At 42.0% G+C, this 72,089-nt stretch overlaps 1 protein-coding gene across 1 annotated transcript; it reads right to left on the reverse strand.

Moving 5' to 3' along the window:
* Positions 1-6,241: 6,241 nt before the first annotated feature.
* Positions 6,242-56,664, reverse strand: NUP107 (nucleoporin 107). The gene is made up of 28 exons (XM_075600299.1): positions 56,536-56,664; positions 52,262-52,347; positions 51,460-51,537; positions 48,140-48,255; positions 47,886-48,030; positions 46,957-47,060; positions 46,513-46,640; positions 40,331-40,379; positions 39,800-39,871; positions 38,597-38,685; positions 37,240-37,318; positions 32,018-32,131; positions 30,665-30,755; positions 30,398-30,474; positions 30,210-30,269; positions 26,906-27,051; positions 26,758-26,806; positions 26,590-26,659; positions 24,126-24,244; positions 22,973-23,011; positions 19,594-19,744; positions 17,607-17,719; positions 16,721-16,823; positions 15,613-15,773; positions 14,969-15,094; positions 14,731-14,844; positions 7,174-7,341; positions 6,242-6,543 (listed from the first exon to the last, which is right to left on the reverse strand). Exons 1-28 carry the CDS (start codon positions 56,541-56,543, stop codon positions 6,436-6,438), a joined length of 2,763 nt encoding a protein of 920 aa, XP_075456414.1. The 5' UTR covers positions 56,544-56,664; the 3' UTR covers positions 6,242-6,435.
* Positions 56,665-72,089: the final 15,425 nt, after the last annotated feature.

The raw sequence follows: 72,089 nt of genomic DNA on the forward strand, positions 1-72,089 counted from the left end.
ACGTCAGAACATCCCCTCTGTTACCTCCTCCCATCCTACTCTGCTTCCTAACTCTCCTCCTGCCTTCCTTGACTCTTTTTTGCTGTCTCAGATGATGTCACTGCTGATATCTTCTCCCTCTACCACTTGCCCTCTTGACCCCATTCCCTCCCATCTCCTACAACCTCTTGCTCCTACTGTAATCCCTACACACACATTTTTAACTCGTCCCTATACTCCGATACCTTTCCCTCCTCCTTCAAACATGCAACAGTTATATATTTACACAAAAACAGCAAGCTTGACCCTACCTGTCCGAACTATCGACCTGTCTCCCTCCTGCCTTTTGCCTCAACTCCTTGAACGTCTTGTATTCTCTCGCTTGCTCCACTTTCTCAACACCTATTCTCTCCTAGACCCTCTACAATCTGGCTTCCGCACTGCTCACTCCACTGAAACAGCCCTCACTAAAATAACTAATGACCTCCATGCTGTCAAAGACAGAGGTCATTACACTCTGCTCATATTACTCGACCTCTCTGCAGCATTTGACACCGTGGACCACCCTCTTCTCCTTCACATTCTTCATACTCTTGGTATTTGTAACAAAGCTCTATCCTAGATCTCCTCTTACCTCTCCCATCATACTTTGTGTCTCTTCTGCTAACACCTCTTCTATCGATCTCTCTGTGGGGGTACCCCAGGGCTCTGTCCTGGGACCTCTCCTCTTTTCTCTGTACACACTTTCTCTAGGTGACCTAATCACATCTCTTGGGTTTAAATATCAGCTCTATGCTGATGACACAAATTTACTTTTCAACCCCATACCTTACACCTGCTGTACGGACCAAAGTTTCTGAATGTCTCTCTGCGATATCATCCTGGATGGCCCTCCGCCGACTTAAACTTAACATGGCAAAAACAGAGCTCCTCATACTTCCTCCAAAACCTCCTTCCACATTACTGTTGGAAGTACTGTCATTCATCCAGTAGCCCAAGCACGCTACCTAGGGGTCACACGATTCCCCTCACATTCAAAACGTTTCTAAAACCTGTTGCTTTTTCCTCTGCAATATTACAAAGATACGCCCTTTCCTCTGTGGCTCGACTGCTAAAACTCTGACTCAGGCCCTCATTCTCTCCCGTCTCAATTACTGTAACCTCCTGCTGTCGGCCTTCCTGCATCTCACCTGTCTCCCCTACAATCTATCCTAAACGCTGCTGCCAGAATCACTCTACTCTCCTAAATCTCTCTCAGCATCTCCCCTGCTGAAATCACTCTCCTGTCTTCCTATCAGATCTCGCATCTCGCACTCAATTCTCCTCCTCACGTTTAAAGCTTTACACTCTTCTGCCCCTCCTTACATCTCAGCCCTAATTTCTCGCTATGCACGATCCCGACTCTTGCGTTCTGCTCAAGGATGTCTTCTCTCTACCCCATTTGCATCTAAAGCCCTCTCGCCTTAAACCCTTCTCACAGATTGCCCCACACCTCTGGAATGCCCTTCCCCTCAATACCCGACAGGCACCCTCTCTATCCACTTTTAAGACCCACTTTCTTAAAGAAGCATATGAGTAGCACCGTGGCTAATACTATATACACGATACATAAAGCTTGGCCCCCTGCAGACGCACTTACCTGAATGCCCTCCTACTGTCTCTATGTTCTTCCTATCTACCAATTAGATTGTAAGCTCTTTGGAGCAGGGACTCCTCTTCCAAAATGTTACTTTTATGTCTGAAGCACTTATTCCCATGATCTGTTACATAACACATATTAAACATTCATTATTATCTTTGATCATTTAGTCTATTATTCTCAGTATTATTAACACACGTGTCTTTTCCCATATCAATATTCAACATTTTGATTAAAGGATACTCATGTCCTGTGTGTTTCCCCACCCGAATATTTAGTTTATACTCTAGTCCTTTATTCGTTGTTCCTTGTTGTCAGATGTTCAGCATATTTTTCGCTGACTTTGTTGTTGAAGTTATGCCCGGAGTCTTTGTAGCTCCACATGCAGGCTGATCTTTCCTCCGCTTCAGTTCAAATTCCTCCCAGCTTAATTTTCTCCACATACACATGTGAAGATTATAGTGTCTGGCGTTATAAAAATCTTTACAGTGGCAGGGTATGCAAACTTTTTGTGATGTTTATATACTGCACCGACACACTTTATTCGAGCAAATACCCAGTATGTACCTGGCAGATACCTGGAATGCGCCGCTCCTCACCTCTGACAAGCCCCGTTGCGTTTGCCTTCCCAGCCTGGGTTCATGCCTGGCTGACGGGCGGCTGATCTGTTAAATGATGATTAGGATTTAATAGGCTGCAATGCTTCGCGTGTCTACCAGATGGCATAAATTTATGAATTGTAGTGCAGTATATATATATATATATATATATATATATATATATATATATATATATATACTGTGCAGTATTGCAGCCAGCGGGAATAAAATGCTTCAATCCCTGCCTGGAAAATAACCCAATGCACTCGGGCAGAAAACAGTAACAAACCTCAATACACCCGGGTATACCCGAATTCGTGGGACTAGCCGAGCTCGAATAAAGTGTGTCGCCAGTGTAGTAACGTGCATACTTTTCTGAATTATCTTCTCTTTTGGGATACTATAATAGAGTAATCCTAAAAGATCATGATCTGTTTTCCCTCATATGAGATACCGTCTGTTTCTTCGTAGGCTCTCAACAATCTTTGCTTGTCTGTGAAGTGGAAGATGCATGCAACCACCGGTCTCGGCCTGGTATTGTGTTCCGCTCGTTGCTGGCCCAGCCTGTGCAGCATTTCAGTTTTTAGAGGTATATCATCCGGGTCAAGTTCCATATTCTCCAGCATCCATTTTGTACAAAAGTCATGCAGTTCTTCTTTCAGACTGTCTAGGACTCCTATTATTCTCAGGTTATTGTGGCGAGACAGACTTTCTATATAATCTCATTTCTGTTGTAGTGTCTGTTCACCCTGACATATCTTCTACCGCTCCTATACACTTTATCCACCCTCAGGGAGTGAGCAGTGAGCTCTCTTTTAGATCTATAGATCTGTGCACCCCAAAACTGGACCAACCTACCGGAGACTCTCACAGCCACCACCAATTTAAGTTGTTTCAAATCTAAGGCTGTCTCACATTTAAATCTGGTCTGTTACATACGCCTATAATATATATTATCTCTAACTGTGCATGCAATATCTTGTATATAATGCATACCCTGTTCATTTATGTAACTGTATTTGTAACCATGTATTATTTGTCTTAACTCTATGCCCAGAACATACTTGAAAACGAGAGGTAACTCTCAATGTATTACTTCCTAGTAAAACATTTGATAAAATAAATAGGTTGTTATATTTTATCTGTATTTTGTTTGAGCTGAGGCTGCATCCATAGTGCACGTGCACGCCTGAGTGATTTGTGGACTCCCTTATGCGAGTGACGGGGAGGCGTGGCAATGATGTAATCTGGCTTGGTTTGCCCTGATTGGCTCAAACACAGCTGTGACGTAAAAAAAAAAAAAAAATACATTTCAATTTTTTTTGTTGGCACAAAATCGTGCCGTCGCGCTTCCTCGCACGCACTATGGCCAGCCCGATAGCTACTGTAGTGTTTGCATTGTGCACACTATAAGCGCGGCCTTAGGCATTTGTTTCTTGGCTATTTCTTTAGCTAGTGTTTTGTACTCAATTCCTTGGTTATTGGGATCTGCTCTGGCAGGTATTGCAAGACATACCTGCCTATTGCTGGCCGTTCGCCATTTTAGAGCTCTCTCTCTGTCAGGATTGTCTTTCCTCTGTTGCTTTGGTGCCATGAGGTTCTGCCTGGAGAAGTATCTGTCCATGCACCGGGTGTCCGTCACTGCGGGGGGGGGGGGGGGGGGGGGTGAGGGGAGGGGGGGCGGGGGAGGTTGATCACGGTTTTCTCTGATTAATGTCTGCGGTTTATTTTTGTTGGTCTTAGGGAGGTTTTGTGCTGGGGGAGTTAGCAGAGCTCTGCGCTATGCGACTCTTGCCACCATAACCCGAAGTCGTGGCATAGTTTTTAAATAAAATATTTTAACCATTTGGTTCGTTTTCCTAACTTGAGTTTGTAGGGGAAAAAAATTATTAGACCCATGTCAGCGAACTGATTTTCCCTCTAAATTGTGTTACCCTGGGACAGCTGGTAGGATTAGTAATTAATCTAGCACAGTTTATTAGCGCTGCAGCAGAGGTTGGCAAAAAAATAATTGGCAGTGAACAGCAGTAACTATTCAACAAAATCACATTTAATGAACAAGTTCAATAGTGACAGACGTCTAAACAGGTCCAGTTAGGCCTGGTGAATCAAGGGTCCCGTGTCCCCCTGCTGGCGGATGTCAAATTTCATGCTCTCTGACCAGAGAAACTTATGACTCCATACTGTAGCTTTAAATTGGGAATTAAATAATTCTCAGAGTATTAAATACTTAATAAGTCCCCCCCCCCCGTAGTAACAGACTCATGGTATCCACATTGTGGGGCTCAGAGTAATTTGACAAACACAGTTACCATGTGTGATAGCCCCATGTATTACCCTCGAGTGAATCTGCAGCCGTTACAATAACATACATTCATAGTTCGTCATCCCTTTTAATTGTAGTCAACATAAATTATCTTAATGAATGTTCCTCATTAATGGTAAGGAAGGGCTTTTCTTCAGTCACCCTTATGTCTAGAGACACTGACAGCTGGGGCAGGAATAGTTTTAACCAGGGGCCCCCATGTTGGCAGCCTTGTGAGCTCCCCTCTCTCTTACACACCTCCCTTACAATAGCCACCTAATTTCCCCCTCCCCAACAAGTCACCAACTTTCCCACACCCTCACCTACAATATCCACACACTTCCCAGCCTCTATTGCGACAATTTCCTCCCCCACCAAATAGCCGTACAATTCTCCGAGCGACAATAAAAACGCATTTGGCTAGGCTCAACTTCCAGCGAATATATCGTCGCTGTAGCGGTAAAACTCATGAAGTGCATTTTTGGCAAAAACTCACTTACTGCACTTCCTCACTAGGAATTACTTGATATTTCAATTGAAAAACTAATTAAGTACCTATTTAGTCATAGTTCAGAATTACCAAAACATAAAGCTCATAGAGTATGATTTTGTAATATCATTACTTACCTGTACAACGACGATCTACATACTGTGACTTGCCTGGTTGTAAGTCAAGTGGGCAGAAAATGGAGTACAGTTATCTAGAAAGCTTCCTGTTTCTTATTTAAGTGTTGAATGAACACTGCATCTGTGTGTAATATTCTAACTTGGAAAGTGAAGGACTGGGGAACAGAATATGCAGTGTGTGGAAGAGATTGATGGGTTCTATTATACCTACTAACCAACATGTGTTTTTTTCCAAGGAAAATTGAGAAACATGATATTAGGAGTTTTATTTGGCCCAAAACTCCAATGTGAATGGACAGCCGAAAACTACCCAAATGGCTGCTTAAGCATATATAGAAGGCCGTTAAATCTTATTTTAGCTTTGTGTTGATGGAACTTTTTTTCATAGAGAATATAAAAAACTTGTTACATTATATAGAACATTATTACGGAGTCTCTTTGAAACAAGGAGTCCAGTATGTTCATTATATTTAATAGTGGAGTATTGAATAGAAAGGCTGCTGGATGTGTTAGTCACCCAGATAAGTGGGACATGTTGAACAGAAGTTTCCTATAATTGCTAGCTCCTCTCCCAGGATCCTCTATTTTATGCCATCCTTCATATTTATTGGCCTGTGTGAATGTGGAAAGTACAAAAAAAATCATAAGTGATGGAGTCAGAATACGGTTCATAATGCTACAATTCTGCAGTACATATTAATGTAAAGACCAAACACTTTGTGGAAATAAACAAGTAAAGGAAAAGGTAAATTATAGTAAGCTTGATAACAAAATGATTAGCAAACAATACATGGGTACATACATTAAAAAAAAAAAAAAAAATAATTGAGCAAACATTTTGTTGCAACACTGATATAAAATGGTGAAGTATTCAAGTAAATCAAATTCAATTATGCATGGATTTATTAATTTGCAGCTAAAGTAGGCACATTATAACAGGAGGGGCCTGTACCAGTTTACCCAGCAGCAATGAGATTAGATGAGAAAAATATGCTGTACTTTTTCTGGTGTTCTGGTTGAGTGTCCAACTAATCTTTAAATTCTGCAGTAAAAACGTTCACACAGTAATTTTCTCATTCGCAGAAGGGAACATTTTGGTTAAGAAAAAAACATCTTTATTACTGAACATTAGAGAAAAAAAAGCCACAGCTGTTCACATACAAGTACAAAAAAAAAAAAACCCCCACATTTATTTTTGAACAAATACTGCATGAAGGCAGCTTCTCCGATAATGCCAAGAATCAAGAGAAAATGATCTCTCTCGATGCACTGGTGAGTCAGAGAAATCATGGCTGGACTTCATATCCCAAAGGATCGAGCCCTTGATCTAACAACATTAGAGAAGACTCTCTTAATTTCTGTAGTAAATTCTTCAGTTCTGTATTTGAAAACACCTGTGGATAGAAGAGGGAGTAACATGGTAAAAATGAATCTATATGTAGGATGGGAGATCATGTCTATAGCAAAGTTAGAACTATCTTGCCCTTCTTTGGTCTGCATTATTTCCCAGCCGTACATCTTTATGGTCTATTGATCCCTACTCCTGCAAAGGAGCAGTGCCAACTATCCAGGTGAATATTCAGTACTTTCGCATGACACCAACTGTGAAAAGCCTCAGACACGGATTCTGAAGAATGCACCATGCAAAGGTCCTGCCTCCTATAAACCAATAAGAGGTGCTCAGGAAGCCTCCTAAAGTGGTGTGTTATGTATGGGAAAGGCCTCACAGCAGGTCAGCTCAGGACTCATAATCAATCAATCAAGAGTTTGGTAAATGTATCCAAGATGCATCTTAATGTTAGGATTTCTAATTTCTATACGCCATGGTATGGGGTTCCATGCAAAGTGAAACACTGAGCAGAAATGTATGCAAAGAAGATTATCAAAAATGTATATTTAACGCAGGCAAAACTAACATTTTAAAGTAGTGCATGTGGCCAAATTTTATGGATGAGTTATTCCTTCTTAGAATCGATGCTCTTTTTATAAATTAATTCCATAAGATGATGTGCAAAGCTACCCACCTTATAAAGCTTCTGATTGTCAGATGAAACCACATCAGCCAATCTGAGGCAATCCTGGTACTGTTTGGTGTTGTGCAACACAGTGTGCAGTATGAAACACATCATTGGCAGACACAGTCTCCTCAGCAAAACCATCTGATGCGTACGCTCGTGATCCTCTTCTGCGTCCTGAGCAAAAACAGGAAAACAATCCCAAAACTCACCATGGCTTCTGGAAATTTCAAACTTACGACAATACATTAAATGTTAAACCACTTGTGTAGAAAATATTGCCATCAACAACATCATAGTTACATAGTAGATGTCTGAAGTAAAGACATGCGTCCATCAAGTTCAACTTATGCTAAATTTAGACGACAGATACTTTATCCTATATCCGTACTTACAGTATATTGATCCAGGACAGTGATTCCCAACCGGGGCTCCGCGGAGCAGTCCCAGGGGTTCCGCCTGACCACCCCAGCGGTTTCCTGGCTCTCCCCGGCTCCCCCGCTCCCACGGCACTTCCACTCCCCCCTGCCCCCCTCCCCCACACACAGCCGCGTGCCACCCGGCTCTTCCATTCCCCCCGCTCTAGCGCGCGCGTGTGTACTATTTTTGCGGAGAGGGCAGTGCAAGCGCGAGGGCTGGTGCGGCAGGCAGTGCAAAGACTGGAGGCGGGGGCGGGCAGGAGCACTCGTGAGTCTGTGCAGCCTGTCCCTGATTGGAGAAGCGGAGAGTTAGAGGACAGCGGGGGCGGAGCCTACACCCCGGCGGCCCAGAGAAGTCTGTGCTTCCTGGAAATAAGGTAAGGACACAGATTGGGGGCCAGTGTGAGATGGTGACAGGATGGGGGGTTGGGTGAGATGGTGACAGGATGGGGGGGGGGGGCAGAGTGAGATGGTGACAGGATGGGGGGGCCAGGGTGAGATGGTGACAGGATGGGGGGGCCAGGGTGACATGGTGAGAGGATGGGGGGGCCAGGGTGAGAAGATGATGATGGGGGGGAATAAGATGATAATGGGGGGGGGGGGGATGAGATGGTGATGGGGGCCAGCCTGGGGAGATGAGATCATGATGATGGGGGATATTTTAAATGTATTGGGGGGGGGGGGTATATTTTAAATGTGGAGGTGGGGGTATATTTGATATGTATTGGGGAGGTGGGAGTATATTTTAAATGTATTGGGGAGGTGGGGGTATATTTTATATGTATTGGGGAGGTGTGGGATATTTTATATGTATTGGGGAGGTGGGGGTATTTTTTAAATATATTTGAGGGGGTGGGGGTATTTTTTAAATATATTTGGGGGGTGGGGGTATTTTTAAATGTATTTGGGGGGCGTGGTGGTATTTTTAAAATGTATTTAGGGGCGTGGGGGTATTTTTAAAATGTATTTGGGGAGCGAGGGGGTATTTTTTATATGTGTTGGGGGGCGTGGGTGTCCAGTATTTTTGGACAAGCCACCTGGCAACCCTAGGGAGATGGGACATGCAGGGGGGGGGGTGGTGATGGGGGGGAGATGGGACAAGCAGGGCAGGGGGGTGATGTGAGGGAGATGGGATATGCAGGGCAGGGGGGTGATGTGAGGGAGATGGGACATGCAGGGCAGGGGGGTGATGTGAGGGACATGCAGGGGGGGTGATGTGAGGGAGATGCAGGGGGGGTGATATGAGGGGTGCTGGGGGAGATATGATGATGATTTTACCCGTGCCGCCCGATTAAAAAACAAAAATTATGTATTTGGGGATCTATTAAAAATGTATTGTGGTGTCTTTTAAAAATGTATTGTGGTGTCTTTTAAAAATATATTGGGTGTCTTTTTTAAAAATGTATTGAGGCGGTGGGGGTCTTTTAAAAATGTATTGGGTGTCTTATTTAAAAATCTATTGAGGCGGTGGGGGTCTTTTAAAAATTTATTGGCGGGGCGGGGTATTTTTATTATGTATTGTGGGGTGGGGTTTTTTGGTATGTATTTTGTGGGGGGGTTGTGTTATAGTGGGGTAATTGACGGAAGGCCGGAGCGAGTGAGAGGAGAGGGGGGAGTGAATGAGGAATTGAAGGAGTAAGAGTGAGACGCAGGGGAGATAAATACATGCGAGGCTGGAGGGGAGGAGAGTGAGTGAGACAGAGGGGAGAAATTCATGGGTAGAGGGTGGGAAATAGAGGTGGCTCGTGAGGGGTGAAATTAACCTAAGGCCGCGCTTATAGTGCCAGCGACGCTGACGTCAGTCTGCTGTTGCAAGAAAAATCAAATTAAAGTGACTTCCAGCGATCGCGACCAAGCCGCCGCGCCGTCCTGTCGCTCCTACTATAAGCGCACACGATGGCGTCAATACATTTGTTTTGACGCGACGTCGCCAGCACTATAAATGCAGCCCAATATGCGTCAGCCAGATAGGAGTTCCCCGAGATTTTTCAAAATACTTCAAGGGTTCCTCCAAACAAAAAAGGTTGGGAATCACTGATCCAGAAGGCAAACAAAAAACCCCAGTGACATATCATCCAATGATCTCATAAGGGGAAAAATAAATTCCTTTCCGACTCCCAAGAAAATCGGATTACTCCCTGGATCAACATCCTTCCCATGTTTACTTATTTGGTATACCCCTGTATACCGTTACTTTCTAAAAAAGATGTCCAGCCTTTTTTTTTTTTTAACAAATCTATTGTATCTGCCACCAAAGTCTCCATGGGTAACCAATTCCACATTTTAACTGCCCTTACTGTAAAAAAAAAACAAAAAAAAAGCACCTTTCTTTTGTTGCTGGTGAAATCTCCTTTCCTCCAACCTTAAGGGATGAGCCCAAATCCTTTGTACTGTCCCGAAAATAGTTGAATATAGTCATCATATCCCCTCTTATACGCCTCTTTTCTAATGTAAATAAATCTAATTTAGCTAGCCTCTCAAATTAGATTGTCCATCCCCTTTATTCATTTGGTGGCTCTTCTCCGCACTCTAATTCCATAATGTCTTTTCTATGGAGTGGTGCCCAAAATTGTACTTTATATTCAAGGTGTTGTCTTACTAATGCTTTATAAAGGAGCATAATTATGTTTACTTCCCTTCCATCCATTGCCCGTTTAATGCAAGATAAGATCTTGTTTGCCTTTGACGCTACTGCATGACTTTGGGCACTATTGCTAAGCCTGCTGTCTACATGCACTCCTAAATCCTTCTCAATCAAGGATTCCCCTAATTTATCTCCATTTAATTTGTAAGTCACCTGTTTATTCTTGTTTCCCAAATGCATAATAACCTTACATGTTTCTGTATTAAACCTCATCTGCCATTTACCTGCCCAATTTTCCAGTCTCTACAAGTCCTTCTGGAGAGAAATTACATCCTGCTCTGATTCTACTACCTTACACAATTTAGTGCCATTAGCAAAGATGAAGCTTTTGCTCTCTATGCCAACCTCAAGGTCATTAATAAACAAGTTAAAAAGCAGAGGTTCCAGTACCGATCCCTGAAGTATCCCACTCCCAACAACTTTAGCCCAACCTGAAAAAGTTCCATTTATGACAACTGTTGTCTACCCTTCAACCAGTTTTCAATCCAGGTCCATATATTTTTACGGAGTCAAATTGATTTTTATTCTGTGCACTAACCTCGTGTGGAACCGTATCAAAAGCCTTTGCAAAATCTAAGTAGACCACATCATCTGCATTACCCTTGTCTAAATTTCTACTTACCTCCTCAAAAGAAACAAATAAGGTTAGTTTAGCATTATCTATCCTTCATAAATCCATGATGACTATTACTAATAATGTTGTTTTCCATTAGGTATTCATGAATATTATCCCGTGTTAAACCTTCATGTAGCTTCCCCACTATTGAAGTCAGGCTTACAGGTCTGTAATTCACCGGTTGCGATCTAGCTCCCTTTTTAAATATAGGCACCACATCTGCTTTTTGCCAATCGTGTGGTACTGAGCCTGTGGAAATGGAGTAATTGAATATTAAATGTAATAGTTTGGCTATTACTGAACTTAACTCCTTAAGAACTCTTGGATGTATGCCCTCTGTGCCAAGTGCCTTATTTACTTTAATTTTATCAGCTGCCTATGTACTTTATCAGTTAACCAATTGTTCGTTAATATAGAGGTTGTGGCTTCCTCCTGCGACACTACTATTGTAATTGATTCTTCCCTGGTAAACACAGAGGCAAATAAGTTGTTTAATACCTCTGCTTTTTCCTTATCTCCAATAATCTGCCTGCCATCTCACACTGAAAGGGTCCTATATTTTCTTTTCTCATTTGTTATTAAGGTACTTAAAGAACGTTTTAGGGTTGATCTTACTTTCCATTGCAATCCTTTTCTCATTATCCGTTTTTGCTAATTTGATTGCTCTTTTGCAATTTTTGTTAAATTTTTTGTAATTCTGATATCTCCTGCCTTTTCTTTTCCATTTCTATGTCTGGATAATTAGAATCCCCCATTATGCAAACATAACCTAGTTTTGATACCATCTCCATTTGCAAAAGTATTTTAGCTTCCTCAATCTCACAGATATTTGGTGGTTTATAGCATATCCCTACAAACGTTCTTTGTACTTTTACCTCCACTGCTAATTTCAATCCACAAGGTCTCTACATTTTCATCATTCCCTTCATAAGTGTCTTCCCTTATAATAGGTTTTAGATCTGGTTTAACATATAAACATACTCCACTTCCTCTTATTTGCTCGATCCTTCCGAAAATGAAATAACCCTCTAAATGAACTGCCCAGTCATGAGTTTCATCCAGCCATGTTTCAGTAATGCCAATGATATTATACTGCCCCCTTGCAGCTATTAATTCAAGCTCCTCCATTTTCTCAGTCAGGCTTCTTGCATTAGTAAGCATGCATTTAAGTATTTTTTCAGTCTGTACTATTATCTTATCTGCTCCTGCCTTTCTGCATCAATTGGGTTTAGTCTTTAGAAGTTTTCTAATATTATATGTATTTACTATGGGTGTCTCGCTGCTTGGCAAACTCGCACTTGCCCCCATTCTACCTTTATGACCCCTTGCTATTTCTCTATCCCCATCTATTTAGTTCGTTATCTGTTTCTTCTTCCCCCCCCCTCCATCCTATCTTAACATCTCCTCCAACCTTTTTAACATTCTCCCCCGTAGCACAGAAGATCCCTCTTCATTAAGGTGCAATCCGTCCCTAGCATAAAGATTGCACCTCTCAGAAAAGGAGTCCCGGTGCTCTAAAACCCCAAAACCCACCTTCCTACACCACTCTTAGTCACGCATTAACCTCCCTAATCTACGACTGTCTCCCTTGGGTAGTGAACGGCACTGGTAGCATTTCAGAAAATACTACCTTGGAGGTCCTTGCCTTAAGATTTTGGCCTAGATCCCTGAAATCATTCTTTAGGACCCTCCATCTTTCTCTAACTTTGTCATTGGTGCCAACTTGTACCAAGACTGCTGGGTCAATCCTAGCCCCTCCCAACAATCTGTCTACCAATCCACAATGTGCCGAACTCGAGCTCCCGGGAGACAACTAACTGTTCGGTTCATGCAGTCATGGTAACAGATTGCCTTATCTACCTTCTTAATTATTGAGTCCCCTAGCACCACAATCTTTCTTGGGTCACTGAATATCCAGAGTCCCCTCTGTGCTGGAAAAACTATTCTCTTGGCTGCTAGAGGAATCAGTCTCCCCCAGCCTTGCCATTTCTGCCCTGACACTCCAAATATCTTCACTCAATACGGCAAATCTATTGGAATGGTTCAGCTCAGAACTGGCCTGCCTCTCCTTCCTCTTCCCCTTATGACTTACCTAGCTACCTACCTGCTCCTCACTCAGAGCGCCACCATCTGCACCACTAGTGCCAGAAAGAGCCTGCTCAGTGAGCACTAAACTCCTTTCAAGATTGTCAATGTCCCTCAATATTGCATGTTTCCTTTTCAATCTCTTGACTGTAAAGAGACCACCTGCTCACACTTCTCACAGCTGCTCCAAGTGCACATAAATGCGGCAAGATGTGCATTGAATGGCATTCTCAATCCTGCTCATTATTGCAACTATGGAGTTATAAGTACTAACAATTAACTGTACTTCAATATACTATACATTGTTTAACCCCTTCCTTGTTCAAACGCCTTCTGGTTCTAACTCCACACTTAATACAGCTCAACCCCCTTATAAAGCTGTGCACTGGGTCCAAAGAATCACATCACGTTATAAGCGGATCACATTTGAAATAATGTACAATTGTATGCATTGTACAATAAAGTATTTAAGATACCAATAATCGTGTTGTAAAGTATTCATAAATACGAAAATAGGGAGCCACGCTTGCATCGCGTTGTAACGGTGGTTGAGCTGTACAACCAGCACTTGAAATCAACCAGTCACACAGATCAGGACATGCAAGCTCAGGATTCGTTAGAAACCTCTGATTAAATTGGGACACACACACCAACCAGGTGTGTTAGGCAGCGTTTATAGTGGACGTGCGCCTGCCACTCGCATGAAACCTGCACCGAGGTCCGAGGTGACTGGGAGGCGTGGCAATTATGTCACATGAGCGTTTCGCCCTCATTGGCTGAACCACTAACGTGACCTGGCCATCATGCAGCCAAGACAAAATTATTTGTCTTCTCCAGAATCGTGCGCACTATGGGCGGCATCATGAAGATACATACATTTGTACAGAGGTGCATGGCATTGCGCTCACGCCACCACTATAATCGCGGCCTTAGGTCACAGCACAGGACTTCCCTTCTGGCTCCAACCCCACACTTAATACAAGTAGCACTTGAAATCAACCAGTCACACAGATCAGTACACGCAAGCTCAAACATCATCTTTGTCGATTTGGCATTTTGTGCAGGATAAATGTGCAAGTTACTAATCTTCGCCAGAACTGTGGTCTCAGATCTAATCTGGAACAGGATAGCAACAAAACCAGGGCAGTTTTATCCAATACATTTCCATCAAACGAAAGTCACCCAAAGCTACACTATTCAATTCACTATAGCTGGGAGTCAAAGCGCACGGTGAGGAGTCCTTTCCAATGGGCCACTTCAGCAACAAAAACAATTTGTCTGAATTATAGATAACCAAAAACAGTTTAAGAAAATTGACCGCTGGAGCGCGAAACGCGTAGGTGCGTTTAGCCTGTACGCTATGTGAGCTCAATATATGCTTTTTATAGGCATTACCCTTCGATTATCTTTTTTCGGCCAGCTGTGGTTATGCTCTGTTTAACACCGACACCTCTAAGAAAATTGAACCCTTAGGAATATTCCTACCAAAGAAATGAGCACATTAAAATGGAGAAGCCAAGCACAAGTTCTACTCTCAGTGCCAAATTACTCTCACATGTAAGGTTGAAAGGTGCACCAGCCAGCAATAAAGCAGATTGAGGAGGAATAAAGATCAATAATACTGTGTTTGTTGGAACTTATGTGAGAGCAAATAACCATTATGTGGAGACTCACAGTATTTAGGAAGTCCATTTATCGTGCTAGAAGATATAAATAAAATGGCTCTGGAGCTTACAACAGCAAATGGGTTACTGTGGACATTTATACTGAAATAACTAAAAGGAGCAATGCGTAGATCTTACCTCCCTGACATCGACCATCCAACCTCCATCAACAAACAGCAAGACATTGTAAATCTTCTCTTTCACATCGGCTGTTAAAGCATCTAAATGACCCTTCCAAATGTCAAAATCCACCTGAAAAAAATATGTGCATATCATATGAATCGTAAAATAAACACACGCGTGCACACACACACACACACACACACACACACACACACACACATGCGCAGGCACGCACATACACACACGCACAAACCTCGTATTTCTTTTCTTTATGCTCTTGGGCCACTCTCTCAGTGAAAGATGCTTGTCCCAGCATGGTTGGTTTCTGAGGGGCTGAATTAATGTGCTTAAACCACTCATTGAAAGCTTCATGAGCTTCCTAGAAAAGGAAGATAAACTTTGATGAATATTTTTTAAATAATAAAGAAAAAAATCCACCCTTCATTTGTGATGCACGCCATGTCTTCGTTAACTTCCAGATAACAGCCCTCTCAATTACATTATAGGACTCTTTGTCCAATGCAGAGTTTCGCGAAGCTCTACTAGTTAGGCTGACTGGGGGGTCATGATCTTGGTAGGCCGTGACCCATTGAATTTTCTGCATTCTTTAACACATAGGTTTTGGGTCTAAAAAAAATAAATACAAATCTTAAACTTATTTCTATCAAGACACCCCCCCCAATATTCCAATGTTATGACGGTACATACTCATTTAACGTTCATTGACAGAAATACGGTTTAAAAGTGACAATTTGAAACCAACACAAGAGGAATGAGATTTATAATTAAAGCAGTTATTAAATATAAAGCTGGCATTGTAAGGCAAATCCAAAAACTTTGCCCATACTGGAGGGTTTCCCGTTCCCTAGTTCAGTTGCTTTTTAGATTAATCCTTACCAAGTACGCTCTTACACACAGATGCTCCCGGATAGCATTATCATCCTCAGCTGGAAGAGCACTATCCATTCCCTGCTCCTCCCACAGACTATAGATCTCCGCTATCGAATCCTGGGGAATCTTGCCAAATACTTCTTTTGCAGCTTCGTGTTTTTTTGATGCTGTAAATAAATAAATAAAGAACATGTTTTATGCTGAAAGAAATCCCTATTACATTTCTCAAATGGGAATTTCAGAAGCGGTTTTGTGTCATATGCAGGCTGTTTTATCTTTTATAGGACTAATGTAAAAATAAATAAATGATACACACGCTTTGGGGAACACTTTAGTTCTATTCTAAAGCCAATACTTTCACATACTGTAGATATACAGTATAGGTACAGATATACAGATATAGGTAGTATAGCCTGAAAAGGTAATGTGAACTAAGAAAAAAGGACACAGCGCTAGCCACTAAATTATAAAAACTAGTATAGGGTTAAAGATTAATGTGTGAAGGGTGAAACTCATAAGTGAAACACACCAATTTGTCACGAGGTAGTACATTTCCCAAATGGGATGATACTTAAGTCCGGCAGCCAGGGTCCAAAGAGGGATTTCCACGTCCCTCGAAATAGTAAGCAGGAAAAAAACGAAAATGTCCTCCGACGCACAAACAGGCGAGATTTCCAAATATAAGAGAAATACAAGTATGAGGATTGTGAGCATCAATCCAACACGTTTAGCTGATGAAGCGTATTAGTGAAACGCGTTGGATTGATGCTCACAAGCCACAGTAGTCCTTTGGAACGCGTCTGGTGAATGCGAGAGATCCTGGTAGCCCCTGCTACAAAGGAACTCAGGAGGACATAGGCTCTACATGCTGGAAAACTTTATTTAAAAGGTGCGAAAATATCAGTGTTTGTGAGATTACATCTGTTTTTTTTTACCAGTCCTTGTTGCAATAAATGTTATTATGCTATATCATTTCTCTTTAATTTATAAGGGTTTTCCGGTATTTTGAAGAATAGTCCAAAAATTCGAACTTAGCAATAAATCCATACAGCTATATTTCCATCTGCTGCCATTTGGATAACGTATGAGGAAGTTCTCAGAAATCACACATTACCCAAGAATTTCCTTATGATGGCGTTGCTTTGCTTCAGAGCTTCTGCCCTCTGTGCCGGATCGAAGACCAGCCAATCTATCACATCGATCTTTACACGGTCCTCCTACATGTGCAATCAGATTAGGGTCAGTAAAATCGATATAATTAGGCTGAGACATGCAGGAAATCTGCTGCAACACCTTGCTTGAGGAGTCTGATAATCTAAAGATAGGGAGATTTTTAAATGGGGTAAATTAAATTAAAAACATATATATATCCCCTATGGATTTGGATAGGGGTATAAATTTAAACACAAACATCACAAGTTTTTATATATTATTTTCCCCTTCCAACTTTTTTTCATATCAAATTCAACAGATGATATTAATAAGATACTTTTGTTCTTGAATGTGGAGATGGTTGGGAAAGCCTTTCCATGCGTATTAAATGTGTTTATATTGTTCCTTCCAACACTTTCCTCTATTAGCTTTGGCATATTTTTAGATCGGTTTAAAACTATGGTGACACGATCACCTGATTAAGATGTTACAGATTTGTTAGCCTTCTTTAAAAAAATAAAATCATAATAAAAAGCATATACATTTTCAGTATGCAACATATAGAGGACTCTGTAGCAAGCTCGGCCACTTACTACATTACAAGATTTAATCAGTGCGTGTGTCCCCATTGACCGTGCCATCAATACCCCATACAGAAATACACCGATTTCATTGCAAACTGTACAGCTACTAGGCAAGAAACTTGTGTGCATTACTAAACTTAAAAACACCTGTACTTTGGTTTCAATGAGTTATCAGCCACCCTGCATAGTATTGAAATTACTATAAGATATCACCACCAAAACATGACAAATATTCTAAATACAGTGTCCATTAATGGTCCTTACCTCGGTCGTGCCTGAATCCAGAGCCGGTTCAAGGCTATGGTGAGTAAACTTTCCGGCATCTTTCTTGCGAGTATTTTCAACAACTGTCTTGGTTATTGATGCAACATCCAAACCTTTTTAGAAATATGTACATGTGAAAAAATAAGTTATTTTTAGTGGCTGCTTCAGAGACGACCAACAACTTGTACTTTAAATATTTCCCAATAACCATAAACGGAGTGCAGCCACAGCCTACTAACCCCTTCACTGCAACATTTAGGGGTTTTATAAACATCCTAAGAGCAAACGCAGGGCCTTTAGGACATTTAAAACCTTTTTGGAAAATGCCAAGTTCATATGCCAATATAAAATGCACTTGGCATGTGCCATAAAGTAGATGCATGATATATTATTGTTTTTAAACTCTCCATTATATTAGTGACCTATTGATTTGCATACTCTTGTTGCCATTGACTACCGGATGCAAAACCCTTCTATGGACTAAAACTGGGGTGTTTAAAGTGGCGGGGTACGGCGCTTACAGAGGACCCGCGCTGTTCCCCCCAACATTTAAATTAAATGCCGGGGGAGGCGCAAGGCCTCTAACTTCCTCTTAGCTACTCTCAGCCGGTTGCATCGCCATGACAACGCAGCGTCAAATGACGGTGCATTGCCACGACAATGTGCCGTCACATGAGGTTGTGACGTCAAATGATGCCGCCGATGCCAGGGAGAAGGTAAGAGGAGGGGGGGGGGGGCGCAAAAGAAAAAAGTTTGCGCACCCCTGGGACTACAAGATGATTTTCCCCTGAAGTTGCATCATGCGACGTAATGCATTATGGTCCGAGAGTATGCTCCTCTGGTGCCGTCTACATGTAAACATGCTGAAAGGAGCAGTGCACACTCAGTTGTTTTTTTTTTCTCTTCAATAAAACAACATTTGGTGTATAAATGTAACACTTGAAAAATTTGTATAATTAAAAAAAAAAAAATGTTTTTTTGTACATCATCTTCAGCCATTGTCGATCCACTGCTGAATGAAGAAGGCCTCCCCCAAGGAACTTTCAGGTACTGCCGTTGCAAGCCTCTCCACAGAGTCTGACTTCCTCCTCCTATCTTACTTTTGCTAGTCGTCTTGATCTTAATTTCCCTTCGGAACCTAGTCAAGTACCATGTTTGTCCAACTATAGTCATTTCTTCTTGCGATGAAATCTGTACACCGATTGTGTCATATGCTTTTACATTTTGCACACATTGCAAGCGCATTTCTTACATTTTTATACATAATTTTTTTATATACGAGCTGCGCAATGGTCCCTGTTCATTTTTTTTGAGGTACCAACTTTGTGATACTACAGAAAGATTGCCACATTTGTGATATGCCCCAATCTACCTACTACATTGTAAGTAGCCAAAACATAAAAGCCAAGATTTGCATCCAGTCACGGAATAGAAAACACCTGCACTTAGTTGTGTTCTGTCTTCTTTATGCATTTATCCCATGCTCCCCTTGGAGTTTTGCAGACATAATGAAGGGGTCAATGTTCGTTGAATGAACTTGGCACTCGGGTCTTTCAATAATCTCCCAACAAACTATTACATTCTTATCAATAACCAGGTATGCAATGCTTTATAGCAGGTACATAAAAACAAATACAACGTATAGGACAGCTACATATGCATTACAAGCGTTAGAGCATGAAGTATGTAAGCAAACATAAGGAAAGAGGGACTTGCTGCCTCAAAAGAGATTACAATTTAATCTTGTATAAATATGAATACATTCAAGTATACAAGACTGCTTGGGATAGTTGTAGAGAAACGCTACATTCGTAGCAAGTAAAGAAGAAAGGTCTTGTGGAATCTAGGATTATGCTTCATGTAGGGGAAACACGCAGACTGTTTTTAATCCATTTATTCGGATCCATTTATCTGTCAGTGTTAACATTTTTAGAACATGATTGAACCATAATATGTTCATAGTGATGAGTGACACATTTCAAGCTACCTGCTTCCCTAGCGAGCTCCAGGCACTGATGACGCTGCTCTAGTTCAGTCACATTCTCCAGGAAAGCCGCATACTGAGAAATAGCCAGGTCGTGGGGCAGGTGGCTGACGTAAAAAGCGATCAGCTGTATATGCTTCCCACTTATAAGCAGCTGAAGAATAAGGAGTAAAAACAAAGAAACAATCATACTATTTCTTCTTGTACTGTACTGCAGAATGATGAGAGCTTACAACAGATATTGTGGTAATGCCACCAGTTTCTGGTTCCAATGGCAAGACCTCAACTCTCTTATTCAGCGTACGGATTCAATATAAAGGACACAGACACAGAGAAAAGACAATCCTTTGAAAGAGATGCACACTATTAATGTATTCCATTAGTAGGCTATTGATCTGCTATGAAAATAAAAAAAAACTTAACTTTGACCAAATCTCCGCAACAAATGTAAATGAACAGAACTTCAGTGATGACCATAAACAATAAATTGTATCAGTGAAAATTAGTAACAAACAGCGAGTTAAAGTTATAAATGTATCAAGAAAAAAAAAGCGGATGGTAAAATACAGTGTCTGAGGGCAAAAGAAATACTAGCGTAGGGACTTCCACCTAGTATGTTTATAAACACAGAAGCCAAATAACCTATGTATCCCGGTGGGGTCAATTGTATGTCTAATAAATAAGGTGTTGACTGTCAGACTGCAATTGAGTTACAAAGATTAACAGTCACGACTGAATACACAAGTGGTTGCCTGGAAGGGTTACTATCCCTGAGGTAGCTATAACCCTCAGTGTTGGCTGACATAAAAGCCCACAGCTGCTATTAAGGATAATAGTCTTAGCAGATCTAACCTAAGATAATGGGCTAACTTAACTGCTGAGAGAAATCATGAGGCTAATGCTACCATGAACAGTACTTTGACAGTATAATAAATGGATAAACAGATGTTGAACTAGAGAATTAATGCCTTTAAAATAGCTATTATCCGCAATGTTGCCCGACTTAGTTGCGCAATACTGTTGTTGAGATGATTATTGCTGCAGATAAACTACTATTGATACTCATGTATAAATCAACATAACCAAGCATCGTTTGCCGGACACCAGAGGGAGAAGGAGTCCTGCAGATACGCCGAGTTTCTCCCCATGTAATCTCGGACCCCATGACTGATTACAGCAAAGAGGAAATTTTAGCGTGATGAAGCTTCCCTATGTACGTTTCACTGCAACAGCTTCTTCTGGGGTGGCGTCTGTGTTGCCTGTAGAGATCCATTAATTGCGGTGCCCATTTCTGATCGAGCCCACGTGCGCAAGAATAAGTAGTCTCAGCTGTCTGCGGGTCTTGCAAACATTTGAGTCCACATCGACATTTGGCCAAATATACAACACCCCTTATTTTACAATTTGTGAAATGTTTTGGTGTATATGTTTTTGAACTGTTCCAGTTATTAAAATTTTTTTTCTGGAATTGCACTTATTTGCATGCTTTACATGACCCACAGCTGAATTAAGCGTTTGTTTTGTTAGGCAGTTTTTTGTATAGTCTCCTTTTTTGGAGACGTGGGTATGTACAACATCTTTTATGTTTTTTAATCTTTTCCAGATAATGGAGGGATGCTGTTGCAAGACTTCCATGAGATCTTAATTATGTAGAATATGCCAGTGTTTTTGCATGCTTGTTTTAATGGCCCGCCATTGTCTGTTATATGTTCCAGTGAACCCGACGCTTTTTGCCTGGGATTTGGTGTTTTTTTTTACGAAGAGTGTCCCTAGGTAGGAGGAAGGGGGGGGGGGAGAGGAGGGGTGGCGGCGATGGGGTAAGAGTGGGTTTTGGCCCTGTTTGTCGGGCCCTGGATATTGGTGTAGGTAAGTGCACATGTACACATTACAGTACCCTGGGTCTGCTGGTAGAATTTACCATTGAAAACAATGTAGTTACAAGTGAGAACATATTCAAGTAAAGTACATATGAAGGAATTATGTTGACAGTGATCTAATCTTCTAGACTGAAGAAAGCGACTTACTACTTCAATGCCAGATACTTGTATATAGAGATTCTACCTCTAGGTTGGCTAGTAGTGTATGTTTGTCCAGAATGATGCCCTCGAGCTTACTAAGTACATTTTTTGTATCTCTCACATACAATGGTAGTGTGGTAACAAAGTCGCTTAGGACTTCATCAATGTAAATGTTTGATCTTGTTTTCTTTAATACATTTATAACTCGCTATGTTTGTTACCAATTGTCACGGATACAATTTATAATTCATATGCATCATTTATGGTCATCACTAGAAGGTCCTGTTAATTTTTTGAGGAGATTAAAAGTGAAGTTTTATTTTCATAGCGGTGTGCATCTCTTTCAAAGAATGGCCTTTCCTCTCTGTTTTATATACTTACTAGTTTCCAAGGAAGCCCAATCCTGAGCTAGCACCCTTTCCATCATTTACTAAATTATAGCAGGGTATTTCATGTTTGTTTGTAGGTCTGAGGAGGTGTAAACTTTTCTGATCAACAATTTACATTAAATGCAAGAAATACTTCCTTACATTTGATGTAAACATAGTAGATAGTTACATAGTAGACAAGGCTGAAAAAAAGACATGTCCATCAAGTTCAACCCACGTCAGACCCAGACGACAGATACTTATCCTATATTTGCATTTACAGTATTTTGATCCACAGGAAGGCAAACGGAAAAAAACCCAATGAAACGTTATCCAAACGAAGCAGAAAATGAAGCAATGCATCAAAACAAATGTCTATGTACACTTTCTTTACGTTGTTCCATCTTCCCAATAGGAGGAAATCCATCAGGTTTTAGTAAATTGGGATTAGTGGGGCTTTCTGCAGTTAGCAATTAAAGTCTACACATGCTCACCTGTGACATGCAAGGGCCTACAGTATTTACCAAGGTCTCCTGGCTGCAAAACAAGGGCAAAGTTGGAGCAAGAAAGAGCCCCATATTGATCCAAAAAAAAAAAAAAAAAGGAGTCCCACTGAAAGCCTTGAGCTTTTTTTTCCCCTGGCCAAATCTGGTGCATTTTTGCATGTGGTTTGCTCTAAATTTTGATTTAAAAAAAAAAAAAAAGGTCTTGATAATGGGTAAAAATCACATGTGGACATTGCAGAAAGTAATGTTTTAGTGATCTTTTTTTATAAAGTGTGCTCTAACCTGACAAACAGTTAAAGTGTGTTCATCATTACATGTCCAAATGAATACATATATTTTGGAGCTCTTACTCTGTGTGCACTCTTGGCTCTTTAATAAATGGAAAATATTTTTGTATCAGATCCATGTAAGCATTAAAGTTACCATGGTACTTACTTTGCAGACATCAAGCTGCAAGAGGAGCAATACACAACTAAGCACAGAGTCTCACCTCTATGTAGGTCTTTAAAACTTCCACAGAGACTTCCTCCTAAAAGATAATAGGTTACAGAATTTAATAAAAGCAAAAGCATATCCCCACCAGCATTCAATACACTTACATCAAGATAAATGTCTGAGTATCTGGCAGAACACAAACAGATACCATGCAAAACAAATACAATTCCAGCGCTCCTCCCAAATTGGCTTGCAATTTAAGTAGTGAGATATCTACATTTTGAACCTTAGTTTAATAACAAAAGGAGCCATTTAGTTGTATCTTTGGATCAAAAAATTATTCAAGTCTCAACTCCAATATAGCACGTACCTACACTAAAATACAATTTCTTATTGTTCTATGGACTAAACTTGGTGGAATATGTGAAAGTGCCCAAAGGGCTAAATGAATGAAGCGTAATGCGTTTTGTGATTTAGTGCAATTAAAAACTGATATAAGCCAGAAACAAAGTTCCTTTAACATTATGAAGGAAAACGGTGGGTGCACAAATTCCTTCGTGAAACATAATACTACTTACACATATTGCTCTTATTTCTGTCAATCAGACAATCACCACCTCTTCAGTGAGAGTGAGGTTTGGACACAGATGTATTATACCATTTAGCTAATTGGAGAATTGGTAATACCACGTTGGAATAATAATAATAAAAAACATCTCATGTATAGTATAGACAGATGGTACATTTAGGCTGTGTATGAATTAAATGCATTGCAACAAACGCATATACATCAACTACAAAACGGAATTTTTGCTGCCCACAGGATTTGTAAGTTCTGTGCCTCAAGAGCACATCAAACCCTACAAATAAATATATGTTAAATCCTAACATGAGACTCCTTCAAATAAACCTGGACCCTGAAAACCTGCCCTCTGGGACACCAAGCGACAAGGGTTTAGGGACAATCAATATATTTGAAATTAGGTGTTTATTGGTCAATACGATATCCTAGTGTAGTGAAGATAAACAGAAGCTTGGGACCCATTGGCATAAAGTATTTCACCCTCAATTGCTCCCAGACAAACTAGTTGTAACAATGTCTGAAGTATACAGGACTTGCAGATAGTTTAGTTATACTGCACTATGGCTTTCCTTCACATATCTTACATGTATCCACAATCACATGTACCGACAGACATAAACACAACCTTAGTCTGCAGACCCAGGGTTCGGAAGAATAAGATGAGATGTGCCATGAAACGCAAGAGATGACCCAGCAGCAAAGTCCTTCCATTTGACAGCCACTCGCTGAATTCATCCATCAGACCTGTAATCATTACATCCAACACAGCACATTACTTTATACCATTTCAACAAGATCACTGCAGTTCAAAATAGAAACATACGTCCAGTGTCCAATATTCTTATTGCATAGATTTTCTTCTTGAAACGCTCCCTACGACACAAACTTATTCCACAGGCCAATGGCTTTCCCGTGTGCTATGAAACCATGGATTTCACAGGTGATCACGAGAGGATCCATGCACAAAAGGTCTAATGGTGAGTAATGTACATTTTTTGTATATTATTTTTTTTCCCAATCTTTTTCCTTTATTGGAAAGAAACAGGGAACATATACAGATACAGTGCGTTCATATCAACATAACATATAGAATACAGTCATTGAAACCAATAAAGCATTTTAGTTTTTTTGCTGTTGGGGGGAGAGGGGGCGGACAGGGGCGGGGGGTAGGGAGGAAGACAAACAGAGGGGGGCAGGGAAAGGTCTACGGGCGGGGTGGGGGAGAGGTGTGGCCGTCTCCTTTTCAACCTTCTCCCGCTGGAGGGGTCAACTGGTATGAGTGCTTGTTTATGGAAGAGTTGGGCCTCTGCGGTCTAGCCATGGCCCCCATGTGTTGTAGAACTGGGGATTTTCTGTGTGAGCATGGCCGTGAGTTTTTCCATGGTCAAAACCGTGGTAATTCTTTTAGATGACCGTATATTTTGAGGCTGCTTTTATGTGCTTCCAAGAAGCTGCGATAGAGCACCTTACTGCAGTTAGAATGGCTGAGATAAGTTTAGTTAGGGGGACGGGAAGGCCATCAACTTGTTTTCCCAACAGAAAGGTCAGAGGGTCCAAGGGAATTTCCAGCCCCAAGGTTTCACAGAGCAATTTCTGAATCTTAGACCAGAACTCCTGGATCTCTGGGCATGACCACCAAATGTGGGACATGACTCCTCTTTGACCACATCCCCTCCAGCACAGTTCTGGCATGCCGGGGAAGATCTGGCTCTGTCTACTCAGGGTTAGGTACCACTGGAATAGAATTTTGTAGATATTTTCTTTTGTGATCGTGAAAATTGAAGTCTTGGATGCTGCCTCCCAGACGTCCTTCCAATCATCTATATCTAGTTGTAGTTGAGGTCTGCACACCACTTTTGCATGTATGCGTGGCTTGGGTTCACCGATGTTGACTCTAACCCCCTATAGATCTCTGAGATAAATCCCTTCTGGTAACAGCCCCAGTTGCAGAGGGACTCAAATTTGGTCGGTTTGGGAAATTTGGTGTTTTGGGATAATGCTATAAGAAAGTGCCTAATTTGAAGGAATTTAAACGGGTTGAGGTCTTGTACTTGGTATTTATCTTGGAGCGCTTGGAAGGACAGAATTTCCTCTTTATTCAGCAAGTCTGCTACTTTTCTAATATTGAGGTCTTGGAATTGTTGAAATTGTCTGAGAACACCCAGGCGGGAAATCCGGGTTATCAAAGATGGGGGTAAGTTGAGAGGGGGTGGTCGACAGGACGTACTTCCCTTTGTTTCTGAGCCAAATGCTCCACGTACACCTCATTGCTCCCAGATCGTATTTCCTAGACCCTTTCTCCTTATCGCTCCAAACCCACAGTATCGCCGATAGGGGCAAAAGGTGTATTTTGTATATGATTTTTAACAAAACTAATCAAATGTTTACATAAAAAAAGTTGTAAAATACATTTGTTTCTGTACAAATACCTATATTTTATATAAAACATTACAATATGTGATTTATGAAGATGTAGGTAGTAAATAAAAAATATGCCAGCTTTAGGTACACGGTACAAGTGTGCTGGGGTTCTGCAGCCTTGGAAGAAATTCTGAAAAGTTCTATGGTTCCTAAAAAAAAGGTTGTAGTCCACTGCCATAGACCTTTTACATAGCAAAAGTATACCATGTTAAAGCAACATTTAATGTTGTACAGTGAATACCTTCTCCTATCCCTCATAGTAAAGTGTACAAACTAATGTCTTTGAAGAGAAGGTGGGGTGAGACATTGCACATAGATGGAGGCCGCATAACGTCCTGCACAATGTCAATTTCATATACATAGTAAAAATCAACACCCAATTCTGAAAAGCAGCCGCCCCCCCTCTATTAAAAAAAAAACAACAACAAAAAAAACACATTGCCTGCTGAGGTAGCCAGCCAATAAGTATTTCCCTGTTGAATTTTTGTTTTATAAAAAACTATTTTCCATGCCTTCTCCAAAATTATTATTGTAAGTTACACATCTTTAGTACAGGGAGGTCTGTCACCAGTCTGTCAACAACTGAGCATCAAACCATCAATTGAATAGAGGGTGGTCTTTCAATATAATAACCCACTCTTGGACACAGCTATATAATTACAACTTACCATCAACATCTGCGAGGATAATAAATTTCTGAATTATGTGGTAGTGTTCTTTATTTTCCTCCAGCACCCTCTGAAAGAGAGAGCAGTACGTTTTCAATCTTGATCATAATATACTAGTTCAACATAATACAAATGTAGTCAACCATAAAAAAGATTAAAAAAAATCACCTTTTTATCTGTGGCCTGAAGCTCCTCAAACACAGTCTCTAAAGTCCAGCTTAAAAGAAACAAAATAAAGTGTGTAAGAGAAAAGAAGGCCAGGTCCAATAGGTAATATACAGTTCACACTCATGCATGGTCAAAAAGCTCAACTTACTTTGCCTCCAAGTACTCTCTTGGCAGCTCATCCGCCTCACAAGAGGAGATGATGCACGCCCTAATTTCTTGTTCTACCAGGCTGTCGACCATCACCTTGAAATGTGCCCAAACCGTGTCTTCCCAGGTATCACATACAGGAAGAAGCTGTAAACAGATGGTAAAGCAATATTTATCCTCCATTTAAGATGCAATAGTAAAACGGATGAATCAACTGTGTAACTTCAATAGTATTCATCAATAGGGTGCATAGAAAACTATCCCAATAATAGGAGCTCTAAACTAAAATAGAAAAAACATTTACTATGAAATACCATCATGCTGATGGTTCTCCAGTCTGAATCTGTATGCCTGTAATGTGCTATTAGTCTCCGAAGAATAAACAATGATTGGAACAAAAGATACCTGCCTCAATCTTGAATGATCTAAATCTGCACCCAAATCATTAACCCTACTTTAACTTCCACTGGAGTGTCAACACTGGTGCAGATGTGTGTCATCTGCAAAAAGGTATACTTTCCCTTACAGATCATTTGTCATGTCAGTAATAAAAATATTAAAGAGCACAGGTCCCAGTATAGATCCCCGAGCTACGCTACGGGTTGCCTTCATCTCCTCTGAATATATTCCATTTACAACTCTGTTACCTATCCTTCAATGTGCTACTACAGTTATCTGCAACAACACCGGTTTATAGTGACTAGTTATTTTAATGGTACCAGCATTCCCCTAATCTCTTAATATACTTTATGTATCCCACCCTTCCATCCCAAATAAAGCATGCTAGACTGGCCTCAGCAGCCCCACACTCAAAAATTGGAGTGAGACAGTGCCTTACTCACACTGCAGTACTGCATAGAGAGACAAGCAGCATGGCATCTACCTGGAGAAAGACAGCCTGCCTGATTTACTTCATATAATAGAATAGTGGGTGATCCAACAGTTCCAGAATATCATATAAAACCTTTTCAATTAATGAATCATATAAGTACAACTCTAATGTGGAGTGGGCATAGTACTAAGTGAGTAACCAATGCATGATACTTCTCAAATATCCTGAAGGCAACAGTCAAAAATGGTATCACTTCGCTGTAGCCTCATTGGAGAAAAATATAATAAAAAGTCCAAAACTCACCAAATCTTGCAGTAAATCCTGAGTAGTAATAATTTTTTCAACAGATCTTACCCACTCTTAGAGAAACAGATTCTTTAGTGGCGTGTCCAGCCGCTAATAGAAGTCCAAACGGCAACAAAAAAGGCAAAAAGCAGCCACTGGCTCCCTGGGCAGTGCGCTGCTTTTTGCCTTTTTTGTGCCCCATTTACTTAGCTGGTCCCCATGGACTCAACTTGTCCAGCAGAGTCTTGGTTCCTAAGAGACAGGCTTGAGATCTTCCAGGCATCGACATTTATATGAATGGCCGTATATGTTGTGTTGTCGAATTGTGCTGCATGTATTATTTTTTTCTGTATTTGATCTGATCTCAATAAATATGGTATTTTTTTACCTTCTTTAAATGTACAGTTGTATGAAAAAGAAAGTCCACCCTCTTTGAATTCTATGGTTCTACATATCAGGACATAATAACAATCATCTGTTCCTTAGCAGGACTAAAATTTAGGTAAATACAACCTCAGATGAACAACACATGACATATTACACTGTCATTATTTATTTAACAAAAATAAAGCCAAAATGGAGAAGCCATGTGTGAAAAACTAAGTATACCGTATGATTCAATAGCTTGTAGAACCACCTTTAGCAGAAAAATGTCTCTGAAGTGTATATGTGTGTGTGTGTATATGTGGGGGTGTGTGGGTGTATATGTGGGGGGTGTATGTGTGTGGGGGTGTATATGTGTGTGGGGGGGTATATGTGTGTGGGGGGGTATATGTGTGGGGGGGTATATGTGTGTGGGGGGGTATATGTGTGTGGGGGGGTATATGTGTGTGGGGGGGTATATTAGTGTGGGGGGTATATGTGTGTGGGGGGTATATGTGTGTGGGGGGGTATATGTGTGTGGGGGGGTATATGTGTGTGGGGGGGTATATGTGTGTGGGGGTGTATATGTGTGTGGGGGGGTATATGTGTGTGGGGGTGTGTGTGTGTGGGGGTGTATGTGTGTGTGGGGGTGTATGTGTGTGTGGGGGTGTATGTGTGTGTGGGGGTGTATATGTGTGCGCGCACACACACACACACACACACACACACACACACACACACACACACACACACACACACTAAATTCTATACATGCTGAGTCGGCCATTTAGGCCATTTTTGGTTGAAAATCCCCAGACATCTGCTTTGGCATACAACTAATTTACCAGTAAGATATGTCCCAAATATTGTCAACCTTAATCTTCACCATATTGTGGTCATTTTTAGAGTCTTGATGTATGATAAGATAGCTATAAAGTTTCTCTAATGTAATATCTGCCACTAGTTGTTATCATTCAGACAGGTTTAAAAAAAGTCCTTCTTAATCAAAATCTGATCCAGCATGCCTATCAATAGCTGTATAGTGCATCTGCTGTGTAATATTTGATAAGAGGTGGCCTTATCTGTAGTTTCCTTGAACATCCTCAAAATTAAAAAATTGGAAACCAGTAATTTGTGAGCACTTCACTCTAGATCTTAGAAAAAAAAGTGACGGTAAATATACCCAAAAGTAGGCACTGTTTTGATGTTGTTCCTTGCAGTCACAAGAATGAAAATGTAGTAAGAACGGATTTATATATGTTTGTGGCTGCATCTATTTCCATTATAATTGCAGCAAGTTGGACTGTAAAAAGGCACACTTGTTTTGTTAGTCACAGTTATAACATGTTTCTTCACAGGTTCCCCTTCTGTTGCTGTAAAAATGAAACAATAACGGTGCAAAGCTTCATGTTTTATAACAAATGTGGCAATGGGGCACATAAAAAGCTACAAATCATTTTGCTCCACTAATCATGTGTATTTCCTTATACTGTATATAGGGTTGATATTCAGCCAGCGTGTACAGGTCTATGCGCGGTACAAAGGTTTTGGTGAGACGTCTTGTCGTTACTGCTTCATGCAGCGCTAAAGCCTTCCTGTCTTGACCCGCAAGACAATATGAATTGCCACCCCAAATAAGAAAAAACATAGCATCGCCCCTGGATGGTAATTCAATTTCTTTGGGGATAGTGATTACAGACTAAGCACTCAACTTCTATTTTACAAGTGTAAACCATCTTATTTTCAGGTAAACAAAACATCAAGTCTTCTGCTTTATCTTGGCAGTGGTACTAAAACACACAATAAAAATGTTTTAAAAACATACCTGCTTAAGATTTCCGCTAAGTGTGGCATAGATTGCCCTTTCGTATCTATTGAACTGCTCCTAAAACAAAGCCAGTGAAAAATGTTTACCTTTAGCTTTGAAAAATCACAGCAGCAACAATGAAATACTTTTCTTTATAAGATGACAAAGGGTAAAAAATGAAACCTCTGTGGATTGTTATAACTTACATCTTCTGCCAAGCGCCAGCAGCAAGCTTTCCAGACGCATCTGTACGGATTACCTTCCACTGGCTCCAGCTGTGTCCCTACAAGAGAGTCATTCAGAGGAACGTTACAAAAACACCCCACAATTTTACAGCACCAAGAGCACAATAATTCCATTTCAACGAAGGAGAAAAAACTAAAGCAAAAATACAAATATCAGTTGCTCTCTCCACCTAACCACCAACAATTTCCTGCAGCTCAACCCTCAATATTTGAATTTGTACTATTTACCTCCATTTATGTTGGGATCATGGTACAGTTTCCATCCTTCTAGTGTGGCTGCTCTCCAGGCCTGACCACATCGTTTACACAAACGTTGTGCCTGACAAACAAGAACATAGAAAGCTATTGCCAACTGCACAGATGCGCCAAAGAAACAAGTATTTCCCTTACTTAAAATAATTACATTAAACGAAGGCCAGAAAGTGATTGGCATATTTCAGTTCAGTGATTAACACACTAGTAACATACACCAACCATGAACTCTTATATGGAGACAACTGTGCTCACAAGGATATACACATTGGAATAGCAGTAATTTGCCCATTACCAGAAAAGTATACTTTTGCACTTCTTGGGACCTGAGCTACATGTACTTAGTTATAGCTCCTTATGATCTTGGGACAATCAGTCTAATGCTATAAACAGGCAAGACCTTATTTACACAGCTGTGCCACTCCAGAAGATATCAGGCTAATTTCAATGAAAGGGCCAGTAGGTACAGCACCGATTACTAAATACAGCCCTAGTCCTTGGTATCCCATGCCAAGATTGGGATACCAGCTCTAGCATCAGAATCACCATTTGGATACACTGCTTATTTTGAAAAGAATACCTTATATTCCACAGTCCAAGTGGAACATTTAGACCGTATCTTCATAAAAACATATTTCATGCAAAATAAATATACATACACATCCTTTAATGTGAACAGATTAGCAATGGAAGGAGAAAAACATGTACATCTCCCTGATGCCTTCTGAGACTATGTTGCTCACTTTGAGGAGGGGCATATATGCTTGCGAGACACAGATTATAGGTTTAAATAACTATATGACTTAAGTGTTCCTCCTGAACACTGATCCTATGCAAACTTTTCAAAATAGGGTCTGTGTTTGAAATTAAACACATTTGTTAAGAACTTGCGGTTGAAGAGGATAGTGTGCACGGTTTGTGCATACTGTGAGTGTTAAGATAACATAGCAACATATCTTTATTTGGGGCATCTATATTTATAAACAAACAGTACAATATCTCAGGAACTAAAAGCAGAAATGCATCTCACTGATACACTAACAGGTGTTACAATAAATGGAAGCTTGCATCAGTGCAACAAATTTGGACTCAAAAAAGGTACCCTTTGTGACGCATACACATCAACCACATGTTTAAGAGGGGAAGATTTAGTTCCACTCAGCCTGGAAACAACATTGATGTTTAAAGGATTTGTAATCTCCTTGAAAACACCATCAGATAGCATTAAATATTTTTAACTCTTCACAGCCAAATAGGCATGTAATGCAATGGAGAGGTATCTCATTGCAGAAGATAAGAAAAGTAAGACATGTCAGAGCCCAGTTTTACCTCATCAGTCATGCCAGCTCGTAGAAGCGTAAAGAGACATTTCAGCAGTCGAATGTCATCTTCTCGATCAAGATCATCCAGAGGCAGTTTCTGTCTGATGGGGGCATCAGGATCCTACCAGAAAGGGAAAATGCATTAAAAAAAATGCATATAATTTGACTAGCGAGTGAATGACGAGTGCAAACCTTGTGTGAGCTGCAACACCCAAGGCCAAATGTGCGTGTGCGCGATTTTCTCACATACAACAGTATTACAATGTATGGGCACAATTTCCCCTATTCTTAGCTCAGGTTGAGTGGGTACCTGTAGGATTGTAAAAGCTGGGAGGGAGGAGGGAGGTTGTTGTGAATCACCAGGGTATTGTCAAATGAAATGAAAAGGTGTATGTCTGTGCCCATATTATATGGAAAAACACCTCACTCAAAACCAAATAAATTATTCTTAATTACAATGTACAAAAGGTAATGCGTGCTACCGGGGAAGAGGATATGTAAAAATGTTAAAGTACTCAGAAAAAGAATCCCCTTTGTGATGCACAGCAAGAAAAGGTTGAAAATGTAATTATTTAAAATAGCTTTATTCAATATACATTTTTAAAAGAAAGGCATTTTGAGGACATAGTTAGAAATTAAATTAAATGGAAAAGAAATGCCACATATGGTGTTCTCTTGTGTATTGCGTAACCCTGTTGTAGTCACAGGGCTAGCATAGTCCTGTTTAGATCACAAGACTAAAAAAAAAAAAGAGTGTCAACACTTTTATAAGGAGATAGTTATTCTGTATATAGCCATTAGAGTAGCCATCCACAGAGATACAATTAAAAATTGCCCAGGAATGTACCTCACTAATTTAGAGAAAGTACTGGCTAGCTATGCTTGTGAAACGAATACACTTGTAACAATTAAGTCAAAATGTCTAAGCTCAAGGGTTTGATGTCCTTAATTGATTGTAATAATCTATTGATAGGATCAATGAGCTGTTTGTTCAAAGTGCCCGGGTTAGAGGTTTGTATGGTAGCAAAAAGTGCCCAATTAGTAGGGCGGTTGCTTTATCTCAATAGTCTGTGTGAACCTGCTACAAGCAATAATAAAGTGTTTGCCAGACATGCATGCTGATGTGTTACAGCCGGGTTAGGATTCTTTCCCTGCTGTAAGGGAAGTGTAACAAATACAGTGGCAACAATTAGGGCAATTGGTCAATGCTCTAGTGTTAGATGTCCATGATTGATTGTTATAATCTATTCAGAGGATCAAAGAGCTGTTTGTTCACAGTGTCCGAGATAGAGGTATATATATTGTTGCAAGAAGTACTTAATTAGCAGAGAGGTTGCTTTAAATCAATAGTCTGATGTGTGCTTCTGCTTCCCGATGCTGCCTGTCGCAAATCACTCCGAGTGGTTATGGAGTGTTTGCCAGTCAAACATGCAGTATGTTTCAGCGGAGTACGATTTGTTCACTGCTATAAGGCAAGTGTCGATACTATAACATTTGTTGCATATTCACCGTCAGTAAAACTGTATTTTTAGAGTAGTTATGTTAACCCCGAAGTATGCTGAGTATACATATAGACAGGTCTTCCCTATAAAGTACCACGTTTAAGGTACATCAGATAATTAAAAATGTATTAAATTAGAGTCAATGTGGATAGGCAAGTGCTGTACACTCACTCATTATGTTAGTTGGCGGAGTTCACAGCTGAAGACCGGATCAGTGTCGGTTAGCAGTGGAACCTCAAGCCGCGCTCCAGGAGTTTTTACAGAAGCTGCCGGTATGATTACCCGACGTACGTTTCGTCGTTTGAGTCACGACTTCTTCCGGGGTGGGCGTTTCAAGCGTCTCTGACCGCCCCTTTATACAGTATAGGTTGCCAAGGCAACCGCGAGACGCTTATAACATACTCATGCGACTAGATGTATATTTTATGGTCCATTAAATGCCCTGCACAAATCATGACAGATACTTGTAGTGTAAGAATTCTGTTTGGTTTAGCCAGTCTTAACGCTCATAGTGCGCTAGCACCATTAATCATAGTAAATAATGCCCACTGTCCAAAAAATGACCAAAAGTATGTCCAGGAGATATTAGCATGTCTTGTTAACTTCATGAGTTTGACCATTAGGAGATTAACTGTAGTCTGTTGCTTCCTACATAAGAGAATTATGTACAGGCATAAAGGGTGACAATTGAGGCCTTATGTGGTCTATACATGAATCCCTCATTAAGTCTATGAGGAGACAAGGTGTGAAGGGTATAAATCCACCTGGCTTCCTATTGTAGAAGAATTCTATCCCAGTTACCCTTTGTGATGTGTTGTGCTGTGTGTTCAATGCCTTGGAAGCCAATACCATTTGTATTGCCTTGATGATGCGTGACAAAGGAGTTTCTTATCGCATTGCATATAGACCCCACATGTTCTAAGATGCGTTTTCTGAATTCGCTTCGCGTTTTACCTACATACTTTTTGCCACACACACATGTGGCAAGGTAGATCACACCCAACCGTTTTACAATTTATCAATTGTCTTAGCTGGTAGGTGCGCGAGTTGTCCCAATTGCTGAATATTCTACATGGAGTTCCAGAATCCCAAGCTCTGCATTTGTGGCATTTGTAACACCCTTTAGTTTATTTCCCTAGCCATGTTTGTGTTTTTCTGGAGAAATGGCTATTAACCAGAAAGTCCTTCAGATTTTTGTACCTACGCAAAACAATGTTGGATTTCTTTTGAGAGTTTTGTGTAGGTCCTCATCATTCGTGAGAATGTGCCAATGTCTACTTAGAATGGAATTAATGTCCCTCCAGTGTGTGTTGTAAGTTACTATACATCTTATGTCCTTGGGGCCCTATTTTTCTGGTCTATTGGCTAAGAGCATATGTATTGGTGTATTTAGCGCCCTATATGCCACTTTTATATTTATTTTGCTGTATCCTCTTTCATGGAAGTTGTTCTTCATTTAATTAGCTTGATTTTTAAAATCCAAAATATTTGAACAGTTTCTCCTTATTCGCAAGAATTGTCCTGTTGGAAATCCCCGTATAAAAGACTCAGGGTGATGGCTTGTGGCCCTTAGATAACGGTTTGTGGCTGTGGGTTTCTTGTATGTGCGAGTTGTTGGTAATCCATCGGTGGATTTACTGATTGAGAGGTTTAGAAAATTAATAGTGGTGTTTCTAACTTCCATAGTGAGCCTAAGATTGTGGTCATTGGCACTCAGAAGTTCATTGTCACTAAATGTCATTTAGTTCTTCCCGGCTGCCCTTCCATAGAAGTAGAATGTCATCTATTTACTGAAGCCACACATCGATATACTGTATTTAGTATACTGATGCATGGCCTCGGAGAAAACATTCACCTCTTCCCACCAGCCTAGATAAAGATTGGCGTATGTGGGTGCACATGTAGTGCCGCCCATGGCCGAGTCTGTAGATAGAATCAAAGAGGAAACAATTGTGTTTGAGTACAAAATCAAGGAGATCACATAAATTGGCTATGTGATCTCAATTCCATACTCCTTGAGGATAGGAAATGTTTGAACGAAAATCAGGCCCACATAATGTTTGATGCTCGTGTACAGAAATTCAACGTCAAAACTAACCAGTAGTGTGTCTTCATCTATACTGATATTGTCCAGGCAGGTCAAAACATCCTTAGTATCTCTTACTTGTGAAGGGAGAGATGTAACAAAATGTCTCAATACCTCATCAATGTATTTGCTTGCTTTCTTAGTGAGGGACCCCATCCCTGAAACTATTGGTCTCCCAGGTGGATTTCTTAGATTTTTGTGGCTTTTGGGAATCCTGTAGAACGTGGCTATAGTGGGATTGCGTACCATCATAAAATCTAACTCATACTTAGATATCACCTTGTTTATGGCCCCGTTTAAGAATTTGTCAATTCTTCTAGGAAAAGGGGTGTAGGGTCTTTTTAAAAGTCTGTAACAGCTACGATCATTTAGTAGCCTTTTGTTTTCGGCTACATATTCTGTTTGTAGAACGATTTTGCCACCCTTGTCAGCTGGTTTAATTGTAACTTCATCCATTTCTATCAGTTCCTTCAGAGCAATCCGTTATGTGGATTCATGTTGGAATCTCTGTTACATTTAGGCAGTGATTCAAATCTTTAGTAACCAGTTTGACAAAGGTGGATATATTTGGGCTAGAATCCAAAAAGGGTGTAAATGTACTTTTCTTAACGTGGTATGTGGCCCATCGCCAGGTCCACGTGTGCTTTCTTCCAGAAGTGATGTCAGATTGCCAATGTCATCTTGATCCCGTGTCCAGATCTCCGATGCCAAGATTAGTAGTTATTAATCTGTCTTTTTGCGCAAAGTGCTTATGTAGAAGCATCTTACGCGCGAAAAGATTGATATCTTTGACCGTCTCAAAGAGATCAAAGCGAGCACTTGGCACAAAAGTTAAGCCTTTGGATAGTACGCTAATATGATCTTTGTTCAAAGTAATGTCTGTTCGATTGATTATAGTTATTTTTGCTTTGTCGGTATCTATGTTTAGTGATGTATTTCCCCCCCCCCCACGTTTCCTCCGGTACGACCACATCTTTCGGTCTCTTAGTTCCCGATTTGTGCCACCTCCTCGTTCTTCGCCAAGGTAGTTTTCTCCACTGATTTGGGGTTCCTTTCTTTTCCATTAAATGTAATTTTTAACTATGTCCTCAAAATGCCTTTCTTCTGTCTGTGCCCAGGCAGTTTTAATGGGTTCCTGAGCCCACGTACAGACTGTGCACTTGGCCCCCAACTGCACCTTGGCGTTGGTGGTACAGCTGTCAATTACTTTGGAAGCTTGCATAGTCGCTACCCACAATGTTTAGCATTCGAAGTGGCAAGGCCGTGTGACTGTGAAAGCTCCAGCACCAATTACCACCCCATGCTGTCTACACACAGAGGTGCAGTTTGGGGCCTAATTAAGCGTGTTCCCCCTCACCAGCTCAGGATACTATGCTACCTGGGATTGGTCAAACAGTTTTGTTAGCAAGATGATGTATTAATTAGGAGTAAGCAGAGCAAAGATTTTCTACCAATGCAAAAAAAAAAAGTTTGGGAACCACTGCTCTAAAATATTAAAGGGGTATTTCAGCATGAGAGCTGGATGCACATGCCACTAGGAAAGACAGTGGTGCAATGAAACAATGTTCATGGAAACAATGGTTTCAATGAAGAGCCAATAATACCTACTTAGCTCTACATGCAACATAGGAGGTTACTTACCAACTCAGATACTATGGAGCGACCACTTCCACCAAAGGCCGATAAACTTCTCTGTTTCAGTGTGTACAGAGTATTTTCCCTATTAGGGAAAAAATGGTAAAAAAAAAAAAAATAATTTCAATGCAAGTGCGTGCTAAATGTTACTTAGCAGTGAGGCTCATTACACTGATTGAAGGAAGACACTGTGCAGTGAAATCTGCAATGCAGCTTTGGGCGATAACAGTTTAAGGGGCTTATGCTATATAGGAAGTAAAGAGCAGGACACTGCGGTCTTGCAAAGTGATAATTTATTTAGCCAATGAAATCCGACGTTTCAGGTTGCAACACACAACCTTTATCAAGGTGAGGGCTGAAAGGTTGCATGTTGCAATCGAAACGTTTGATTTCATTGGCTAAACAAATTATCACTTTCCAAGACCGCAGTGTGCTGCTCTTTACTTCTTCCTGTATGCCGTCCAGGAAATGCCCTTTTGAGCAGGAGTACCGGCAATTTTTTGTAACTCTCCCTGGAACTAGGTGTGCCCAGGAAACTCCTTTGTTGGTTATTCTAGATTCACAGAAGCAGCTTATCAGGCCTTTTTGGAGGATAATTTCAGAAGATAATGGTCCGATCTGCCTCTTCGGCAGATTCAGAATAAACCCCCATTGGGATCATTCTAGATCCACAGAAGCAGCTCTTTGGGCACTTGTCGGTCGAAAACAGGCTGCCAAGAGTTTCTGACTTTCAATTCCTATGATGCATGGGAAGGTAGGAGGGAACGGAATTGTGCTAAAAGCAAACGCCAAACTTTAGATGAACACAAGTATATTATGTAGTCAGTAAAACCACATGCAATAAATAGTGAGACAGCAGACAAAGCAGTAAGTTAGTTTATTAATAAATAATAACTATCAAGCACGACGTTCCACAAGCCTACTAAAATCAGGCTTTCCTCATGATACAATAATTTGACACATTTGGTCGTATGACTTTTTTTTTTTATAATTATTACTATAAATTAGGTAAATGTTGGACGATCAACAATAGTTTTAACACCCATTTTACCCACACAGATGAATCAGTAAAATGAATATATAAGATTAGGCGGTGCTCAAACTATATTTCTTCTGGTAATACCACACTTCCCAAACCTATAATTTGACGATAGAAGACTGGCCAAAATGTAAAGGAAACATAACTTGATGCGGAAGAACCCAATTAAAGATGAAGTGCCTGAGCCTTAGGAAAGTAGCCTTATACCATAATTCTGTGCCTTATGCAGCAGAGGAATAAGTGAGATCGGTGCACACCTGGTCTTTGCCATGTGAGAAGAAATGATTCGGTGCTTCAATTGTAATTGCATTGCTCACAACTTACCAGTAAACAGATTTGGCAAAAAATTCAATATTATCAGAAAAGTCTCCAGTTTCATCCTTGGCTATACTTTCCAGCCAGTCCACAACTAGCTGCAAAAAATAAATAAGAATGTATTAAAAATTTTATTTTTCCTGATGTGCACCCTCTTTGTTCACAGTGCTCAGCAACATTACAAAAATAAAATTAAACTTAAACTAGCCGCTATTACCCCATATGTCCTCCTGCAAGGGTTTCATTTTTTCCTGTTGTTGTACTTCATACAACTATAAACAAACGTGTACTGGTGAGCATGTATCTAAATACTATTTAATAATGATAAAACACTCTACTTGGCCAAGATTCACAAAAGGGGGGTCCCATTTACATGAATGAAAGGCTTGCTAAAGCTTGGCACCCTTTTGTGGACCTGGGCCAAAGCCGGTATTTACCTCTTAACGGTATAATGTCTGGTAGCCAATGCCCCCAAACACACACACATTTTGTTAGAAATGTAACAATCTAATTGGCTTCCTGTAATGCAACTAGTTTTTTTGTGTGGAAATTAAGCACAATACAAATTTTGAGGGATCATCAAGCATGTATTTCCTGCATCTTTATCCCACTCTGTTATCAGAGAGACCATAAAGATAGAGGGGTGCGTGTGCATGTGCACACTTGACAAACAAACACAGTGACTGACTAAATGGAGCAGCAAGACAGGGCAAATCAAGCATCTCATTCCCCAGCTCACTATGTTTACAAACTAACTAAGAAAATATTTTAAAATACTTATAGGTGGCGGGGGAAAAAGTGTCATACACACTATGTTCCTAGGAGGGACTGCAAGTTTAAGTTATGACTTCACTAATATAACAGAACATCTGTACAGCAAGTGAAAACTTTCCCTTCTCCCAGTGTTTATTAATGCCGGGCGAGTTCGTCTCAGAGCCATCAAATTTCCTAATAATCAAAGCTGTGTGCGTGCTCCTTTTTATAAGGTGCCGTGTTCATTAAAAAAAAAACATTTGTTTTTCAATCCTGTAGCGCATTATAACTGCAGTGCCGATTAAAAATAAATACATTCAGCAGCTGTGAACCTAGTAAGAGGCAATGGTCTTTAAAAGCAATATGTAGCTGTTACAAATGACTGGGCTGCCATACCTCTTACAAAAAGTCCTAATTTATCACATTAAAACGAGCTTTCCAAGTTTCCCCAAATCTCACCTGGCTCTGACGAACAAGTGTATCTCTTTGGTACAGTTTGTCAACAATAGTCTTTTCACTGGCATTGGGGGCCTAACCACAAAAAAAAACAAAAAAAAAAAACACCACATTAATTTTTCAATGAAAAGTATAATCAAAAATAAAAATCCTGCTAAGAGGAATTCAAAGAATTCTATAAATTGCAAGGAATCGGCTCCAGGGGTTTGCCATTTAACAGCAAAATATACTGTGACATGTTCAGCCTACTGAACTGAGGAAAATAAACAATTTGGAAATAAATAATATTCCTTTAGCGTTAAAGGTTACAGAAAGTTAATATTCAGGCTGTTTTTGTACCTTCAAACTCATACAGTGGGGGTTTTGTGCATCAGGAAATATCCTGTTTTGTGGACATCATTGTTACAGAATGTATGGGAACCACATTTTGTATTGATTACGCCCGAATTCTTAAAATCTACACATGGCTGAACTCCACTCACAAAATTAGTCGACTGACTTTTTTCCCAACACAATTTATGAGCTTCAACTTACAGAGATCTCAAACATATTTTCTTCCTCCAGGGCACACTGCATCCGATCTCTAAAAAGGATAAATAATGCACAAGAAAATATATACTGTATATAGAGATAATTGTGAAAAACAGTCAAAGTAAAACAAAGGACATGGATATCCAGACAGTCAGAACAAACACTAAAAGGCTGCAAGAGGCAGAGAAATATAGATACTTCATGTTGCACAACCTGCTTGGGAATGATGAAGAGCAAACAAAACATTTTGAGGTTGGAAACATTTCAAGGGTTGAGCACTTTTAATATTGCTTCAAAAAAATACCAAGAAGTCCTATCTTGCTGAAGCGGTTGCAATAATGGACTTTGACCTATTGCTTTCACTTGTGGATAAAGCATTGCAACAGTGACTATTACATTGGTCACTGCTCATCTTTTAAACTGAAGCCGAAAATCGGTTTCAAATCGTTGATTTTGCCAAGAAGCCAAATTGCCCAAATGTTTTATATACAGCAAATAAACATATATGTGACGAAGCAGGAAGTACTAAGCGGCATAACTAGCAAAGCCAAGAGCAAATGTAATTAGCCGGAAGTGTGTAATAACTTGCCACAGGTACAACTTGGAGATTTTACAGCTGAAGAGACACCGCTAGGCTACAAAATTAGGTTTAACCCTGGTCACTGTCTCAGAGGCCTGCAAGACACCGCTCTGCCGTCATCCAGCACGGATAGGGTAAAATACAACGTTTTCGTTGAAACCTTTGCACTTTCAGGTCCTTTCATTCCCTCAGAGCACATACATACAAAACAATAAACAGGACTGAGGCAACAAATCCATGTGACCATATCAATTTCTCGCGCTTTAAGCCACCATATTTTGATGACTACAAGGAAGAATCATTTACAGACTGCAGAGCAACAGAGGAATTTTAGGCCAACTTTGCTGCCAAGAGCTGATTCATAAGCTCTGCAATCCTTAAATCCCTTTCGTAATGGGATAGAACAAAAAGCTTTAAATTCTGCAACACATGACATTCCCAGGGACTTTGTTAAATTTGCAGTTAACAGATGAACTGTTTGCCTATATAAAACTCAAATATACTTTTTTGTTTCAATGTTACATAGTGGATTATGTCTATCTAATTGGACAAGATAAACTTTTATTCCTAATTATATCGCTTTTGGAGGAAAGAAACACCAATGGGTTAAGTCCCACCATCTAGCTGGGATAGAACAAATGAAAGACTTATACCTGTAGGAGGACCTACATATAGCCACTCCTCCTCCTCACAGGTAGTCTTGTATTTCATGGCTGAAACATAGAACACATACATCCTTATATCTTTGGGTCGGGCGCTTGGTGTTGCCAGGGAATACTACTCAGGAAAAGTAAATTGCGGTAAAATTGTGAAACAATTTTCTATTTTCCTGAGCATCTCCATGAAGTGGGCACCAATGGACAAAGCCCAAGCAGTACTAACTGGGGTGGGTAGCAAATAAATCATACAATCAATGGATAATGCATAAACATTTACATTTTATGAATTCACAACTGCGTGCATTACATTATGGCCGAAGCATGCCTCTGCCGAGGCCTGGACGTATAAATGATCGAACTTGATGAACGTGTTTATGAAAGTCCATACAGCTGCTCTGCAAAGTTCTAGAGAAGCTTGGGCCTTTGCTGCCCACAAAGTAGTCATGGATCTGGTGGAATGGGCTTTTAGTGCTTCTGGAGGTTGCCTGCCGTGCACAATGTAAGACTTTCTGATGGCTCCCGTGATCCATCGACAGAGTAGCTTTTGCTACTCATTTCATTGCTGTGCATATTGACATAATTGCCACTGTAAGTCTGCATGATGCTACTGCCACTATGAAGGATTTCCTGAAAGCGTTGTATATTCTTCTAGCCATAGGATCGTCAACCGGTAAGGTTGTCTTCCGGGCAATCCATGATATGGCAGAATCCACCTTTGGCAGATGATTCCAGAATTGCACATCCATTTCTTCAAAAGGATACATTTTTGAGAACTTCTTCGAAATGTACACCTGGTCTGATTGAGACCAATCTGATTTAATTAACTCTGACTGCCATTTACAAGGAATGTTCTAGGTTTCCTGTGTTCCCTTAAACATCCTATTCTTTGATTCTGTAGGTGGAATACAAAATCGCGAAGACATCACGGGCAGCTTTGATTAAAGGCTCCACTAGATCTACATCAAATGTAGAGGCTTCCCTCTGCTTCCATGTCTTTAACCGAGGATTGGAATTTTAGGTCCACGGATCAAATTTGATCCTCAATCTTCAGAGGAAGAATCTACTGGTCGGTCTAGACCGGAGCGAGCCTTTTTCTGGCCTCGACTGCTGAATTGAGAGGCCATCTCAATGCCCTGATTTACCGTCTCTTTCATCCAAGAGAAAAACTGAGACATGTTTTCTATTGGTTCCTTTGCGACTTCTTTAAGACATGCTTCACAAATTCTCTTATCCTCCAATGCTGGATCCTTGTCACATGCTAGACAATAGTCTTTTTAATTGTCTTTCTTCGTGGCAGGCTCCATGGCTCTGGCAGTTGTTGCCTCCAATTGCGAACCTGGAGCACTTGGACACATATTTTATATGAGAACCTGCCATCTCTCTCAGCCCAGAAAAAAATAAATATTTTTCTCTATATCTTTAAATATCTTCAAATTATTATAAACTGCCTTTGGCTTATTTTAGCACCAGAACTCTAAGATGAGGCAGAATCCAGTTAGTATAACCGATCCTCTTGCAGGTATTTAATTTGTAAACTCTAGGGTAAGGCGGGGGGAGGGGAAGGGAAAGAAGGTACCCTCGCAACTGCTAGATATAGAGTCTGTGGTGCTGCTATATGGGGTGAATAATGAACTAATATTGTGGAGAGAATAGAACCCCAATGGAGAGCACTCAGCAGATGCACAATATACAGGGGACAGGAATAGGGGTGTATGCAGTGATGTGTGAAGTGTGCACATTAAAAAACCTTTATTAGAGTCATAACTCAATATTAAAATAGGGACGCTAAGTACCAAAATGATTGAGACTCATATGAGCCAAAAAAGCGCAGCGAAAGTAAAATATATATACCAGGTCTCGCGTGTAGAGTGTAGGCTAATACCCCTGATGATATGTGCAGGGTAAAGCTAGATGGTGTCAAAAACCCACTGGAGTCTATGGCAGTTATGTTCTGTCACAGACACGGCCACTGGTGGCTATCAAAGTAGAAGCTCTAGGTAGTGGTGAGTGTGTGTATAATATCGGTCGCACGGTATACGCATGTAGGTATACCAGGTAGGTGTTCATACGGTATACACGGCTGAGCATATCAGGTAAGTATTCATCCCTCTGTGCTCTCACAGGGATAGACCATTCAAGGTCTCACAGGGGTAGACCATTCAAGGTCTACCCCTGTGAGAGCACAGAGGGATGAATACTTACCTGATATGCTCAGCCGTGTATACCGTATGAACACTTACCTGGTATACCTACTTGCGTATACCGTGCGATCGATATTATAAACACACTCACCACTACCTAGAGCTTCTACTTTGATAGCCACCAGTGGCCGTGTCTGTGACAGAACATAACTGCCATAGACTCCAGTGGGTTTTTGACACCATCTAGCTTTACCCTGCACATATCATCAGGGGTATTAGCCTACACTCTACACGCGAGACCTGGTATATATATTTTACTTTCGCTGCGCTTTTTTGGCTCATATGAGTCTCAATCATTTTGGTACTTAGCGTCCCTATTTTAATATTGAGTTATGACTCTAATAAAGGTTTTTTAATGTGCACACTTCACACATCACTGCATACACCCCTATTCCTGTCCCCTGTATATTGTGCATCTGCTGAGTGCTCTCCATTGGGGTTCTATTCTCTCCACAATATTAGGTATTTAATTCACCAGCGCTGCGTGGAAAGCTCCGAGTCTCTTTACAGGCAGGAAAAAAACAAAAAACAAAAACAGCTGATATAGCTCTTTTTCCAAGTTTCCCTGCACCTCTGCTACAGGAGCGCCGCAACGCAGGATTCGCGTGCACATGCGCAATTCCGTTTGCGCGTGCGTGCATACCTGTCTATGCGTCTTCCACGTGTACAGCTGAATTATGGAGGGGTAAGCAAGCATAACACGAGTGTTGAGGCCCTCATGTCGTCGCGGGGAATCAATGCCTAACTGTAATGCAATCCTTTACTCTCCCTCCTGGTCGCTTCAGCATAGCTGCTGAAATTACTTTGCAGCTTGTCTTACACCGGAGCCCTTCTGACAGGCAAAACCCCAGAGGGTTGCGAATCGCAGCGGCTTCAAGGAGAGAGGCAAGAACTTCCCTTGGCTGGACTGCAAGCTCCATAAAGTAACACCAAAAAACAACAAACGTAACGCCTAATCTCAGTTTGTTAGGAAAAAAAGAAGAAAAAAAAAGGACTACCTGTGAGGGGTGGCTACATGTAGGGCCTCCTATAGGGGCAAGTCTTTAATTTGTCCTATCCCAGCTAGAAGGTGGAACTCAACCCATTTGTGCCCACTGCCATGGAGATGCTCAAGAAGAAAAAGAAAAAAAAATATTCCCAGTAACAGCAAACAGCTTTCCTCCTGGATAAACAGCTTACCTATATTTAGCTTATGTGCATACCTTTTCCTTCCTAAATATGTATAACCTATACTTAAAGATATCCCATGGGTAGCAAGTTCCACATTTTCACTGTCCCAACTGATAAGAACCCTTTCCTGCTGGTGAAAACTCCTTTTCGTCCAATCCCAAAGGACAACTGTCGTTTGTACAATCCTTGGCATTAAGCTTGCATGAAAGTTACTTGTATTGACGCTCAATATATTTGTAAATGGTTATACCCCCTCTTACACACCTCTTCTAATGTAAGCAAATCTAAAATAGCTAGCCTCACCTCATAAGTAAGACCTACCATCCATTTTATTAATTTGATTGCTCTTCTCTGCACTTTGTTTAATCCCACTATTTTTATTTTGTTTTAAATGTGCTCCATAATGAAGGTGGTCTTACTATGGATTTATACAGTGGCAAAATGGCGCCGTCTTCCCTTCCATCTATACCAAGTTTTGTGCTATGAATATCCTGGTAGATTTTGCCGTTTCTGCATGACATTGAACACAATTACTAAGCCTGCTGTCTACAAACATTTTGTCCCATTGGGTTTGTAGCTAGCATGCTTATTGAAGCTTCCCACATGCATAACCTTTAATGCACCTGTATTTAATCTCTTTTGCCATTTATCTGCCCAAGCTTCCAGTCTATTTAGGCCCTTGTGCATATAAATAACATTCTAATCAAATTTTACTACCCTACATAAATTGTGTCATCAGCAAAGATGGAGACTTTGCTGTCTAGCCTACCTCGAGGTCAATAATAAACAAATTAAAAAGCAGTGGCCAAGGTCTGGAATTTTGAGGCACTCCCTTAAAACAGACAGTGATTCTTAATGATTTTAGAGGTTCATAGTTGCCTGGGAACCATGGTTGTTTGTGATGAGGGCAACAGGGATAGACACCAAACTTTGTACTATATTGTTAAACCAAAAAAATGCGGTACAGCTGCACTAATAATGTCGTTGTGTAATACTCTATTCTGTTTCTGATAAATGTAATGCTACTCGTGCCTCCCTCCATACCCCTCTTTACTTTCTGTACCCACCTAACCCCCCCATCCCATTTCATTTTTCTTTTCCTACCCCAAAATTGGGAACAAAACAACTTCATGGTAATTAATAGATTATGGATTTAAGTGTGTACAACTATAATGTCTCAAATGAAGGTAAGTTTATATAACAATTATGCCAAAATTAAAAAAACACTACTATCCTGGATAGTGAACATACAATGTTGTGTACCTAACTGATCGCACGACTCAGAAAACCATACCCACATTACAAAGCTGTAGTAAATGATGAAACTGGATCCATGTTAAAATGGACAAGAAACAAAAAAGTGACACTGTGCTCATTTGCATGCCATTACCCAGAATCCCTGGCTGCAGTGAAAGCACTGTATGCTAAGAGATAATGGTGAAAAGCAGGGTCGCAGACATGTGAATGTGCTCACAAGTGATATTTGTATCTGCTGTTCACTTTTACGACGAAGAAAACAACAACATACCCCTCCTCTTTCACTGAAACACAGCTATGACCACATGTGGGACTGACCTGTAAAGAGATGTGATGAGCCTCCAAGTCACCATTTCTTGCTGAAGGAGCCATAAGATGCTGGCAGTTTTGGAAAACTTCTGCTGTCCAGGAGTGACACGGTTGACAATTTTTTTTAATATGCTGACCTAAAACGAAATAAGCATATCACTCCCTCAGCACACCCATTATCACAAACATCATTTTCTCCTAACCAGTGAAGGCTGCATGTCTGCATCTTTATAACGGAAAACATTTGTTTATCACCAAGATAACTTTCTTGGTATGTGTTGCCCTGAAATCCTGGCCTATGGCTTGTATTTGACAAACTCTGGAAGCCCTGGTCTATATCCATTACGTTTTCCATCAATAATCCAAATAATAATTGTATGTCCATAAACCCTGAGAAGGTAAAACCCCAGCAGCTTTGAATCAGACCGTATGCTCTGATCCTAAATCATTTACCTGCTCGCTGCATGTAGCTTCATACTCTTCTATCAGTTCGAAGACTGCAGTGGAAGAATGCTTCAGATATGAATGCAGAAAATCAGAATACATACTCATCGTCGCTACAAAGTGCAGAGTTGGAGACAAGGAGAGAGAATGAATCGATAGAGGTTTATTAAAACAGGGAAAAGTTTCAAGAAAATCGATGTTATAATCAGAGGATGGGGGTATGTTGGTATATATTATTCAGCATTTCCTAACGTGAACGTGACTTAAAAAGGTACAATCCATGGTCGCTCACACAACCTGCATTTTGTAAAGAATGTTACCAATTGTCTCCCACAAGGGGGTTGTGCCTTTGCAAACACATGAATATCAAACAAAAAAGGGAGTAGCCACTGGAAATCAAACCCATCCAATGTCTCAGCTCACCATGTTTACTATCCAACTTAGAAAAACCTGTAAATACTTATAGGCATCAAAAGTAGATTAAAAAAAGGCAATCACCCAGCATTACCCCCTTAAACAGGTTACTGTCATTTGTACATTTTGGCCAAAAGAGAAACTTCCCCTTAAAATAAAAAGCATCCGAAGTAAGGTAAAAATATAATGAACAATGGAAAACATCCTAATGTAACAGGCAGTTAAGTCTGCTTAAGGCTCAGCTGCAGTATATCAGCCAGTTGTTTATTCAGATCTTTAAAAAGCATGAAGACGGCTTCAAATTGCTATGCAAAGAGGCTTCTATTTATACTAGAAGATTTTACGTTGGCAAAGAAAAACTGCCATGTACCGGTCGGTGCTGGAGGACTAGCAATACCAAGCTGCTCAGCACACTGCAGGAATATGCAGCTGCGAAGTCCAAGTAACTTTTGTGCATCGACCTCCAACACCTGCTCTACTACAGCAGCTCAGGAGCTCTGTGTGTACCAAGATCTACCAGTTACCTGCTTCTCCTGGGTCCTCCTCACGAAGCATGACTGCACTGAGAGTGACATCCTCTGTGAAGCTGACAGGTTCCATGGTGGAAAACACTCCCGTGCGCTGAGGAGAATAAGAGGTCGTCCAAGCACTGTCATCTAGGTTCGACATCTAAAACACAAACATTAAAAGCAGGTTATTGTTTGTTACTACAACAGGTTTAAATCTTTAACTAGATGTCCAAACGACATGTATAGTTTACGATGGAGCAATATCATACCATAGACAGGTTCCCCAAGCGCCCGGGTGTCTGTAGCAAGCGAGGGGACTTCCCCACTGTTCCCAATATTGCAGACAGATCTGGTGGCCTTGTAGCACTCCATGGCTGTGGAGTCACTGACGAGAAAGAAAAAAAATGGCCGTTCAAAAACAACCAACCAGCAAGTCCAAAGCAGCAACCCCAATGAGTTGACCTCCTCTGGGGATACACAGCTTTATTTTTTTTTAAGATCTGGGACCCCCAGCTCCTGAAATACTAGCTGGTTTAAATTACTGGTGTTCACTCTGAACATTTAAATGGCAGTACAAAAAGGAGGCAGAACCTGGAAGAATTGGCAGCCATAGTGAATTTCTGATAGAAAGAACACAGGCAAGAAAGCCAGAAAATATCTTGGGCGCTCCAAGGCTAAAATACAATGTGGTTCAGCAGTGGAGGACTCATTGGTTCCAAAGCTGTAAAAGAAAAAAATATTAGGTGGGACGGCTGCTTTAAAGCAGCAGACCAAGCAATATCCTACGTGTGGCCGTTTTTTTTTTTTTTTTTTTATAAATCAGTTCTGGACTATGAGAATATACTTGCAGCATTATTTTGTTAAACTAAATGATATTTTTAATGTATTAGTATGTAGCAAGCATTTTTTATTTCTATAGCAACCATTTACAAAGTCACATCCCCTTCCGAAACAGGCTCTGGCACACCCGTTTTTGAGCCCTGCCCTCTGTCTAGCAGTGCACCAATTGTATTTGGTGACTGCCTGTTCACATGATCTTCCCCACAGAACTTTGCATCTTGGGTCCTCTTCTGCTGCACTGACAGCCATTTAGTTAACCCCCCCCCCCCCCGCCAAATCTTCAACGATCGATCACAGGAGACCGGATCGAGCAGTAACTTAGCTAATAACTCATCGTAGTGTGGACTGTACTGATGCATATATTAAAAGGGGGGGAACATACAATTTTTTTTAAAAAAAGGCAGCTTGAACTGCTGCTTTAAAGCAAAACACAGAAGCCTGTGTTTGAGGTTAATTTGCACATTAGCATCTTGCCCACAAATCTTGTTCTTGAACAAACACACACAAAAAAAAAAAAAGAAGATAAATGTTTTCATATTTAGTTTCTGAAGTCACCATGTAAACCTTTACACTGCATTTAACTATGGGGAGAGCTCAATTTTAACCTACCAGACACTTATTTTAACCACATATCTCCCAAAGAAAGCATTTGAAATGACAAGAAGATCTCAAAGATTAAATAAATTAATGGGGACGGGCACGTCATTCTGCTTTATAAATCTACAGTCACTCCAAGATTCTCCCCCCTCCCTTCCCTCCCCCCGACACCCTGAAGTCATGTCTGTCTGTTTGTCAAGTCTGTCATGTTAGTTTCATTCAATGTATTGGAAAAACGGAATTGGTGATTTTACGAGAGCCTATGGATTGTGTTATAATGTATGTACTGGATCACCTAATAAAATCAAAGTTATGAAAAAAAAAAAATCTAGTCACCCTCCACTTTTTTGTGGATCGCGTCCACTTTAGCCACAAGGTGAAGAACTGTTCATGCATTTTCTTTTTCCACACAAATACAGGTGCAACTGCCGTTTCTCGACCGCATCACGGAACAAAAGTGCAGCCATCTCTCTGGGTTCTCAGGTGACATTCTATCTATATTCCATCTATTCGCGGATAGTAGTTGAGTTTGCGCGAGTTGTCCCTCCTGTATTTAGTGGTCAGACAGAATTATTTGTGTGGTTGCAGTTCAGTTAGTGTCCGGCAGATGGCAAAGTGAAGGTCTTTGCCTATTGGGGACATTGAGTATACAGTATATGTACTGTAGCATCCAATGTCTTAAAACAGGTGTCTTTAAGGCCAGATAAAAAAGCATGGACATTACACGAATCCACTGTTAAATGACCTTGGTCACTCAAGACCATGTCAAATGTAGGCGTTTCACATTTTATTACAAAACAGAATGTTAAGTACGTTATTTAACATTGTGTTCACTGCCGACTGTTGCACGGGACATACGATATCAACTCATTTTAGTAGACCCCAGTGCAGTTTCTCATACATGATATTTTCTGCTATTAAAGCTGGGACATATACCAAGGCGACTGTATCTGAGATCTAAGACAAGTATGAATACTTCAAAAAGTCACCAAACCCGTATGGTTGGAAGAATTCTATACGGCATAATTTATCAATGAATCATTGCTTTACAAGAACACCCCCGCGTGCAGGCAGCACAAGAGGTTGTTGGTCACTGCACCCATCTTTTGCAGGTATGTTTGATCATGGCAGCTTCAAAAGGAGAAAGATCGGGACCAACAGATTGAATAATAATACTTCCCAAGCCTCCAATGTGTGCACCATCGGCTTACCAGCATGGAGTACCTGCCTCAATATCAATACTACTAAAATTATGGTCCAACTGGCACTGAAAACCTGATGAACCTACATCCTGGCTACCTGCGCCTACCTGAGTACCAGCCTCAGACGGATTATACTTGTATGGCTCCGTCTGCCTACCTGTCCCAAAATCATCAGCAGGGACCAAAACAGCTCTTCCTTTACAAGCCAAGATGTCCAAGAACCAGTCAGTTCGACAAAAAAAAAAAGAACATTTTAAATTTGGAAGAAGAGACTTTGTATTTTTGTATTATTCATTCTTACTTTATTATGATGTGCAAATAAAATATTTTATTCTCTAAAAATACTTTTTGGTGTATTCAAGTATTTACTATTTAGACTTAAATAAAATACATACAGTACTAAACATCTGTGTGATATCGGTTCGTGCACACATGAACGGGAATAAGAGACAGGGTTGTTTCAATTAGATTTTAAAGACACAATAACTCATGGTCGCCGACTTGCATTTCTGGCGAGTACTGCAGACAACGCTAAATGTAATTTCTGCCCTCTTTCAAAATACGGTCAAATTACTGCTAAATCGTATGAAAAGAATTTTCACGGCACAGATGGGCGTTGATTGGGATGCCGCTCGGAACATGTGCGGAAAATGGTCGAGAACCCGAAATTTGCACCTGTAGTTGTTGCCATGAATCGGATTTTCTTAATGGAAGTTGTCTTATTGCACAGAAATATGAACTGTATTTGTGAGAAAACCGCCTCCAGTTTCTTTATGAGGTGCTACAAGGAGAAGAGGTGACAGTGTAGCCCAGATCTGGTATACTTTTCAAGCAAACTGATGAAGACTTTTCTTGGCAAGTTAGAGAAACCAACAACAGAGAAAAGTTAAATAAAAATAGTTTGCAAACGTAGAAAATAAATCTAGCTTCCATCTCTTAAAACATCTTACGGTGCTGTCGGAGCAGGGATCCAGGTGTCCGAGCGATGTTACTTCTGGTTGGGGTGGGGGCACTCCAGTTCTCCTCAACTGAGGTGAAGGGTTAAGAAAAACAACAAAGGTTTTGAATATGCATTTAGATGACTAAAGAAGATGCTTGGTCTCGATTTACCATTCATACACCAATCCCAGGCTGAAGGAGCAGCTCAGAGAGTAAAGGTACCGACTATGATAACAATGATACGGACTTTGAAGCAGACAAGCCCCCTTGTGAACTTGGGTAAGCCACTTTATCTCCGTGCCTCAGGCACCAAAAGTTAGATTGTAAGCTCTACGGGCAGGGACACGTCTGCTAAAATTCTATGTACAGCGCTGTGCACACTGTCAGCATTATACAACAAAAAAGTATTTGTATTATGATATTATACAAGTGCGCATGTGTGTAAAAATAGATAGATAGAAAGACAGAGACACACACAGGCAAAAATATATTGGCGCTTCACTAAAAATGTCAACTTGCCTGGGTGCAAACTGCAAAAGATGGGGTTAGAAACAAGTGAAAGCAGGCACTCCAGCACTGGGAAAAATAAATAACGTTCATTGCAAAAGGATCGACAAGATGTAAAAATGAGGAATAGATAAGACTACTTAAAGAGACCCCCTGTTGAAAGATAGGTGTCGTTACATACAGAGGTCAAGTTTCTGTGCTGGACATCAGCAGATGTTGTGCAGGGTGTGATCAAAAAGAAATGTTTTTTTGCTGTAAAGGAGTTTAAACGACTGCAAATGTGCCACACGGCAGAGAAAAGGATACTGGTAACCCTCCTGCTGGAGCTGCGGCGGGCGGCTCTGGAAATCTCAGCATCCCGAACAACCGGCGACGCCATCTCATGTGTTCGCCTGAAAGAAAGAGAGCAGTGTACATTACTCCATCCTGTATGTCCTGAGCCTGTACATCCCTGCGGACTCGAAACGCAGTCCCTCTACACTACAACTATTCACATCCGGCAGCTCCCCCACCCCCCCACATATTGCAGCATTATGTACCGGCAACAAAAACACCAGGACAACTAACATGCCCCCAACACATCTGGTCTTAACTTTGAATTCATATTTCCTGAAAATATTTCACACGTGTAAAATTAATTTGGTTTCTTACCACTTAAGAAATACTTAGCATTGCAAGAAAGCCCAAAACACTTTCTGCAATTCCATCACAGTGTACTCCAGGTACCATCAAATGGATTGCAAGCTCTTCAGGACAGGGAATAATTGTGTCTATGCTGAAGTAGTTTATATAGTACCGCTTAAAGTAAGCCTAAAATGCCATTGCTGTTGAGGTACGGTAAATAATATTTGTAGGGTTCAAAATAGTTGCATTTTAATGTCTCCCTCAATTTATTCACACGGATCATCAAATTCGTATCAGTTTCCCAAAAGTTTTGCATGGATTCACTCTAAGGCCTCGATCAAACGGGCTGCTACACGGGCGCGCGAAGCCTTTGTCTGCTGGGCGATGTGTGAACATCCCCAGCAGACAGAATGATGCGATTGGGGGCGTTACAAAAAAATAAAAGTGTGTGCGTTTGTGATTGGCTGGCGAAGTACACGTGACGCGGCTGCCGCTTGAAATTTCGACTTCAGTTGAAAGCTCGAGTTGCAGCCGCAACAACGTCGCACTTCTCCGCCGAGGGTCGTTTTCTGTTTGAAAACTCCCACAGAACCCCGCGAAAGAGTGCTGTGTGAGCGAGGCCGTGGAAAGCACTCCCTCCCGTGACCAAAGGGAACTAATGGTAGAGGCTTGTTAAGTAGGATAAATGTGGATGAGCGATAAAAAAAAAAAAAAAAACAGACAAGTCTAGATATTTCTTCTTTCAATGTCCCCAAAATGTGGTAACCCAATGCTTTAATTTAAAGTGTTGACTAATCGCTTGTGACATGATGTTTATTAGCTTTTTGTGCAGTTAAGTCAATTTGTTGGTTCAGATTTTTTTCTCTTTGGTTGTTTGGTTCAAAACGTATTATGCTGCCATCATTGGCTAAAGAGATAAAATGGAAACAATAATAATAACCAGACAGCAAGAAAATGTTACTTTAAGGGTGATTTTATCTTTTGAAGGAACCTAATTACATTGATAGGTTAGTCATCAACAAGTCAACATGATCCTGAGAAAAATTTGCAAGACCACTTTTTAAAAAGCAATATCTCAGTCGTAAAAGTAACAACAGATTGAGACCTGTGCAACGAATGAGGCTCTAGAGGTCTATAAGATTACAGTATCAGAAACGCAGAAGCATCAATCCAAGCGAGAGATTTAACACCACTTCTTGTTCGCAAGCAAGTATATACAAATAAATACGTTGGTAATATATTTGCATATACAGTAGTAAATTGTACAAGAGTCTCCTTGGGAGGCTTCACTTGCACGGAAGCTCCCCTATCCAGCACTGATGTAACCAATAACGTGCATCTATTTCCAGGTGCCACATGCTGGGGGTGGGTCAATGTATTCAACGATGATGTACCCCATTATGCGCTCTCTTAATCAAGTATGGGGCCACTTTTCACCACACACTGATGATAAGCTGTATTTAACCTATTCCCTCCGAGAATTTGCTGCTAAATAAAAGCTGCAGTTCAGTCTTTTTTTTTTTTAATTTATTTTTTTACTTCAATAGTTTCATGTGGGCAATCTCTAATTACCTAAAGAACTGTATAGCTGCAGGTCAATTCGTTCTCCATGTATTGATCGGCGAAATTTGGTGACAATTAGTGAAGGGATCTGTTTTTCTTCTGCTTCTGTCTCAGTGGAAGCTCATGAATATTCATGAGCACTCCTGCACTGACATGTGCTAGAGGGAGGGCAGGGCTGACAAAGGGGTGTGCCAGGGCTTGTGTCAGGACATGAAGGGGCAGTGGCTTAGCAAATGGCTGTTAAAATAGAATACAAGAAAATTGGTCTTTCAACGTTGTTTTTTTAAAAACAGAAAATGCTAAAAGTATTTTTTCTTACTACAGAACTGATTTATTAAAAAAACACACATGCAGGATATTGACTGAACTGCAGCTTGAATAGGGATACAAGAGAAAATTCAACCTGCCCCGATCACCTCACACCTTCCACAAACCCTAGTAGGCGAGCTGGGACCAGTTTCCCCCGTTCCTAGTTTGGTACCAGAATTTTGCACTTGTTGCCACAAACACGAGCAGCTCACTTCATTTTTTATATTGCAATGCTTCAGGGGAAACTAAAAGCGGAGGCATCATAAATCACTTGATGTATATAACTATCTCCTGGCGCTACTCTGTAGAGCAGGGGTGGGGAACCTTTTTTTTGCGAAGGGCCATTTGGATATTTATAACATCGTTCGCGGGCCATACAGACACAGACAGGCACACAGCAGGCATGCATGCAGACAGACAGATCCCCCTCCCCCCTACCCCTGGTAGTTGCTGCTGCTGCTGGGGGGATCGTGTAGGGCGGCTGCTGGGGTAAGTGCGGGGGGAACTGCTGGGGAAGTGCGGGGACTGCTGCGGAGGGAGTGCGGGGGGGAAGTACGGTGGCTGCTGGGGCTAGTACAGTGGCTGCTGGGGATTGGGTAGGGCTGCCGGCGCCTCACATCACCTCCTCCCGATCGGGCGCGCGGCGGCCATTTAAAAAAAAAAATTAGCGTGACCCCGGTTATAGCAGTTGCCTTAGCAAGGCCAGACCAAATGATTTCGGGGGCCTTATATGGCCCTCGGGTCTGACGTTCCCCACCCCTGCTGTAGAAATATCTACTATAAAAGTGCAACTAATACATTCATTGTTATAATAGCATCCAGTGAAAAAAGGTTAAAGCATATAAATCTATAATAAATGTGCACATATACAAGATGTACAAAGTGGCAAAACTGCTGTGTGCAACTAAATATCTAACGAATATTGATATAAATATCTACATACAGTATATACCAGTGTTGTATATCCATTAACATGTGCAGCTCATTTGACTACAGGCTTAAAAAAAAAATCCAAAGTAAAGAGATACAAACTGGGTGGAAGAGGAGTAAAGAAAATCAACTGTGTAATATGTCTAAAATAGATCAATATATTTAGCAGTAAGTTGATATTGCACTCACAAACAGCTTCAAGTAAGCATACGGGTCGCCGTTTTCATGGGGATGCATTGACTGTCAATTGGTTCCTGATGTTTCTCTCAGGATGTAGATCCGCGTTCTCCCTGCAGCATGGATCCTTGTTGAGTGTCAGCTCAGCAGTCCGTCCTACGCATTTCACCAATAACATTGGCTTCCTCAGGAATCCCTGGGGCAGCAACTGCTACTGGTGAAACGCATCGGAGAGCGGGACCAACAAGGGGAGAACACGCAGAGACGGTCTGTGACGTAACTCCAAGTTGGAGCGTCTGAAAATTCTGCTGTGAACCGGAAGGTACCAAGGAGCCGACGCAGCAAGGAGCCATGCTGCAGGGAGAATGTGGAGCTGGAGAGAAAATCACGGTCCAACTGATGGACAGTCCCCGCCGCACCTCCACGAAAATACTGTGACCCATATGCTTACGTGAAACTGATGTTTGTGGGTGCAATACCTGCTTGCTGCTAAATATATTAATCTATTTTAGACATATTACACTAATGTTTTTCATCTTATTCCCCCCTTCCTCCATTGGTGTTGTGTGTTTGTGTGGCTGTATGTTGGGTAATCAGAGAGGTTTGCGCACACATCTTCAGTTTGGATCCTAAATCACTTGCTGTCTTCATGGAGTGCCACAGTCATAGCAGTATCATCAACCCGTCAAGGATATTTAAGAAGGGGAAGTTATTGGGATGAAGGAACAAAAGTAGTATGATGTAGCCTCCCTGATAAGTAAACTTCTATAATCAGGCCCGTTTATTTTCCTGCCAGAGGTGCCTGCAAGGGCAGGAAGAGGGATCATTTATGTAGTGGGTCCAGCATAGTTTTTTTAAGCACACCCCGGCGAGAAGTATATGTGCATGCAAATGCAGCACACATCATGGTACAGGCGGGTCCTGCATGTGATGCACACAGCACGTGCCTGTCTCCAGTGTACACTGCCGCCTCTCACCTGTCCATCTCCGCCACGCGCACTCAGCCTCACGCCCTCACTCCTTCCCGCTTGGCGGAACTTTCGTTTTTTTTTTTTTTAATCCCGTTTTCTTTTTCGAACCAGTGAGAAGCGATGTTTACCGGAAGCTGTCAAAACTCCTGCGTCATATTTCCGGAAATCCGCCTACGGACTGGTGAAGGCGCATAAGGCGGCCATCTTTGGTTGGGGCAAACGTCAGTGAGTGGGTGCTGGGGTGGCGCAAGTATGTTTAATATCACGGTTGAGAACAAAGAACCGGAGTAGGCATTAAAACTACCCTTTATTTATTTATACACCCATGGATTTGGTGCTTCTTACTAATTTAATTGGTAAGAGTCACTAAGGTTTTTTTTTGTAACGCGTACGGAGATCACTGGGCCTTGTGCCCGTATCAAACATGGCTGCTGCTGGGGCTTGCCGTTCAGTGACGTTGCTGGCGTGTGCTCGAGGAGTTCGACGTTCCGCAGACATCCCAGGGGAGTGGGAGGAGCAGAGATGCTGGGTGTGAAGTGCCAGTCACTGATGTACACATGTCCGTGGATCCTGGAGGTTTACATCAACGCTACACACAGACACATATATATATATATATATATATATATATATATATATATATATATATATATATATATATATATATATATATATATATATATATATATATATATATATATATATATATATATATATATATATATATATATATATATATATATATATATATATATATATATATATATATATATATATATATATATATATATATATATATATATATATATATATATATATATATATATATATATATATATATATATAGCCCTGTTTGTATTCCTGTAAATTCGCGTGAATGTGATATATATATATATATATATATATATATATATATATATATATATATATTAAAAAAAAACAAATCAAACAGGGCCTCACGTGCTTCTTCTATATAAGAAGCTTGCCCTTTTCTAGTTATATGGGGCTACATCTGAGGAGAGGGAAACTCCTGTCACTGCAGTTGTTTTGTTTTTCTAATAACACTCCAGCCTTATATGCATTATGTACATGTTCTACATAAATGAATATTAATGTCTGCCTTTTACCTGGATTAATCCACTATGTTGGGAGTCCAGTGATTAAAATTAAGAATTTTTGACCTTTTCTGGCCAAAAGCACTGTTAATAAAATAGAAAGTAAGTCGCCTGTAAAATCTATGTGAAGGCATTTTTCCTATAGAAACAAATGTTGGCTTGTTAATAGCACCAGTCACTCCCACTTTATAATAAATGTGAACTCGTTTTTTTTTTAATGAGTGACTGAAAATTCCAAAGAATTGATCAGGTGTAAACTGGAAGCAAATATTTTCACTTCATATGTTTAAATCACATAATAAAATAATGCCAGGAATGTAATGTTGTACCTAATTTGCACACCTAAAATTAACATGAAGGGTCTGCATTAGAGGACAACGTTCACTTCATAACATTGAGTTGGGGGGGAGGGGGTGTAAAATCATTGTGTGTAAATAAATTGTGTGGCTGGAAATTTTTAGCCCAATAAGCAAGCTCTATACAAACACACAATAAGCACATACTGTACCATATACATATGTACCCACATAAGGCACAAATACCACACAGCATGCATAAACATACACTGTACAGTATGTCCCTATTACACACATACATGTAACGTGCAGGCTCAGGGAACTTCCTTTCCTTCCAATAGAATTTGCTGGGAGGTTGCTGACCCCAAAGAAGAAGCAGCCCGGACGTTGTAATCTATACAGAATCATCTATCATGTATGTGAAAAACACTCATTTTTATTTATACATTTTTTATTTTTTCATTTTTTACACCGATCTACGTTTTTTATTTTTATGTTTGATTTTCATATTTCATTTATTTTTAAACATTTTTTTGTGTGTTTTTTCACATAAATAGTATACATTTTTTATTAAGTTAATTTTTTATCAACATATTTTTTATATAATTTTGTATTTTTTTCACACTCACCATTGTTTTACAACCACCATCTGAGTTCCCATTTTATTTTTATACAATTGTATTCATACAGGTCATCTGTGTTCATTATTTTTGGCGGCTTGTTTGTTGTCAGGAGTCTACTGTGAGGCTAGTACACATTCAGGCGCTGTTGAATCTTTCAATCACTATATATATATATATATATATATATATATATATATATATATATAAAAACAATAGTATTTACCAGATGTAGGTCCGGAAAACAGAGACAGCACACAGCAAGGGAAGTCCAAAAACACTGTATTCAAGAGAAATACATGGCACTGCATCCAACGTTTCGGTCGTCCAAATGTGACCTTCCTCAGGGACGTGCAGTGAATGAGTGCCAGTGAAACACCATAAATACCCACATCAATCACAAGACAATTACACTCACCCGTGTGGGGGCCCAAAAACCCACGAAAACCGTGCTCGTGTGTCTCCTGTGGACCGCAGCCCCGTGCTGGAACGCACCGCCATCTTGTAAATTAATATATGGTCCCTTCCTTACTGACACTATGTACGGGATGCCTGTAAGCATCAAAAAGCACCTCTAGATGTCGACGCGCATACGCCCTACGGGTGGATGGACTAATACATCTAGCGCTTATCACTGCGCATGCTCTGGTAGACTTACATTCCCAATACAGGCTTGCTCGTGTTACGAATGCCTTCTCGCATGTGCCGGTACAATGTAAACAGACCTAGCTGTTTGCTCCACTGCGCATGCTCATGTCGTCCAAGGGCACAACTATTAAACAGGCTAACCAAATTGAGTGGCTGCCCGACAGGCACTGCGCATGCGCACAGCGCATGGTGTCGCCCCAAGCATAAGTCCGAGTGGAGGAGTGTATAAGACACCAACAGATGTGTCTATTACAATGTTTGTAGGTGACTCGGAGGAAAATGTACAATTGTACTTAAGGAATAAAACAGCATCAGGGCAGCGAGGCACAGAGGAGGCACACGACAAATAAGTGAAATACCCTCATATGCAATGGTATAACATGGTGAAGCAAATAATGCAGTATTTACTATCTGTATAAGAACGCTATAACCCATGCCTATATGTACATGATGTGTGCCAATTCACTATAGCACCCAATGTCATGCATATCCATAAATAAAACAAATATGAATACCACACCTGGGGGGGTTAATCACGTGAGGGAAATAATAAGTGCAAACAAAGGACGTGAGACAACATGAAAAAAAAACCAATGCATAATATACTGTAATCACAAAAATCATCCCAATTTTAGATCTTCATTGAGGCCAAAAGGTGCCACAGTCTTAAGTTCAAAAATGAGCCTTGCTTCACTCTGCAGCAGAAGTCTGTTCCTGTCCCCCCCTCGTACGGGCGCCGGGACCTGCAGGTTTGGCATACAGCGGAACGTTGCCAAAGAATGTTTTAAGTCTCTAAAGTGTTTAGCTACCGGAAGGCATTTGAACTCCTGGTCATCAACATCTGATTGTAACGCTTTGCGTATTGTGGACCGGTGAATAGCGATACGTTCTTTTAACATTCTCACTGTTTTTCCAATGTAAAACAAGCCACATGGGCATTTGATTAAATATATTACAAATTTGGACTCGCAATTGAGAAATTGTCGAATTTTGATCTTTACCCCACTGTGTGGGTGACAATACGAGGATCCAACCTGCATGTATTGACAGTTCGTACACCCCTTACATTTGTAGGAGCCAGGTTTCTGGGTCAGCCATGTTTTCGTTTTAGCATATTTATCCACTGGGTCAGCTTGTGTGATCATGTCACCAACTGACGGGCCTCGTCGGAAGCAGAAAAGGGGTGGCTCCTGGAAAAATTGTCCTATCCTATCATCATTGGCTAGAACATGCCAGTTCTGTTTCACACTTCGTTGGATGAACGTTGACGCCATACTAAACGTGCTGATCACATTAAATCTGCTGCTTTGTTCCTCCCGTGGACGGCTGCTGGATAACGCATTTTGATCCAGTGCTTTAACCCGCTCTAGTGCACTCTTGACATCTGTCTGGCTGTATCCCCTGTTTAGGAACCTTGTTGCCATGGTCATCAGAGCTTCATCCATCTTGTCTGGATCACTGGTAATCCGTTTTACCCTCAGGAGTTGAGAATAGGGTAAACCTTTTTTCAGCGGGACGGGGTGGTGGCTGGACGCATGTATTCTTGTCCGTTATTTTGTGATAGAGCCTCGTGGCCAGTGTGCCTTCTGCTTTGTACACCATAGTATCAAGAAATGGAATTTCAAAATCACTGTAACATAATGTTAATCTTATCTTGGATGGGATGTGGTTTAGATATTCCACAAAGACCTTCAGTTCTGTATTGTCCCCACTCCATATGATGAAGATGTCATCAATGTACCGCAGATACTTTAGAATATGGTGTGCATATGGGGCATCGTGTAGAATATGGGTATGTTCGTATACATCCATATAGAGATTGGCATACGAGGGTGCCATGTTGGAGCCCATGGCCGTCCCGCTCAATTGTAAATAACACGTCCTCTCAAACCTGAAAATTTTTTTTTTCAAAATTACTTCCACAAGTAATAGTAAGAACTCCGATGGTGGACCCATGGTAATAGTTTTATTCGACAATTTACTGCAAATTGCATCCACGCCCTCCCTATGAGGGATATTCGTATAGAGGCTCGTTACATCGAGTGTAACCAATAAACACTTGGAAGAATCAAAAGTCAAGTTATTAATGTGTGCCATAAAGTCTATCGTATCCTTCACATATGAAGCCATATCTGTAACCAGTGGCTGTAATTAAAAATCCACATACTGCGATAGTGGTTGGCATAAGGAGGACCGGGCAGAGATGATTGGTCTACCTGGGGGATGAGAGGCAGACTTGTGGATTTTCGGGATAGTATATAAAACAGGCATTCTCGGATGTTGCTGGGTGAGGAATTTGCTGGTATCTTCTGAGATCCACCCGTTGGTAACTCCCAACTGTATGATTGAATCAATCTCAGCTTTGTACGCCGATGTAGGGTCTTTGGGCAACCGCATATATGTTTCCTCATCCGCCAATTGACGCTCGACCTCTCTCTTGTAATAGAGATAGTCCAACACAACAATTCCTCCGCCCTTGTCAGCGGCTCTGATGATGATGTTTTTATTCAGTCTTAGAGCCTTGATTGCTTGTCTCTCCTCATTCTTTAGGTTCTGGAAGCTAATTTTTTGAGTTTTTATCTTGCTTCGTGTTTCTTTACCCAGGAGGTTCATGAATGCGGAGATGCTATAATTGGACACTTGCGGGTCGAATGTGCTTTTGGCTTTAAAGCTGGTTGCCACCGGATTGGGGACGGGGGGGTACTCCAGATCTGGAAAAGAAATCCTTACGTTTAAGGTGCCTATTCAGCATAAATAGGTCCACTTCCCACCTGAACGCGTCCTGTTTGTGTGTGGGCACAAAGCCTAAGCCTTTTTGCAGCACACTGGTTTTGGCCGGTGTTAGGACGTGTTCTGAAAGATTGAATATTACCGTCTCTTGGGGGGTTGTTTCGATCCCCTTCCCTTGTTGGGGTTGCGTTCGGGATAGCGCCTTCTTTTGACCTCCTCGCCTGATCTTTCTGCGGCATCTGCGGACCCCAGGGGTGGCTTTGTTCTTCCATCCGTACCTTGGCCTAAAAAAGACAGCTCAGCTGGTGCATTATCTGTAGCATCGGATTGGTCCGTGTCTCTTGTATTATATCCAGATCTCTTGTACGCTCCACGCCTTCTTCGGGGCTGTCCTCGCTGTTGTCCTTGGGCACCTGTTGTCGAATCACTCAATCCCAGTAACCACCGGTAGACCTTTCTATCCTTGTAGTCAGATTCCACAATCTTTAATTTCTCCCTTTTATATTTGATTAAGTTGCTGCGATACGTATCGATAGACATCTGCAGTTTATCAGTCCAGTCTGTTGTCTTTTCTACCTCCAGGGTTTCCCCATGTCTGGAATTGATGGCATCTATTTCTTTTTTAATCTTAACTATTTCTTTGCTAGATTGGTCTATGACCAGGATAACCAAATCAAAAGAGCATTTATTCAATATAGCAATCCATCGCTTACAGAATTCCGGATCTGTTCTTCCTATAGTTGGCTGATTCTTAATTCTGAACCCACAGGGCAATAATTTCTCTTTATGGTAATACAATAATGTAACGCCATGTAGGTAGTAATCCACCTCCCTCTTCTTTAGTTTAATCAAGTCATTATACACATCAACAGCCTTCTCAGGTCCCAGTACTGATTCGAAAGATTCGGTGTAGCGAATTTTAGAAATCTCAGCCTCACTGAAGCTTGCAGACTCAGAAATAGATGAAAACACCCAAAACGTATCAGCAAATTCTTCCATGATGTAACCCTATGTGAATAACACCAACACATATATACACCTATGAACAAAGTACCTGCTACAGACCCAAAAATCAATGGTACCACAATCAGTTAATATAAGCTATTTGAATAAAGCTACTGATGGTGCATGGGATATAATAATAGGAATACCTAAAGAGAGAGAATCCCACAATAGCACTCTAGTATACCAAAAGGATAAACAATTTTATTATAAAATCACATACATTTAAAAAAAAAAAAAAGTCTCCAGTGCCCTCACATAACAAGAAATCCCTGAGTAATATGTAATACACCTTATACTGAAAGGGAAATAATCCTATTGTACCCCCCTATTTTTGAAAAGTAGAGCGTAATGAGGCAAACATGACCTCATACCCTTTAGCCCGGCCGGTCCAATATAGAAAATGGGGGAATAGGACCAACCCTCAGCAAACATTTGGCATTAGAAATAACACAACCTCAGGGTCAATGCAGCAAAGGGAAAAAATATATAGATAAATATATATATATATCAGTGTTCAACAATCCTATACATCTGCACACCCGGGACGAGTGGATTTAACATCTGGGCGAGCTCCTATTGTCCCACGCAGCACACGTGTTTGTTTTTTTAAATTTTCCCTGCTCGCGCTGAAAAAAAAAAACTCCCCCTACCTGACTGCTGATTGGCGCGCGCTCCCAGGCTTTGTGGGCGCGCGGCCAGGCTCTATACGAGCCCGCACATCACGCTCGACCATGGCGATCTTGCTGGAAGTAAGTACTCCTTTTGCTGCCTCTCCCACTCCCTCTGCTGCCTCCCCATGCCTATCGCACTCGCCTATCGCACTCCATCTGCTGCCTCCCGCACTCCCTCTGCTGCCTCCCCATGCTGCCTCCCCATGCTGCCTCCCCATGCTGCCTCCCCATGCCTATCGCACTCCCTCTGCTGCCTATCGCACTCCCTCTGCTGCCTCCTCATGCCTATCGCACTGCCTCTGCTGCCTCCCGCACTCCCTATGCTGCCTCCCCATGCTGCCTCCCCATGCCTATCGCACTCCCTCTGCTGCCTCCCCATGCTGCCTCCCCATGCCTATCGCACTCCCTCTGCTGCCTCCCCATGCCTATCGCACTCCCTCTGCTGCCTCCCGCACTCCCTATGCTGCCTCCCCATGCCTATCGCACTCCCTCTGCTGCCTCCCCATGCCTATCGCACTCCCTCTGCTGCCTCCTCATGCCTATCGCACTCCCTCTGCTGCCTCCCGCACTCCCTATGCTGCCTCCCCATGCCTATCGCACTCCCTCTGCTGCCTCCCCATGCCTATCGCACTCCCTCTGCTGCCTCCCGCTCTCCCTATGCTGCCTCCCCATGCCTATCGCACTCCCTCTGCTGCCTCCCCATGCCTATCTCACTCCCTCTGCTGCCTCCCCATGCCTATCGCACTCCCTCTGCTGCCTCCCCATGCCTATCGCACTCCCTCTGCTGCCTCCCCATGCCTATCGCACTCCCTCTGCTGCCTCCCCATGCCTATCGCACTCCCTCTGCTGCCTCCCCATGCCTATCGCACTCCCTCTGCTGCCTCCCGCACTCCCTATGCTGCCTCCCCATGCTGCCTCCCCATGCTGCCTCCCCATGCTGCCTCCCCATGCCTATCGCACTCCCTCTGCTGCTTTCCACACTCCCTCTGCTGCCTCCCCATGCCTATCGCACTCCCTCTGCTGCCTCCCGCACTCCCTATGCTGTCTCCCATGCCTATCGCACTCCCTCTGCTGCCTCCCCATGCTTATCGCACTCCCTCTACTGCCTCCCGCACTCCCTATGCTGCCTCCCCATGCCTATCGCACTCCATCTGCTGCCTCCCCATGCTGCCTCCCCATGCCTATCGCACTCCATCTGCTGCCTCCCCATGCCTATCGCACTCCCTATGCTGCCTCCCCATGCCTATCGCACTCCATCTGCTGCCTCCCCATGCTGCCTCCCAATGCCTATCGCACTCCATCTGCTGCCTCCCCATGCCTATCGCACTCCCCATGCTGCCTCCCCATGCTATCGCACTCCCTCTGCTGCCTGCCGCAATGTCCCTGTTCCCCGAGGTGATAGCGGGGGTGTTTCTTCTCCGGTCCCCGTGGCTGGCTGCAGTTTTTCCCCGTCCCCCCACCTCGTTGCCCCCGCTGGACGGGAGGTGGTAGGAGGTGTGTTCCTTCCCCCCCCCCCCCCCGGGTGGGGGAGGAGTGTGTGTGAGAGAGAGCGCTCTGGGGGGGGGGGGTGCTGCAGCGGTGTCTGCCCCCCCCTGCCTTGCAGAAGCCCTCCTGCCGTGTGGAGGGCCCACTGCCGTGCGGAGGCCCCACTGCTGCCATGTGCGATCCCCTGCCTTGCGGGTGAGTGACAGTGTGAGAGTGACAGTGTGTGAGTGTGTTACAGTGTGAGACAGTGACTGTGTGTGTGTGACTTACTGTGTGTGTGAGTGTGTGTCTGTGAGTGTGTCACCCTCTCCCTGTGTCACCCTCTCCCTGTGTCACCCTCTCCCTGTGTCACCCTCTTCCTGTCGTCCTCTCCCTGTGTCAACCTCATCCTCTCCCTGTGTCACCCTCTCCCTGTGTCGCCCTCTCCCTGTGTCGCCCTCACCCTCTCCCTGTCGCCCTCACCCTTTCCCTGTCGCCTTCACCCTTTCCCTGTTGCCCTTTCCCTGTTGCCCTCACCCTTTCCCTGTCGCCCTCACCCTCTCCCTGTGTCACCCTTTCCCTGTCGCCCTCACCTTTTCCCTGTCGCCGTCTCCCTCTCTCTGTCGCCCTCTCCCTCTCTCTGTTGCCCTCTCCCTCTCTCTGTCGCCCTCTCACTGTCGCCCTCTCTCTGTCGCCCTCTCTCTGTCGCCCTCTCTCTGTCGCCCCCTCCCTCTCTCTGTCGCTCTCTGTCTTTGTCTCTCATTCTCTCTCTGTGTGTGTTCTCTCTCTCTCTCTTTCTGTGTGTGCCGCTCTCTGTGTCTCTGTCTCCTCTCTCTCTCTCTGTGTCTCTCTCTCTCTCCGTGTCTCTCTCTCTCTCTCTCTCTCTCTCTCTGTCTCTCTCTCTCTCTCTCTCCGTCTCTCTCTGTGTCTCTCTCTCTGTGTCTCTCTCTGTCTCTGTCTGTGTCAGGATCACCTAGACCTCCTGCCTAGCCATAGCTTCCTTGTCCACTGGGTGTGCTGCTGCCTTCTGTTGGCTCTGGGTTCCTCTGCCTGTCTGTCTTCTTGTTGCTCCTGTCTCTGTCCTTTATAGCTTGCTTCCTGTCTGTTGTTTTTGCCTTTGTTTGAAGTCAGACTCCTTATGCACATGCTTCTGATCCTGATCTGTTTTCTGTACCTGTACCTGTATTATAGAAGTCTGTTCACAGTAAAAGCCCTTGCTGGTAATCTGGCTTGTCCCTGTTTGTTCCTGTTCTCAGTCCCTGCCCCCAGACCTGTCCTTGCTCCCCTGTCCTGTTCCAGTCTCCTCGTTGCCGACCTCTGCTTGTTACCTGACTTCGCTACCTGCCGCCTGCCTCGGACCTCTGCTTGTACCTGACTTCGCTACCTGCCGCCTGCCTCGGACCCCTGCTTGTGACCCCTACTACGCTCGTGCTGTTCCGGCCACCGAGATCCTACCCGCCTCAGGAGTCTCCCGTGACAGAAAGCAAAGGCCACTTCTGGATCTCGCTGGAACAGATTCTTCTGCCTGCACCCTTTCCTGCCTGCTGCAGCAGACCACATCCGCATGGTTGAAGATAAGTACTTTAGTTTCTTTTTTGGAAATCCAAGTTGGGATTTTGAAAGGTTTTTTTTGTTGCTGCTAAGTGTTCTGCAAGAATTATTGCGTTCATAACGAAAAAACATTTTTTCTGAGACTAGAACTGTTGCTGCAGAGACTATTGCAGCTTTCTTTGAGATTTTTCGTTTTGTGCAGTGCCTGGGTTAACCCTTGCAGTACCTGTTGCCACCTTTTTAGACTCTGACTTTTCATTTCCTGGATAAGGCTTGTCTCTGCATCCCTGGTTGGACCACTGCTGTTCACAGGGTTCCCATTTCAAAAGACAAGAGTGCTTCCATTATTTTGTTACTGCATGCAGGAAAAATCACTGCAATCTGTAGTTTTTTATATGATTGGTTCTAAGGTTTCAGGTTTACCTGCAAGTTCCTCTAAAGTTTGTTTCTCTGCAACATATGATATCCCTACGCCTGATATCAAAGGTTTCAGATTTGACTGCAGGGTTCTCTGTCTGATATTCCTATGTCCGATGTCAAAAGTTTCAGATCTAACTACAAGTTTTCTCTGTATTAGTTTCCTGCTGTCTATGATATTTCTATGCCTGATATCTAAAGTTTCAGATTCAACTGCAGGTTTTCTTTGTCTATATGATATCCCTACGCCTGATGCCTAAAGATTCAGATGTAACTGCAGGTTCTCTCTGTCTATATGATATCCCTACGCCTGATGCCTAAAGATTCAGATATAACTACAGGTTTCTCTGTCTATGTTTTTTCCTTGCATTTATAAATCTCTGTGACTGATGCTAAAGTCTCAAAGGGTCAGCTCTCCTATCTTGTGTCTCTCTGTGTCTAATATTCCTGTTGTTCATTCGAATGCTTCTGTTTTAAAAACACATTTCCTCTTTACTGGTTTCTTGGGAAGTGTGGTTTCCCCATGTCTGAAATTATGGTTAAATAGTAGGTTTGAAATTATAAACCAAATGAGTAAGAACTTCTCTGTCCAAGCCAGTGAAGGAGATAAAAGACTCCATGAATCAGAAGAGGAGAAGAGACTATTGATAGAAGAAAAGTCAAGGATGCAATTAGCGCTGGAAAAAGCAGAGGGTGACTGGGAAAAAGAAAAATATTAGTTGGAGAATGACAGGTTGATCTTGTCAAGTAAGCTGGAGAAGGCCTACGCTGATTCTGCCCAGTACCAGACTTTCATGGCTCAAGTTGACGCAGCACTGGAAGCATCTCAGAAAGAGGTTCACAGGCTTACTACAGAGCTGGAAGCCTCTAAGGAGAAGAGTTGCCACTTCAACACAGAACTAGGTTCATTGAGAGAAATCTTCGAAGGGTTAAATATCAGTTTTGAAACTGTAACACAAGAGTGCAAGAATCTCTATGTCCAAGTCAGTGAAGGAGATAAGAAACTCCATAAATTAGGAGAGGAGAAGAAACAGTTGGCCCAGGAAAAGTTAGATGTGCAGACAGCACTGCAGAATGCAGAGAGAGTGCTGCAAGAAGAACGTGTCTCCCTGGAGCGGCGCACACAAGCAGAAAATATGCTGCAGAGTCAGCTGCGAGAACTGCGTACACATCTGCAGGACACCAAGGAGAAATGGGTGAATGCTGAAGAAAAGCAGCGAGTTCTCCAGGAAGAAAGTTTCCAGACTGCCTACAAAATAAAGATACTGCAAGATTATTTGAGTACCCAGTGTGTCCCCAAAGAACAGCATGAGGAGCTGAAGGCCACACTGAGCATAACCAGAGCCTCGCTGGAGGAAGAGCTGAAAACTGGAATAGCTGGTTTTTCATTGGGTGATGCCACGAAACGGCAGTCGCAAAAAGAAACCACGGAAAGTGAATATGTCCCCTCTGCCGCATGTGAAGAGTCTGATGTATCTGTTCCCGATGCCCCTGCTATGACGTTAGACAGATCCCTGGTGAAGTTCCTTGCTATGCCTAATATTCTTGATGCTGATGCCAACGCTCTTGCGATGAGGATAAATGCACCTCTCACAGATTTCCCATCAGCACTTGACGTACACATTAAGTTGGCCTTCCATCAAGATTTCCCTGAAGAGCCTGGAGGGTTGTCCGGAGTTGTTGCTGATCCCTATGTTCCTGCAAAACATGGAGTGTTGTCCGAAGGCCATCGTGAGTCGGCCTTCCATCAGGGACACCTTGCTAAACCTGGAGGGTTGTCAGGAGGATCTACTGGCTCCTCTGCTCCTGCTGTGAAGACAAGCGCACGTTCTTCCGTTTATCTACGAATATCTGATGCGTCCTCTGCTGAGCCTGTGACCTACTCTGCAAAGTCAAGCTTACTGCTCACAGATTCTCTGGCGTTTGGGTTGATGCATCCTGACATTCAACTGTTCCGAGAGAGAATTGAATTCCTCTGTCGGCTTTCAGATGGACTTTTTCAGTCTGTACCTGTGGAGTACTCTCTGCCCGCTGACAAACCACCAGAGGTGGGTCACCTTGAGTCCACTTTTCATCAAGGCCTCCGGGAAGAGCCTGAAGGATCGTCCGGAGAACGCTCTTGAGAGGGGGGAGTAATGTCAGGATCACCTAGTCCTCCTGCCTAGCCATAGCTTCCTTGTCCACTGGGTGTGCTGCTGCCTTCTGTTGGCTCTGGGTTCCTCTGTCTGTCTGTCTTCTTGTTGCTCCTGTCTCTGTCCTTTATAGCTTGCTTCCTGTCTGTTGTTTTTGCCTTTGTTTGAAGTCAGACTCCTTATGCACATGCTTCTGATCCTGATCTGTTTCTGTACCTGTACCTGTATTATAGAAGTCTGTTCACAGTTAAAGCCCTTGCTGGTAATCTGGCTTGTCCCTGTTTGTTCCTGCTCTCAGTCCCTGCCCCCAGACCTGTCCTTGCTCCCCTGTCCTGTTCCAGTCTCCTCGTTGCCGACCTCTGCTTGTTACCTGACTTCGCTACCTGCCGCCTGCCTCGGACCTCTGCTTGTTTCCTGACTTCGCTACCTGCCGCCTGCCTCAGACCTCTGCTTGTACCTGATTTCGCTACCTGTCGCCTGCCTCGGACCCCTGCTTGTGACCCCTACTACGCTCGTGCTGTTCCGGCCACCGAGATCCTACCCGCCACAGGAGTCTCCCGTGACAGTCTGTCTCTCTCTCTCATCCACACTCTCTCTCACTCTGGATATCTTATTTACCCTATATATCTTAACTGCCCTATACCTACACCGAAATAACCTATACTGCTTTCTTCCAGATCTAACTCTTGAGCTTCACACGGAAGACATCGGAATCCCCCCTAACCCAGAAGACAGGTAAGGAACACCTCCCCTCCAATGTATAACATTGCGGGAATTAGGGTACCTGGACATTGAGGCATTTAATTTAAATGTCGGGGAGCGCGCGAGGCCTCTATAAATCACTTACCTTCTTGCCGATGCTTTCGGGCGACGTGTCAAATGACACCACGGGCTCATTTGATGCCAGATACCAGGTAGGGGGGCACGAGCACTGGGGCTGAGCAGGCAGGGGGGAGCAGGGCCAAAAGTTTACGCACCCCTGTACAAACTCACAAGTAACCCCTCGGGGTCTAAGTTTAAGGAATTTACAAGAGGGGATTTGAATCTTGCCAGCCCAGATATCAATAACGATTTTGAGTACAGGCATACCCCGCATTAACGTACGCAATGGGACCGGAGCATGTATGTAAAGCGAAAATGTACTTAAAGTGAAGCACTACCTTTTCCCACTTATCAATGCATGTACTGTGCTGCAATCATCATATACGTGCATAACTGATGTAAATAAGGCATTTGTAACAGGCTCTATAGTCTCCCCGCTTGCGCACAGCTTCGGTACAGGTAGGGAGCCAGTATTGCTGTTCAGGACGTGCTGACAGGCGCATGCGTGAGCTGCTGTTTGCCTATTGGGCGATATGTCCTTACTCGCGAGTGTACTTAAAGTGAGTGTCCTTAAAGCGGGGTATGCCTGTACCTGCCACTTCTACTGTCATTTTAATGGAGCAGTTCTACCTGCTCCTTTTTTTTTTAACTAAATGTATTTTTACATAGGTAAAAATACAGGGGGTCACCACATTAATTCCAGATCTGGGGACCTTGTGGCTGGCGTGATACTTAGCCTGCAGACAGTATCTCATGGAGGTTTAAATCTCCCATGTAATGTGAGCAATAGGAAGCTATGACATCATCCATCACGGCTTCCTTTTGGCCTCGTGACTCAGGAGAATTAAACTTCCATGGAGTAACAGCAGCATCTTCTCTGGCATCTCAGGAACCAGGGGATCCCGGAGCTAAAATTAATGTGGCTCAGCGCCGAAGACCACTGATGAAATAATATTGCTGAAATGAACATACCGTTGAAATGGATGATATATTACTGAAATGGACAGGGGGTTCTCTGGAGAATAATTGATGGAGATGTTCTGTTTCCATTTGGTCTGTTCTGTTATGTCTTTAGTGTCCATTTTGTGTGTAAGAATGTGTGTGCGTGGTGTGAATGAGATTCGCTCACACTAGATTTACGACTGTGCCTGAAGTTACGCCCACATTCCTGGTATCAAGAAGTACCTGATTCCTATAGAGAGCTGTTTTAATCCAGTTGTAACCAGATTTTAATGATCTGTAAAATGATTGGTTTAATAATTAAGGGGTGGTTATTATATTCTGCCTAGTAACCTATTTTAGACAAAGGAAATCAAGTGTATATAATGCCTGCTTGGACCATCCCTTAGCAGAGAGTCTCGTTGATTTTTGAATGTGTATGATCATACTCAATGCTCTACAGCCAATAAACTACTCATCTACGAACCCGTGTTTGTGAGTTTGCAAACAACGACACCACTCTTTCCCACCTTCATAAAAAGGAGGAGGTGGGGGGGGGGAGGGACTGCTCATTTATTATAAGCTGTTACAGATAGTTGCTTCCTGAAACGAAAAAAAATAAAAATACTTTTCCTTAATTGTTTAAGGCTTGGCCTGCAAATGAAAGCATGAAATCTTAACGTTTGATGACACAGACCCTCATTGCCAAGGTGAAGCAGGATAAAAGTACATTAGTGAAAAAATGTAACCCCTTGGTTTCCATACTGTACACCAAAATGTAACCTCGACATGGCTATACTGTAACAAGCCTTTACCATACTGATGTTGGAAGTCACCCAGTGCAGGGGGTGCACAAACCTTTGGTGCTGCGCCACCTGCCTGCTCTCCCCCAGTGCTCGCGCCCCCCTTACCTTTGTGCTGGCGTCAAATGACGTTATGTGACCCCGCTGCGGCATTATATGCCGTATTGCCATGGCGATGCGAGCTCCCTCAAGAGGCGGACGCCTTAGCGAGAGGACCGGACAGACCCGTGTCGTGGGCTCACTCTGCGGGCCGACGGATCAACCCTCTCCAATTACCCTGATCTAGCCAGAGATCAGGAAGTTGCCCACGTGCATCAACAATTCTCACATGGGGTAGCGCTACTCCA

The sequence above is a fragment of the Ascaphus truei genome, chromosome 5 (assembly GCF_040206685.1).
Source record: "Ascaphus truei isolate aAscTru1 chromosome 5, aAscTru1.hap1, whole genome shotgun sequence".
NCBI classification, from domain to species: domain Eukaryota; kingdom Metazoa; phylum Chordata; class Amphibia; order Anura; family Ascaphidae; genus Ascaphus; species Ascaphus truei.

What these genes read in the sequence shown, in the direction of transcription:
- NUP107 (XM_075600299.1), bottom strand. An exon ending in GGAGCTCGCTAGGGAAGCAG is followed by an intron (nt 17,720 to 19,593) that starts GTAGCTTGAAAT and finishes ATTTCTAAAAAG; the next exon opens with GTTTGGATGTTGCATCAATA. An exon ending in TGTGTGTAAGAGCGTACTTG is followed by an intron (nt 15,095 to 15,612) that starts GTAAGGATTAAT and finishes TTCCTTTTCTAG; the next exon opens with GAAGCTCATGAAGCTTTCAA.